The sequence below is a fragment of the Myotis yumanensis genome, unplaced genomic scaffold, assembly GCF_028538775.1.
Source record: "Myotis yumanensis isolate MYYU_CA2020_CCGP unplaced genomic scaffold, mMyoYum1.0.hap1 SCAF_6, whole genome shotgun sequence".
Lineage (NCBI taxonomy): Eukaryota > Metazoa > Chordata > Mammalia > Chiroptera > Vespertilionidae > Myotis > Myotis yumanensis.
The window spans coordinates 1,866,450-1,938,179 of NW_027223757.1; the positions used below are offsets into that span (position 1 = coordinate 1,866,450).

General features: G+C 50.6%; 1 long non-coding RNA gene across 2 annotated transcripts; it reads left to right on the plus strand.

The window, feature by feature from the left end:
* Positions 1-17,726: 17,726 nt before the first annotated feature.
* On the plus strand, positions 17,727-36,675 carry LOC139012984 (uncharacterized). 2 transcript variants are annotated; one of them, XR_011471906.1, is made up of 6 exons: positions 17,727-18,592; positions 22,054-22,161; positions 24,760-24,825; positions 33,694-33,843; positions 33,939-34,006; positions 36,142-36,675. It is a non-coding gene; the product is annotated as an uncharacterized lncRNA (long non-coding RNA). The 2 variants fall into 2 exon arrangements; XR_011471905.1 differs by having other exon boundaries at positions 33,694-34,006.
* The last annotated feature ends 35,055 nt before the right edge of the window (positions 36,676-71,730 follow it).

The following is a 71,730-nucleotide window of genomic DNA, read 5'->3' on the forward strand; positions in this document are numbered from 1 at the left end:
ATAATCTACAAAATCCTAATTGTCTTGAGTCCTTCAGAGATCAGAGGCCACAGGCAATACACTAAACTGAATTCCCCAAGGTGGCAAGCCTTCCAAGGAGACACGGCCATACGAACTACTTCTTCATGGAACAAGGAAGGAGAGGCGGCCCCACAAAAGTAGGTAGAAAGGAAACAGATACTATTTTAACAAATTCTTGCTTCCAGATGAGGACAAATATGAGAGTTTAGAGAAGGCCAGCAGATTAGGAGTCAGTAAACGTCTCCTTAAAGGGTCAGAGAGCAAATATATTTGCGGGTGAGGGGCTATTTTCTGGTGTCAGGAGTGGGTTGCGAACCCATACCTCCATGGAAGAAGTATGTTCAGATTTAAAAGCTATGTGGTCTGTGCTGCAACTACTCAGCTCCTGCTCGTGTAGACAGCGGCCATGGATGATGCACAAGCAAATGAATGTGTCTTTGTTCCCAATAATTTTATGGACAAAACCAAGTGGCAACCCCCCAGGCTGTATTCCTGATCAGGTGCCGCCCAGTGTCCTAGACGGCATCTAATTGGCATAATCCTCTTATCTTTGGCGGCCTGAGATCCAGGAGTGATGGAGGCTGAGTAGAAAGCTGGCCTTAGCAATTTGCATGAAAATCAAAGAGGCCGAGCAAGTCCCCACTCCTTCTGAAGCCAATTACATCTTCCAATTTACATGGACACTGGCTCATAGGCCAAGTTCTGTGGCAGTGATTGGGCTGCCACCACCGAATGCCCCACTGTTGGGTCACTTAAACAAAGGACACTCATTCCCCTGGCCTGGACGCAGGACAGTCTGAGAACACAATGCTGGCAGAGGTTCCTGGTGAGACCTCTACTCCTGGCTGCCCGAGGTCTGCCTTCTCGCTGTGTCCTCACATGGCAGAGAAAGAGTTCCAGGCTCTCCTCCTCTTCTTATGAGGCCACTAATCCCATCGCAGGGGCCCCACTCTCACAGCCTCCTCTACACCTCATTACCTGGAAAAGGCCTCACCTCTCAATACCACCACGCTGGGAACGAGAGCTTTCCCACATGACATTTGTGGGGGACACAGTCAACAACGACAAGGGCAGACCGTGCCACTTAAAGCATCTACCCATCTGCCGCATGGGGAAAGCTGAACCGCCGTGAGGGGACGGAGGTCTCTGAACATTGCAGGAGGTCAGGTGCGTATGTAACGAGAGCTCTGTCCTCATTCAGAGCGTCTCATGGTCCCCACCTGGGTGCACCTGGGGAAAGTGAGCACTCAGGCCCCTGAAGGAGGGGGCCTGGGCTGGGTTGACAATGAGGTGGAGAGGAGCAAACCGGCCACCATGGTATGTGTTTCCCAGTGAGGACACCAGGGCCACGGAAGAAGTGGAGCCCTGGCAAGGCCCCTGTCAGTGTCAGCTAGTGACTCTCCATCACACCTGTAGGGTTTGGAGAAAGGACCGTCAGCACTTGGAAAGCCAGAAACATCCAGTGGACAGAATGGGACCACACGGGGGCTGGAGGAGACATCTCCGAGCTGTCCCTTCTTTTTTTTTTTTTTTTTAACATGTTTTTTTTTTTTTTTTTTAATATTTTTATTGATTTTTTACAGAGAGAAAGGGAGAGAGATAGAGAGTCAGAAACATCGATAAGAGAGAAACATCGACCAGCTGCCTCCTGCACACCTCCCACTGGGGATGTGCCTGCAACCAAGGTACATGCCCTTGACCGGAATCGAACCTGGGACCTTTCAGTCCGAGAAGGTGCTACTGCTGTGGGACCACACCCAGGCACCCTGGTGACCACACCCAGGCACCCTGGTGACCACACCCAAGCATCCTGGTGACCAAACCCAGGCACCCTGATGACCACACCCACACATCCTGGTGACCACACCCAAGCATCCTGGTGACCACACCCAAGCACCCTGGTGACCACACCCAGGCATCCTGGTGACCACACCCAAGCACCCTGATGACCGCACCCACACATCCTGGTGACCACATCCAGGCACCCTGGTGACCACACCCAGGCACCCTGGTGACCACACCCAAGCATCCTGGTGACCAAACCCAGGCACCCTGATGACCACACCCACACATCCTGGTGACCACACCCAAGCATCCTGGTGACCACACCCAAGCACCCTGGTGACCACACCCACACATCCAGGTGACCACACCCAGGCATCCTGGTGACCACACCCACACACCCTGGTGACCACACCCAAGCACCCTGGTGGCCAGGGGCTGCTCTCGGTCAGCAGGGCCATCGGCTGGGAATAAGATCTGGCAGACACTGAGGTCAAATGAAACCTGAGGGTCCTGCTCTGTCTGCCAGCACGTCACTCTGAAAACCTCCAAAATTCATTAGCTGCTGCTTCAAACTTCTGCTTAAATCCCTCTCCTGGCCAGTGCTAACCCTGCAGGTTATTCTGGTTAACATACTAGTAGCTCCAGTTTTACCCAAATGACACAGAATGATCTGCCACAAAGGAATCTGGTTCAACAGAGGGAGGTGCTCCTAGCCAACTGGCTGAGACTTTGAGCTGAGTTTTTGGAACACCCTCCCCAGGTAAAAGGAGGTCCGAATGGCACTATTTGGCTTTAAATTCCCAAGGCCTCCAGGGCATGATGGCTGGGCCTTTAGCATATAAAACACCGTGCCTCTGGCAGGCGGGTGACTTGGTGGGTGTGAGGCTCCGGAACCTGGGGAATGTGCAGCCTGCTTTGGATGGAGGTTGTTGGTGTTCTGGACTTTGGCCATTTTAATGGGTGTGTAGTAGCATCTCATTGTGTGAGCTTGCAATTCCTTAATGTCGTATGGTTTGACCATTTTTATGTGTGCATTTGATATCTGTATATCTTTCGTGAAGTGCCTTTTCAGATATTTTGCATATAATTTAATTGGTTGTTCGTTTTCTTATTGTTAGGTTTTAAGTATTCTTTGTATATTTAGGACACAAATCCTTCATGAGATGTGGGTTTTGTAAATATTCCCTCCCGGTCTGCAATTGTTTCTTCATTCTCTTAACAGTTTCTTTGCAGAGTGGACATCTTCATTTTAATACAGTCCAAATTTTTAATTTTGCTTTTGTGGATTATTCTTTTGGTGTTGTATCTAAAACTTACCACCAAATCTAAGGTCTTAGATTTCCTTCTATGTTTTCTTTCTTTATTGTCTTGTCTAATTCAATGTTGAACTGTTCAGTGTAAACACCCTCTTGTGACATGAAAACCAACAAGAGTTTGCTACAAGTACTCACACTAGTGTGGGGCGCGGTTATGGTGTTTGGGCCAGGTTCAAGCCTCGGACTAATGAAAGGGCAGGGTCCTCTCATTGCCACGTGCAAGTCCCAGTTGGAGGGCAGGGCCCTCCCAGCACAATCATAGCCAACAGCTGTGGCTGTGAGCTTGAACCTACGGTCCGAACACGTGGCCCCACGTGCCTTGTGCTAGAGTTCAGGTGCATGTAGTTGAGTGGGGTTGGAACTCACGAGAATGCTGTAAACAACGTGATCACGCCCCTACTTTGCCTCGTGGCATCTGCTATAAAATAAAGACACGGCTTGTGGGCGCCGGCGCTGTCTCCTCATCAGGGAGCAGCGTCCCACCGAGACCCAGCTGTCATTCTCTTGTCTGTCTTTCCTTAATCCTTTCACCGCCCCCCCCCTCCCCGCCCCCGCCACTCGGGATCACCCTTGGCCGTGCTGGCGTGGCACACACTAGCAGGTTGAAATATTAAAAAAAAAAACTAGGGCACTCAAAGAAAGGGAACATATATTAAAATCAGACATTACGTGCTTGCAGAAATCACCAAAAAAACAAACCCACAGAATAAAGTCAGCAGAAGCAAGAACTCAAAGTCAGAAGTGCCCAGGAACTGTATAAACTCTTTCAAGAATCACCAGAAATCCCGAGCGCTCATTATGTTTTCCCTGGATGAGGAAGGCACATTTGAGCCCATTTAATTTGAATTTTGAAAGACAAGCCAATGCTGACATTTCAGTTATCATTACAAAGAGCAGCTTTACGGAGGCTTCCTAGAATCATTTCCTTGATCTTCCTGAATCAGAAACTGTCACAGAGGAACTGGGCAGGTGCGCCGAGAAGGCAGTGAAATCCAGGGAAGGCCAATAGCATGGCCCAGCCATCCTGCGTGGCACAGGGCAGGCACTACACAACTGTTTGCTAAATGGCTGCTTCCTGCATCCATTGATTTCAAAGCAATGAATCCCACAGAGCACAGCTTTCAGGAACAACAAGAAAGAATCTGCTTTAGATACATCTTACCACCGTTCTCCTGGAAACGTACGATTTTCAATAACAGCGTAATTTTATCTACGGTAGCATTGTTATATCACAATTACCGGCGAACTGCAGCTACTTTAGAAAAATCAAATCATAATGTGTGTTAACGTTCTCTCTAAATTAAGACTCTTTCCGATCCTTCTTCCTCGAGGAAATAGGTTTTTTCCTGGCTCCACAGCAAGAGCTCCGTCCCCCAGCACACACCTAGCAAGCTTTGCTGCCCACACACCCTCTTACCTGTCAAGCGCCTCTCCTGCAGCAAACTCGGGCACCGCTTACGAGCAGGACATAGTCCAACAGGAGACGCTGGGCCTCCACGGGGTCACCCAGGCCAGGCCCGCTTCTGGGATGTGTTTCTGTACAAAGAACAAACACCTTCTATTTCCAGAGTCTTTTCACAGGGCTCTCTCACATAACCTTTCCCACTTATTCTTCTATGTGAAGCAGGGAAGGCAAATGTTTTCCTGTTTTTAACGACGAGGAAACAAACGCAAAGGAGCAAATTGGGTTGACCGAGGTCATAGGGCTGATACGTCACAGAACAAGATCCCGGATCTCTACTTTTTCACTCTATTCCTCAGCTTCCAACAAACATCGCGCCGCTAGGGGCTTTGAAGGAGAAATGTTGTTCGCAAGGATATTTATCCTCAACTCCAGGAAATTCACTTAGCAAGGTTCCCAAATACCCATTCTCTTCAGAGGCTGCTGTGCACATTTTTGAAAGGAATCAATAATGATTTAAGTTATGGAAAAACGATTTGTAGGATGCCACTCTAGCAGGGAGCCCGGAAGGCTCAAATTCCTCAGGAATAGAAAAATATTTAATATTCATAGGCGCAGTGGAATAGTCTACAGACCAATAATTAATAGCATGGTGACAATGGGCCGTGTTTTATTAGGTGAAAACCATTTTGACTTGCTTTTAATGCCCAGATTTATATATATTGATGGGCGGCATGATTCATAATGCCATTTTACTATTAAACTACCCAAGTTTCACTTCAGATTTTAAACTAAACAATTAATTGTGCCCATGCAGTCCCTATCTGAGCACACTGACACGAATTTGTCTTCTATGCTAATCGTGCATGCAGAGTGAGTAGCAGACAGCAGCACAGAGCTGCGCGCTTGCTGTTGAATATTTATGGGGCTCCCAGCCATGATCAGGCAGCTCGTACAACAGAGCCCCGGCTCCTCTGGGCCTGTAAACACCAGGGTCAGCACGGGCTTTGTCCTCAGGCACCTGCTCCCACTCCCCGTCAGGGGAGCGCCGCACCCGCCACCGAGCTGCTGGTGCTGGCCCAAGGGCACGGGTTCGCACCCCCGTCTTCCCCACACACTTTGAGAGGGCAAGAAAGTGGCTGGAAAATTAGAATTAAACATCTTACCGAAAATGGCCTCCCGTAGCCGGCAAAGTTTAGATGCAGAAGTGTGAATGTGGCTCCTTTTCATCCCCCCACCCCCCATCAGAGGAGCTGAGGCAGTCCCTCCCTCGGAGGGCAGGGACAGAAGCATCAAGCGGAGAAGCGCCCTGAGGCGCAGGTGGAAACAATGCTGATTATACTTGATTGGTTCTGTCCGGAGGTCCGGGCGCTCTCTCCTCAAGGTTTACGTTGGTGCACACACGTGTCCCACATTTGCAACCAGAAGGTTCTGATTACCGAGGCCTGTGGCCCGGCATCACCCGAGAGACAAGGCGTGTTGCTCTGCAGCTCGGCGCCTCCCACAGTAGCCGGACTAGGGTTTCTTAGCAAACTCTAGAGCTGTCACATCGGGGAAATCCACACCTCGGGCAACAGTCAGGACGTAGAAATTGTGCTGTGGCTCTTTCTAAAGCTATGAGACTAGTTTTGTGCCTGGCGTGGAGAAGGCACTCCCTGTCTCACACTGAATCTGGCCAGCGGCAAGGGGAACGAGGGATTTCTGTGGAGTTAATGGCGGCAGCGGCAAATCAGAGTCAGCCGCTAACAAAGACGCCTGGGACAGGCCCGTGCCCGACGCCTCCGCTAGCGTAGAGGGCTCCGGGGCACTGGGTGCCGAGCACATGCCGCCACACCGACAGTGGGCTAGGAACTCTTGCACTCCAGCCTCCTCCATCGTCTCCCTAAGGTCAGCTTCACCTCCATAGACACAGTACGGTGGCTACCAGAGGGAAGGGGTGGGGGAGGAGTAAAGGGTAAAGAGGGTAGAACATATGGTGATGGAAGGAGTTGACTTTGGGCGGTGGGCCCACAATGCAATCGGTACACAGATGATGTACCATCGAATTGTACACTTGAAACCGATGTGATTTTATTGGCCAATGTCCACCCCGAATACATTTAATAAGAAACGAGTAGACACTCTCTTGGTCGCACATTTGATCGTAGTCAAAAGAGATGATTTTAAATTATTACTTAAATAATTCTCCACTCATCAGATCCTCTGCGTATTATTAAAATTTCCTCCTCTCCCTTTTTTGACTTCACCCTCCCCATTCAGAATAAGGGTCCCTTTGAATGTTGATTTAGTACCAACTGTAATATTTGATGGCAGCTGACTTTGCTTTTTTATATTCAAAATGCCCAGCTGTAAGGGGCTGGCGGGGGCAGGGAATCAGAGCAGCATTTCACAGGCGCCCCCCATGAGAATAGGCTCCTGTGTCGGCGGGAGGGAGGTGGATGGGGAGAGCCGCCCCTGTGGTTTTGCAAACAAGGCCTCTCCTCTGGCCTGTAAACTATGGGAAGGAAATCTCGGGGAAGATTTTCCGGATCTGGTTGGCTCGGGCTCCCCGCTCAGGGCGCCTCCTTGTTGACAACTGCAAGTACGGACGCATGCTTTCCCTTCCACTCGCAACATTAGCTTCTTGGCTCATGGAATTAACCTCTGTCCGGCAGCTACACTATTTGCTTGCTGCTGCTATTTTAAACCCTAAATCTGTTTTGCACTTTTTTTACCGTGAGGCTCTTAGACTGTTATATAAACTGCTACTCCATGAATTTCTCTTTTTAGCTCACTTGAGATAAATGTTCAATCCTTGCCCACATGCACTGATGGAAAAACTAGACGTCTAGGCGTTCAAGAGCAGCTGAGAATTCTATTGGGAACATTCTGAACATCAGAAACTGTATTAACCATGCTTCTGGCTTCTGACAATGCCAATAGTAGGATCATGTGACAAACATGCCTCTCACCTTGACCTCCTCCTCCCTAATCAACCCCCCGGAACCCTCCTCCTGGGGTGATTTTCAGGTACATGTCAATCACTCAGCGTCACCTCCTCTATCCGGGTGGCTCTCACACTCCGGGCCCCGCCCCAGTCACCCCAGGGTCAGATCCGGACAGCTCAGGACGCTCCTGTGCCCAGAGCTCACCGACAGGCTCGAACTAGTCAGTCCTAAGCCTGCCGGCCTTCCTCACCTGTCCTTCCTGAAGAAACACAGTAAGGCCCCTGCCCAGGGTCTCCCGCCCCCTTCGCCTGTGCCTAACCCAGGCGCTTTCTCACGGGCCCCATGACATGACCTGCCCTCTCCTCTTGGGAGCTGTGAGTAAGAAACTATCTTTTCAATGGAAATTGCTTCCTCATCTGTTGACCTTACGGCACCTCAAATTTCCTGTTACTACACCATCGTCTAAAATAGCAACCTAATTGGAGACTGAGGGCTGTCTCCTTCTCTCTAGTTCCCTTGTGTCTTTCTCTATAACCAATTTTTGGCTTAAATTATTTGAATTATTCACCTATTCATCCATTACTATGTCTGCAAAGGACATGGCACGAGAGAGAATTGTACCCAAAAGCCCCACGATGGACTTAACACATCCCTTCCCACATCACTGCAGTCCTTGGCTCCTGAGCCTCAGTCAGGACGTGAAAATATGCTGACGCACCTACTTGCAAGGCTAAAATAAGTCCGTGCACTTTGCAATTTCTTCTCTGTCTCCATTTGTTTGGTCTTTATGTACATTTTGCTGAAAGAAATCTGATGTAATTGCTGTGGTTAATCTAGAAGGAAGGGAAATGTAAATGCTGTCGACAAGATGAAAATTTGTTGCGGTGGTATTTTTTGGAAGGGGTCTGCATTTTTATTTTTTATTTCCTTGGTGCCTCTAACAGTGTGGATTTGATCACTGCTGAATGACGTTGGTGGGAATCTGACTCTTCGAAGCTGAAGTGAGTTCACAGACTGTGCCGCGCTCAGCACGGCCAGGGGTGAGCCTGAGGGGCGGCGGCGAGGATGGGACGGAGCCTCTTGCACAGGTGAAGCCGTGCAGCTCCTCATACATCTTTGTTATTTAACATTCACCTTGCTCAGTCCTGTAGGTGCACATCTTTTTTTTTTTTGTCTTATCTCTTTATTCAACATTAAACACTGGGCTGTGCAATAATATTAGGTTAAGCCGTGTGGAATTTTAAATGCAAATCTTAAGCAACATTCACGCCAGGACTACACTTGGAGTCCATGGCAACCATAGGAGCTACGGAAGCATTTCTTCAATCAGTGGAAGCATTCTCTGAGATCCAATTTGCCAATGAAATTAACAATAGGGCCTAATGCAGCATATTATTTGTAAGTGCTGCTAGTCTTTAGCTGTAAAATTTATAACAAACTCATGCACGTGCCTACATCTGTCTGCACCCGAATTCTCTCTCTCCCCTGAGCTGGGGGTCCCACGCTGACCCGCCCCACTGAGGGACCTGCAGCATCTGCCCCAGAAGGTGGGACTCTGGTCCGTTCCCACACGGGAGCCTTGTTTGATGCACCGAGTACGTGTAATGACACTGTTTGTTGCTGGTCAGATCCCGGGTAGGCGGGGCATTTTGTGGGACAATCTTTAGACCAGTGGTTCTCAACCTTCTGGCCCTTTAAATACTGTTCCTCATGTGGTGACCCAACCATAACATTATTTTCGTTGCTACTTCATCACTGTAATGTTGCTACTGTGATGAATCGTCATGTAAATATCTGATATGCAGGATGGTCTTAGGCGACCCCCGTGAAAGGGTCGTTCGATCACCAAAGGGGTCGCGACCCACAGGTTGAGAACCGCTGCTTTAGACGTTTGACCAATTCTACTCAGGGGCCCCCCCAAATGGACATGGGGCCTCCGCCGGTGTCTGCAACAGCCCTCCTCCCCCCTGAGCAGCTGCACCCAGAGCGCCTTCCCCTTGTATTTCAGTCCCTCGCACGTGTTTCTTTCATGGAGTTTTCATAGTTAATATACAAGAGTGGCTGAAACCTTACACATATTTTTTTCATCAGACGTCCCACCCAGGACAAATGTTTCCCACGTCCTCTGAGACATACCTGAGCGACAACCCGAGGGCTCTGCGTGCCCACGGGAGTCCATGTGGCTTCCTGGGGAAACTGCTTCTACTGCTCAGATGGAGTATCCAGGTGTCCTGCGCGAAGGCCTTGCAAATGGCAGGTGGGAGTGGGAGGAGGAGGCGGCGGGCGAACCCACCTGCGATGGGGGTCAATCTGTTTACCTACGGAAACAGGCGCCCCCCGGCAGCTCGGTGGGACCCGCTGCAGCAGATGGAGCGCCCCCACGGCTTCTTTCCTCGTCCTGAAGCCACCGCCTCCGGCAGGCACTGCACCTGTCGCTCAGCCACGTGGATCTTCTGTAAGAAACCCCGGCGCGTCCGCGGGTGGAACCGCCTGCGCCCGACGCTGCTACCAGAGCCCCGCTCAGCCCGGAGACACGGTGCCTTCGGGGTGGAAGAGGACGGATGTCACTCGAGGTCTCCTCCACCGACATCTTGCCCAGCTCCCTGGCCTCTGGGACACCGGCCCTGTCACCAGATCTGGCAGCACCACCTCGGGTGGCAGCAGCGGCCAGCACAGTGTCCCCGCTCCCACCTGCCCTGTCTCCGTGGGGTTGGGCGGGGGGAGTAGTGGGGGCTGTGCCCCTTGATGCCCACGCTGCTCAGAGTCCTGCTTCTTCACTTTCCGTGTGGACAGGTCACCAAGCAGCCGTGATGGCTTCTGTTCTGGTCGATTGATGATATTGACGACATTGACCTTTGGTATTGGAAGAGGACGAAGGTGTAGAAGACACTAGAGTCTAGTGACTAGACAGTGAGATGAAGGGAGGCTGCGGGATCCAGCAACGATGGGCCCAGCAGCCTCGGGCCCAGCAGCCTCGGGCCCAGCCCGCACGTGCAAGGGCACGTGGTGTGCTCAGCTGAGCAGAGTCAGGACACGGACTCAGCGTGTTCAGTGCTACTGAGAACACCTCCCCACCCCCTCAACACCCAGACGCACATAAATGCTTTTATCAATAATTTCATAGGGAATTTCACGGTGAACATTTATTATCCAAAGGAAATCGTGCTTTAAAAAATGCCTTTTTCTACCTGCTGGCATTTAGTAGGCAACAATCACTAACATAAAATACTCATTTTAAAACTGTAGAAATAAATGATCTGTTTTCTCCTAAAATCTAAACTCTTTTCTTTGAAAAAAACATCATGTCCCCTTGGAGGCCATGACCAGAGACCTGAGGTTCAAGAACCCCGGTCACGCGCACACGTGCAGGAGAGGACACAGCGGTATCAGAGGTGAGAGGCCCCTTGGCCCTACCTTGACCGAGGGGCTGACTCAGCAGAGCCCTGTACCTGCCGCGCAGGCGCACCTCGGGGAACCTGCTTATGTTAATGAGGCACGAGCGGCACTAATTGGCACGAGGCTGAGCGGGTATATAAGGTGCCCCTGACCCGCCAGGTCCCGGCTGCTCTGTTAGCAGAAAGCCTGCCCCTCCCTTCTGTGGCCACTCATGCGTCCTTCCAGGTTGCTGCGCCCAGAGGGGCCCTGGCTGGGGGCCTGCCCCCCACACCCCATGGCAGAAGCGGACAGGAGAGGCTGGTGGTGACTGAGGAGATTCCTGGAGGAAGTCGGGTCCCTGGGAGGCAGAGTCCTGGGGCTCCTTCCAGCCTGAGCCCCTGGAAGCTGGTGAGTCTCACCTCGTCTCCTCACTCTGCTAAGCGCATCAAGGTTAGGTTTTGGGAAAGGAGTGAATGCTTATGGGACCCGGATTGTACAGAACATGGGGGGTGGGGGCGCGGTCCATGTGTGTCAGTTTCTGAACACTCAGTGTTCACGTGAAGGATCCCAAGCTCAGGGCACAGGGCACGGGGCTGTGGCTGCCGGCGTGGGCAGCTGTGGGGAGTGACCCGCCACAGCCTTCAGCTTGGAGAGAGCAGTTCCCAGAGCCCATGGCTTCCCGCCTTCAGCGCCAGGGCTGTGCTCGCACCAGGAAGGACCATATCAAACGCAGAAAGTACCTGTTCCACTCGGGGTGTGTGTGTGTTGCGGGGGGGGGGGGGGGGGGGGGGGCGCGGGAATTTCCCTTTCTCTCCTGGCTCTCCTGGCTGGTCTCATCATCCGATCCACAGGAGAAAATGGCCACCGTAATGATGTGTGTCCACATGGGATTCCCTAAGGTCAGGGGGCCCCCGGGCCATCAGGCTTCTATGCCATCATCTCCAGCTAAGGAGAAGGGGGGTTGCGGTGTGAGACCTCAGAGGAGAGGGCGGAAAAGCCAGTGTTTGGTAGCGTGGATGACCAGGGGCCATGTGATAACCGTGCAGTGGTTCTCAACCTCTGGCCCTTTAAATACAGTTCCTCATGTTGTGACCCAACCATAAAATTATTTTCGTTGCTACTTCATCATTGTCATGTTGCTACTGTGATGAATCGTCATGTAAATATCTGATATGCAGGATGGTCTTAGGCGACCCCTGTGAGAGGGTCCTTCGACCGCCAAAGGGGTCGTGACCCACAGGTTGAGAACCGCTGTGCTAACATGACAGCTCAGGGAAGGCCTGCCTGGTGGCCTTGCAAACTCAGGACCTGGAGTAACCACAGGGAGGTCTGAAATGAAAACATTTTTAACTAAAAGCAGTGATGTTGGGTGGTCATGACCTAGGCCGGCATTTGCCCGGACGAAGGTCAGCCTTTACCTTAACTGAGCCTGTTGTCCTTCCGCATCTACGATCACAGGTAGTTGGAAAGTCAAAGTAATTTCCTTTCCCTGGACCCTCACAGCACAAACCCCTCTGGGGAGACCACAACCCCCTCACTGCCATTGAGTGAATTGTTGACTGTTAACTACCCTGCACCCAACTATGTACAAAAAGTGTGTCTATCATTTTACTTTTTCTCCAATCCCAGCGGTTCTCCCCTTTGCTTTCTCCCGCCTCCCTAATCTGTCACCAGGGGACTTCAGGTAACCCGTTCACGCCTCCTCTTTGATTGTCACCTACAAAACACGGTGCAAACAGCCACTCTCCGGAGCATTATCTCAGCCTTTGAGATTCTGCTTCCCAGCATTGGTCCAGTTTGGCTCAAATAACTTAAATTCTTCCCGTGTTTGCATGCTCCTTACATTAACAGTAGATGGATGTTTGCTGGGCCATCAGGAGCATTGGGACACATAGAGGACTTTGATCAAAAAGGCCCTGCTGCTCCCTCCCTGTCTCTCTCCCTCTCTCTGCCTCCCTCCCCTCCCCACCCCCCAAACCAATCCGCCAGTGAGGATTTAAAAGAAAGCATAACAGACTGCAAATTTGGGTTTCCATTTCGCAAGTAGGCTGTTACTGATGGAATTGACTTTTGACCAAAATTCACAGGTTTTCAGAATGTATTACAAATCCCCCAAATTCTGAAGCAAATGTTTTTTGGTCTTCAGAGCAGAGAAATCGGAGCCCTTCTTTATGGCCACCGGCCAGATGTTTTCCCGCTGCCGCAGATGTAACAGCCCTCCAGCTAAAGACCATCCATCTGGTGGACAGCTGCTCCGGGCCTCTTCCACCTTCCAGGCTGGGCCTGGGCCTGAGAGCAGCCTCTGGAGGGAGAGGCAGGGGACCCTCTGGGGTAGGAGAGGGCTGCGGATTAAGCTTGCTAATGGGGAGGATAATCGCTGTCTTTAGCACAATAATGGAGAGAAATGGCGTCCCTGAGGGCAGCCCCAGAGTGAGAACAGCCTTGCCCATTGAGTAACCTGGCTGTGCTGTCTGTCATTTGCAGGTGTGTGTGATTCGAGGTGGGGGTGGTGCAGGTGTGTCTGTAGAAACTATGCTGTGATGTAAGCCTTGTCCATTTTAGTGCATCTTAAACCCAAACCAATGTACAGTGTTAGCAACAGGGACCATGTGAGGTGGGACAGTAAGAAGCTGGGAAAATTCCGTGGCAGGTGGAATGGGGACACTGAGGCAGTGTGGGGAGCCGCTACAGTGTTTGGACAGGGTCAAGCCTCGGACTGAGGAGAGGGCACAGTTCTCTCATTGCCACGTGCAAGTCCCAGCTTGGAGGGCAGAGCCCTCTCAGCACAATTATAGCCAACAGCTGTGGTTGTAAGCTTGAACCTATGGTCCGAACACGTGGCCCCACGTGCCTTGTGCTAGAGTTCAGGTGCATGTAGTTGAGTAGGGTTGGAGCTCACGAGAATGCTGTAAACATCTTGATCACGCCCCTACTTTGCCTCGTGGCGTCTGCTATAAAATAAAGACACGGGTTGTGGGCATTGGCGCTGTCTCTCCATCCGGGAGCAGCGTCCCACCGAGACCCAGCTGTCATTCTCTTGTCTGTCTGTTCTAAGCCTTTCACCCCCTCACTCAGGGTCACTGAACCAGGCTGAGCTGGCCTGGCCCATAAGGCACCCCGGGGTTGAGTCTGCCATGGCCCAGCAACTCACAGCAGACACAGAAGGCCACAGGCAGAAGCCCCCATGCCCAGCAAGGGGCCAGACTGCCGCTGGCCCTCCCCCGGGGGACTGTCCTCTCCTGGCACATCGCTGGCCAGTGATTTAGCCCCTCAGCGGTATTTCAGCTCCAGGCCCAGAAAAGCAGGAAAAACAGGTGGGCAGTGTGGGACCAGCTGCACTGACTATGACCCCTGTGCCGTCCAATCAGGGAGACATGGCCCTGAGGACACACCAGGAAGCCGATGACGGGTCCACTGCCATCCTCCCCCAAGCCCTCTCCTGGGCTCAGCCTCACACACCCTCCAACCTAAGGCCCCAGCGTCTCCTCCCTTGCCTCTCTCCCTCTCCCCTCCCCCACAGGCGTGCACCTCCTAAACTCTTAAGGGTCCCAGGGAGACTCGCAACCAGGGGAGCCATGGGCAGCTCGTCCCAGGCTCGCCCCCTGACCCTGTCCCCAAGGCCCCCTTTTCTCCGACTCTCCAGTGAGCCTACAGCAGCCCGCTCCCCTGTCTCTCTCCTGTGGCTTCTTCTATCTGAAGTCCTCCTGGTGTTGTGTCCTCCGGACAGGCATCCCTTGAGACAGGATTTGGGTAGCGCCCCAAATAAAGCAACGCCATGCGCCCTGAATGTCTGAGAAGGAACGGAAATTTAAAATGTGAAAGTGGATAATGCCCGTCAGTGACGGAGACAAATGAGCCCTTTGATGAGAGTTTATTACGGGGTGAAAATGAAGTTTACGCTTCTTACTGCAGAGCTCCAGAGCCTGGGGAAAGCCGAGTTTGCTTCCCGAGACCCTTGCGCTCCAGCTGGGAGACAGACGGCAGTGGGCAGGGAGGACCCACCACGCCAGCCCCCAGCTCAGGCTCCTGGGCCAGGACGTTCCCCATCGGGTTGCAAGAACGATTAAATGATTCCAAGTCCTGGAGCCAGGACACCTGTCCACACCCGCTGAGACCTCAGCGCCTCCAGACTCTATGCGGCCCTCCTGGGCCTGGTCCACCTGCCTGACCGGGCGGCATCTAAAGAGCTTCAGGCTCCCGGTGGGTCTCAGGTGTGATCTGGGAGAGGGGGATCTACACGCGCACCAGGAGCTCATCTGTTCAGGGCTCCTTTGCCCACAGGGCACTGCCACCGCCACCAGGGTGCTCTTTCTTTGTAAAATGCAAGTCTAAGTGTGCTGTCGCTTTAAATCTTCAGTATTTATCCATCAATGTCAAGGGAACTTCTTGGCCCAACATCTTACTTGTCCTTTAAATCTGGTCTTTGGGCCCTGGCCCGGCCCTCCCCCACACCGTTGAAGGCTGGACATGACCCCCAGCTGGAACTTCTACTCATCAGCACTTTCCCACGGACATCGGTAGGCGCCTGGGCCCATTCTGGGTCTGGGGTCTGAGCCTCTCCTTTGGGGCCAGGCGAGCACTGTGAAGGGCACAGGGTCAGATCTGGTCTTAATTTCAGACGTCAGTCTCCAAGGTGGGCACCTCGGTGACCTTTCTAACCCTTAGCTCCTTTGAATTGTGGGTAATCATACTTCATCCAAAGAGTTGTTGTGATGAAATATGAGTGGAAGGCCTCTCACGCCATGCCTGACACCAGAAATAATTCAGTAAACATTAGAGAGTGTTTTTGTTACACCTCACACTTCCCTTCTCCAGAAAGATCCCCTGTGCCCCCTCTCCTCCCGGGGCACCTGACCCACCAGAGCTAAACCTACAGCCATTACCCCTCAACAGCTCGGCCTCCTGTCCTGTCCGGCACCGAGGGGAAACTTAGCCGGAGCACTGAAGCTGTGTTCTGAGAAGCCCCTGCAGCTGTTCCCGGCGGCGTGTGGGAGGCAGAGCTGGGCTGGGAGTGAGTCACGGGCCTTACTCATTATGCGCTGTTCCTGCTGGAGATTAGGGGTGTAAATATCTGCACAACCAAATCCTAGGAAGCTGCAGGCTAATTGGGCTGCACGCATCCCTTTGCTCAGCCGGAAGGAAGGAGAGAGGCAGTCAATTAAGCTCTAATGGGCAAACCCCGCTCCCCTCCGCCCACACCTGCCAGGCTGAAGGTGCCACCTTCAAAGCAAGGCTCCCACGGATGGCATCTCGCTGGATTCCCAGAAGCCATTTCCCGGTGAGTTCTGCTGCTCTGTTATTGAAGCTTCATTTTCAAAAATATTGTTTAATAGTGTTTCTTCGGAGAAATGCTGTTTGTGAGGCACCGTGATGGCCCCGGGGGTGGCTCAGCAGAGCCTTGGCGCAGAAGCTTACTTCCTAGCGGGAGGGAACACACAGGCACATGATTAAAGAGCCTCTGAGGAAGGAGGAAGGAGGGAAGGAGGAAAGGAAGAAGGGGGAAAGGAGGAGGGGGGAGGGGGAGACAAACAGGCATGCTCAGAACCACTGAGCCTTCTTCACCTTTAGCCTGGAACTGGGGGTGAGGGCCAGCGCCTCCTTTCTTCCATCCTGGGGCCTACACCATCTTTCTCTTCCTTCCTCCCAAGGGTCTGGTCACCTCCACAAGGTGTCACAATGCCAGGGGGTCAGTGAGGGGCACAGAACCCTAACGGTCCCCGGTAGATGTTGGAACCAGTACTAATATGGAGTAGAGGCCAGCAGATAGATCTGTCCAACACATGTTACCCGTGGCCGCCGGGTGCCAGGTCCTCCTCTAGGGCATCGGCATTGGACCAAACATCACCCCGACGTGAGGGAGAAGGCTGTGAGCCGGAGGGTGGTGCAGGGTTGTTGATGGGAATTGATAGACCACCCCCACCAGCTCTGTAGTGAGCACTGAGCCGTCCTGGCTCTCATCATCATGGGAGTGAGGGCAGCTGGTGACTGAGCTCTAGTCTCCTGGGCAGGAGAGGAGAGGCACCATGACGCTGGCCATTCGCCGACGGGTGAAGAGGCCTCGCCCAGGTGTCGGGAGCGTCTCCTATACTTTATTTGGAAACTTCAGACGATGGTGTCTTCTGTCATGTCCCAATAAAGGACTAAGAAGAGAGCATGGAGTCACCTCGGTCACAACTCGGACTGAAACACAGTGGATACCTGCCTACTGGCAGCGTCCTCTCTCCTCCCTCTCTCTCTCCATCTCTCTCTCCCTCTCTCTCTCCCTCTCTTCCCCCCCTTCTCTTTCTCTTTCTCTCTTTCTCTTTCTTTCTCTCTCTCTCTCTCGCTCATTATAGCCTCTTAAGTCAGCGGTTCTCAACCTGTGGGTTGAGACCCCTTCGGCGGTCAAACGACCCTTTCACAGGGGTCGCCTAAGACCATCCTGCATATCAGATATTTACATTACGACTCATAACAGTAGCAAAATTATGAAGTAGCAACGAAAATAATTTTATGGTTGGGTCACAACATGAGGAACTGTATTTAAAGGGCCAGAAGGTTGAGAACCACTGTCTTAGTGGAACAACCTCCAGGCTTTCCTCAGGTGACTGAGTTGGAGGAACTAGACACGTGTCCGCTGCCTCAGTGGGAATGCTGCCCTCCCTGCGAGCGGGGGGAGAAGTGGGAGAGGAGGTGACGGTGCAGAGGGACAGACACGGTGCTGTGACCGGGCCAGGCTCCCGCTGTGCTCTAGGGGAGCTTCCCCTTGGTTACAAGAAGGCAAAGCTTCCACCTCAGCATCCTTTTCCTTTCTCAAGGTTGGGGGGCCCCTACTGTCCCCCTGAATGAGCAATTGAAGTCCAGGTACTGCTTTGTGCTACCCTGTGCCCTCCCGTGTTCCATTTCATCACTCGCCCCCATTCGTGCCTCTCAGCCCGGGCAAGGCATTCGCTGACACTGGTAGTTGAGTCCTCATCTTCCGTGTGTGCCTCCTGCGGACTGGAGGGCCTGCTTGTGTGTACCCTGACACCCCGCTGAGAACACAGGCGTATCCACTTCTTGCTCTCGGGTTCTCGCCACTGAAGATTTCGGAAACATCTTTGGTCAGAGGACAATCTTTTTAAAAATCTTTATTGTTGAGAATATTAAGATGCCCCCATTGCCCCCTTCTAGCACCCTACTGTCTGTGTCCATAGGTAAGATCTTTGGTTAATCTCTTCCCGCCCGCTCTCTCCCCTTCCCTGTGAGATTCGTTAGTCTGTCCCATGCTTCCCTGCCTCTGCTTCTATTTTATTCACCGGTTTATTTTGTTCACTAGATTTCTTGTTTGTTTTGATTTTTAGATTCAATTGTTGACATATATGTATTTGTTGCCATTTTATTCATATTTTTATCTTCTCTTACTCAAGAATGCCCTTCAGCATTTCATGTAATACTGGTTGGGTGGCAATGGACTCCTTTAGCTTTTTCTTGTTTGTGAAGCTCTTTGAGCTTCAGTTCTAAATGAGAGCTTTGCTGGGCGGAGTAATCTTGGTTACAGGTTCTTATTATTCATCACTTTGGAGAATAATCTTTAAGTGTCATATCCTTGTCGATAGACAACGTTGCTCCAGGCTCTGCCTCTGTCATCAGGTGGCCTCCGTCTCCCTGTCCCCTTCTCTCTCTCTCTCGAGGACACTTGCCATGGATTTCAGGCCGGCCCTCCTCCAGGTAGACCTCATCCCACGACCTGCATCTTCACATCTGCAACGACCTCCCTCCCAAATCAAGTCACATTCTAGGCGTTGGTGAGTGTTTCTTCTGAAAGCCTATTCCTCATACGGCTCTTCCGGTGTAAGTAGGTGATGGTCTTTAGGTGAGCATGTCTTTTGAAGGACTACTCCTCAATCGGCTCTCCCGGGGTAAGTAGCTGATGGTCGGTCGTGTGAGATGACAACTTGGTGTGTACCTGAGTACATTCCTTGAGCTTCACCTCTCAGCTGTGTTCTCTGTTCTCTTTGGCATGATGTGTTGTGACTGCCAGAAGGAACTTTGCACTCTTTTTTGGGTTAAAGTCTTTACTTTAAGTTCAAGAATATAAACGTATGCACAGGTGTGTAGATTCATATGTATGTTTGAATGTGTGTGAAGATACATGCACATGTGTGCCTGCATGTCCATGAGCTTGTGTGTGTGCATATGTGTGCATATTAATGTGTGCATTTGCTCACACTCGCCCCTGTCACGTAGGTATATACAGATCACGGTTCTTTCTGTGCCGATCAGTTCGGCATTCTCCAGGAAGCAGAGGCTGTGAAAACAGCTCAGGGTGTTGCTGTTTAATCACCTCATTTCAAGGTATATGGACACCACATTCCAACCTGCAGTGCATAGAAAGCAGGGTAATGGCTGTGGCGGAGGAGGAAGTTTCTAAAGTTTAGCAATTCAGAGGGTTTGCTTTTCATGCTACTCGAATTGCCTGGTAGCATCATTAACACCGCCTTTCCAGCTCACACAGCACCTGCCTTATGCTTCTATTCATTTTAAGCTAAAGTTACCAGAATTTCATGTTGTTAAGGGTACCCAGCTACCTCAGTGAAAACTGAGGAAAGAGGTAGTAAGGAGACTTTAGAATTAAAATAATTTGGTCCCTGACAATCTGTATACCTTCTTGATTTTTAAGTGAGTGATAATTAGTACATTTGCATATCCAGAAAGTCGGGTGTCTATAATAGCTCTAATAGGATTGCTTGCATAGTAATTGGCCATGCCTTTGTCTTTCTCTTCCCGCTGAACACTAAGTTTTTAAGGTAGGAGACTGAATATCACTGTATTGTCAATGACTCCTACGATCTCTGGTACAAAGTAGCTACTTAATGAGTGAATGAATTTGAGATTGACTAAAGGAGGTGTGATAATATGGACACGGCATCCGGGTTAGCCTTAGGTAGGTTACTCACCTCTTTCCAATGGTGTCAGTGAAGAAGAAGGCCACTTAGACACAGGGGTAGAGGGATAGGATGATCCGAAGGTAAAAGATCTGTCACATGGCCTCTGTTCTCTCTATGAAGTGACAGTGAGGTGTTTGGTAAAGGTGAGGCAGGAAATAGTGAGGTGTAGCTGGAAGCAACAGGGATTCAGAACAAAAATCGATGGAGAACATTTTCTGACACATTTTCTCTAACAGTATCCGTGACTCAGGTTGCTTATTTTGTTCAGTTATTTTGTACCAGTTTCAGGTGTGCACCACAGGGGTTAAGCTATCATATGCTTTACATAGTGGTCCCCCCAGATATTTTAAGTGCCCACCTGCCACCATCCCTAGTTATTGCAACAGTATTGACTGTAATTCCCTATATTGTACTTCACGTTCCCTATATTGTACTTCACGTTCCTGTGACTGTTTTGTGACTACCAATCTCTACTTCTCAAGCTCTTCACCTTTTTCACCAGCCCCCCCAACCCTCTCCCTTCTGGAAACCATTAGCTGAATGTAAACTATAATTGAAAACTAAAATTTAAAATATGGAAAGGTGTGTATGTTGGCTGAGTGGTTAGAAAAAGTGGATGTTGCATTAAACAAGGATTGAGATTTGCCCAATGGGTCTGGGAGTTGAGGGCAAGTCACTGTGTTCAGTGATTCAGTGAAGCAACAGTGATTCAGGGCATCAGAAGTCTCGACAACCAGGAAAGAAGGGTCACATGGAGAGAGTGGGTCGGGGGGGAGCTGCTCCACAACCTTCATGCCTTGGGCAAAGGGAGCTGGGAGATGGCAGCACCTACACCTTTGAAGCAGATATTACAGGTGGGGGGTGGGGGAAGACCTGCTATGTTTACATAGAAACATTTCCAGGCAGTCGGGGACACGTGACTGTGGTTAGAGGAGACCAGAACGAGACTGTGTATAGAGTTCTGTTTCTAGCCATTTGATGAACAGATTCAGGAAGATCCCTCCTGCTGTGTCACACACCCATGGACATGACGGAGAGTCACACACCCATGAACATGACGGAGAGTCACAGACCCATGGACATGACGGAGAGTCACACACCCATGGACATGACGGAGAGTCACAGACCCATGGACATGATGGAGAGTCACACACCCATGGACATGACGGAGAGTCACAGACCCATGGACATGACAGAGAGTCACACACCCATGGACATGACGGAGATGCAGACCAGCAGGGATTTGCCAGGAGCCGGACACTTACAGAAAAGGGAAATCGTGGAGGCAGGAGCACGGCGGCAGAACCTGCCCCTGGACCTGCCCCCTCGCTGACGGGAGGGAGTAGCGGGCCCTCGAGCAGGGAAGGGAACGAACTTGAGATTTGGCTGGAAGAGGTGAGCATCCCAGGTCCGTCATGTTGCCCGCATGAGTACAGTCCCCGAATGGAAAAGAGAAAAAGGACATATTATAAAATGTCAGGAATTGTTAAGGTAAAAGGTGTCTGCATTTACATTTAGAAATAGAAGCAATGATCTTATTGCTCTCTCGCTATCAGGCACTTCCTATTTTTTTGGTGTCTAACGAGCTTTATTTTATGAAACGGTGACGTAAGGGGTAGTTTTTACTTAGACTTCCTTGACAAAGTACATAAGGGAAGCATTGTATCTTAGTATATTTATAATTTTATAGGTTCCCGAAACTGGAAAATCTGGGGACCAAAAATCTATACTTTTGATCATACACTTCTTATAACTGACCCTATGAATTTAAATATTCGTCTTCCCCAAGAGGTGCGGAACCGCTTGCGGATGCAAATGGTGAGCAGCTCATGCCAGGTCTTTGTGGGTGCTTCTCACCAGGAAGGCAAAGCCAGGCATTTCCGAAGGGACGGAGGCGGCCCCATTTTTTCCTGCTGGTCCACCGGGTAGCAGGCAGGAGAGGGAGGATCAAATGCCCAGCGTGTGATGCCCGCGGGCCTGCTGCTCACAGGGTCCAGCCGACCGGCTCGGGGCAGAGCCGCCCCTTACGGTTCATCACCGCCGCCTTGGCTCCTCTTCACGGCTGTTCATTACCCACCATGAGGATGAGCCATAGCCCCTCTTTAGGGTAAGTTGTTTCTAGCCTTTTGCCACTAGGGGGCGCTCCACTGTGGACAGAGGCGCACATTGATCGTCCAGTTGGGAAACACCTTTCAGAGAAGTAATTCATCTTGAAATTGAAAATCTTATGTTAACATTTTTCATATGTGTCAATAGGGCCTGTGCGTTACTGAACTCGCCGGGAAGTAGGTACATATTACTCGTTCTCCTGTTGGCAGAGATTCCAGCCGCAGCCAGGAAGCTGACAGGCCGTGTTCCCGCCCCACTTCATGTGCTGGGAGCCCCTTAACCAGTGGCCTCACCGTCTGGATTGCAAATGGGCCCAGGTAGGGAGTGAAACAGTGGCTGGTGGTACAGAGAAGCCAGCTGTCTACATGCTTCTTCCATGCCTGCTCGCCCTGAGCAGAAAGTGCCTTTCGGGATCGATTTTTGGAGGTTTATTACGTATGTCTGGTTCTCAATTCCAACAGCAGAATGAAGATCTAAAAATGCTAGGTTCTACCTTAAAAAAATGAAGTAGTCAGGTCTTTCAAGGCCAATGACTCGGAAGTCATAGGTTTTGTGTCAAGCTGGCTCCTCAGTGCTCGCTCAGGACCCTAACTTACTCTCACTTCACACACATTTGGGAAATAATTGTGGCACATTTACAAGTGAAAGGGGGAAGAATGGAAGGACCAGGGCGTTGCTCTGAGCAGCAAGAGGCAGGAAGTGGAGAGAGCCCCTAAAATTATGAAAATCAGACACAAGATTTCAAAGGCATAGAATCAAGGCCACTCGGAGTCGGGGCTGATGTTGTGCTGTTCAGTGATGGCACAGCCAAGTGATGGGTGCTCAACGACCCTGAGTCACGTAGGAATTGTTAAACCTCATGCTGTGGGGTATTTGAAAGCAAAGAAAGGTGTAAAATCTTCACGTTACCTTCCCAAGGAGTGAGCGTCGGTGGCTACTCGGAAAGTATTCCTGTATTGAAGAGTCCCTTTCTACCAACCTGATGTCAGTGAAGTGTGGACAGGACCTTTCGGTCCTGAAAATTCAGGCTCTAAAATAGATGCGTGCAAAGAGCTGCTCAGCCTGTTGGAGCAAAAGCATTTTTAGTGGAAGAAAAGGGTGAAGTTTCTAGTGGAGGATTAAAGGGTTTTCTGGCATCTGTACTCGTCCCTGGGCCTGTGGTTGTGGGGCTGCGTTGCATCCTTACACACGTCCTGCCTCCCATCCGAAACCAGCGATGTCCCCAGGGGGGACGGTCCTGGCTCCTTCATCGGGAGGAGTATGGGAACCTAGTCCAGCAGAGGAGACTGGGTACCGGCAGGTGGGCGTTCAGGCTGGGGCTGGGCCTTAGTCTGCCCGCTGTGTCCTTGGACTTGCCAGTGGTTCCCTTACACCAGTGGTCGGCAAACTGCGGCTCTCGGGCCACATGCGGCTCTTTGGCCCCTTGAGTGTGGCTCTTCCTAAGCCTTAGGAGTACCCTAATTCAGTTAATAACAATGTACCTACCTATATAGTTTAAGTTTAAAAAATTTGGCTCTCAAAAGAAATTTCAATCGTTGTACTGTTGATATTTGGCTCTGTTGACTAATGAGTTTGCCGACCACTGCCCTACACCTCAGACCTGCAGCTCCTGTGCTCAGCACAGAGCAGGCTTGCTCACCTCTGGGAGGGGCGACCTTGAGGAAGGTCACCAGCTGGTGCTACTCGGGGCTGGTGCCCATCCTGCAGGGTCGTGGCCGGCACCCGAGGCTGGAGAGAAGCTGACTGCGTGGAAGACACGGGGCGGCCCCCAGCTGCTGTGCACGCAGGTCAGGCCTCCATGTCCCTCCCATCTCATCCCAGGCAACCGTGGTCTTTGCTGGATTCCCTCCCCACTGTTTCGTGAATGCGATTTTCTTCTCTGCTCTGATCCCCAGTCGCTGTTTAATATTTCACGGGGAACCGCTGCCTCGCCTCCCCTCTCCCCACAATGGCTATGGGACCCTCGGTGCCTGCAGCGGGCTGGGGAGACTTTGGGTGAGGGGTACCCCATAAAGGACACAGTTATTACAATGGCAGTGAGCGCGGGGTTCTGTTCTCCCTGAGACGGTGATAGATCCTCAAGTTGTGCAAAGAAGCAGATGGGCCCAAACTCGCGCCTTGATCTGGAATTAGCAGATCCCACTTTCTGATGATGCTAATCTGAGGAGCATTTAGCACAGAACATATGTGTTTGGGTTCCGCATATTTCTTATTTACAAGCAAAACTAAATTTGGTTTCCCGTTCCCATGTTCCGAGGCCATTTTTGCAGGTTTTAGCAACTCGCTGGGCCCTTGAGGAAGCACCCGCTCCCTCTCAGACGCGAGGACCAGGCCCACGTTGTTCATTAGCACATCGGAGTCAACACGTTTATGAAAACCATTTCTCCAAGAATCAGTCTCCTGCCCGAACCATCACTCTTGTTCTTCCATCCAGACCCAAAACACTATTCCTCAAACACCCCCACAGCCTGGGAACAGCCGCCTCACGTCTGTGGGATGTGCAATGGCTTAGGAAGCAGTTTCTTCTACCTTTAAAGCCTGTGTTTTTCAGAGCGCTTTCAGGTTCACACTAAAATTGAGAGGAAGGTAGCGAGGTTTCACACGCACCTCCTCTCCCACACGTGCACAGCCTCCCCGTACCAACGCCATTTACTAGGCTAGTACTTTGTTTTCCCAAGGAGAAGCCTACACGAACACCTCAGAATCACTCCGAATCCATAGCTTACCTTAGGGCTCACTCTTAGTATTGCACAGTCTACGGGTTTGTACAAAAGTCAGATAGCATATAGCGTTGTAATATTATACAGAGTGTTTTATTGCTTTAAAAAATCCTCTGTGTTCCGCCTACTCATCCTTTCCCCAAACCTGCCAGCCACCGATCTTTCATATTGTGACCATAGTCCCGTCTTTTCCAGAATGTCGTCGAGCTGGAGTCACAGTATGTACCTTGTTCAGATGGCTGTCTTCATTAGAATATGCACGTAAGTTTTCCCCATGTCTTGGCATGGCTTGTTAGCTCATTTCTTTTTAGCACTAAATATTATTCCATTGTCTGGATCAGTGGTTCTCAACCTTCCGGCCCTTTAAATACAGTTCCTCATGTTATGACCCAACCATAAAATTACTTTCGTTGCTACTTCATAACTGTAATGTTGCTACTGTTATGAATCGTCATGTAAATATCTGATATGCAGGATGGTCTTAGGCGACCCCTGTGAAAGGATTGTTAGACCCCCAAAAGGGTCGCGACCCACAGGTTGAGAACCGCTGGTCTGGATGGACCACAGGTTATTCATCCATGACTGCTTCCTACTAAGACACCATGGTTGTTTCCAAGATTTGGGATTATGACTAAACCTGCTACACACATTCATGGGCAGGTGTTTGCATGGCCCCATTTTACTGTGTCCTTTTCCCCCGTCCCACCAGCAGTGAACGAGAGCTACTGAGGCTCCACACCCTGGCCAGCATCTGGTGTCAGTGGTCCAGGTTTTGGCCATTCCAATAGGTGTGCAGTGGCATCTCATTGCTGTTTTCATTTGCATTTCCCTGATGATGTAAGATCTGGAGCATCTATTCATTTGCTTATGTACCACCCGTACATCTTCTTTAGTGAGGAGTCTCTTAAGGTCATTGGTCCTCTGTGCAAGGAGCTCTTTGTTTTCTTACTGAGTTTCAAGACTTCTTTGCATATTTTGGATAATGGTCCTTATCAGATGTATCTTTTGCAAGTGTTGACCCCTGTTTGTGGCTTGGCTTCTCATTACCTAGATGTTGTCTTCTACAGCAGAAGTGTTAATTTTAATGAAGTCCATTTTGTCAATTATTTCTTTCATGAATTGTGGTTTTGGTGTCCTGTCTGAAAAGGCATCGCTGTGCCCAAGGTCATGTAGGTCCATGATCCATTTTGAGTTAATTTTTGTGAAGGTTATAAGGTTTGTGTTTAGAGTCGTTTTTTTTTTTTTTTGGCATATGGTGTGTCAGGATTAGTTGTTGAAAAGACTCTTTGCTTCATTGTATTGCCTTCGCTCCTTTGTCAAAATCAGTTGAGTCTGTGTGTGTGGATCTGTTTGGGAGCTCTCTATTCTGTTTCACTGATCTGCTTGTCTATTCTTTCCCAATGCGACCCTGACTTGATCCCTTGCTGTGGCTTTGCAGTTCGTCTTGAAGTTGGGTAGTGTCAGCCCTGTAACATCATTAGTTCTTACTGTGTTGGCTCTTCTGGGTCGTAAGCCTCCCCATGAACATGAGAATCAGTTTGTCAATATCCACAAAATAACTTTCTGGGATTTTGATTGGAATTGCATTGAATCTGTAGGTCAAGTTGGAAATTATTGATATTTTGACATTATTGAGTCTTTCTATCCATGAACATGGAATATCTCTCCATTTATTTAGTTCTTTGACTTTATCAGAGTTTTGTAGTTTTTCTCATATAGGTCTTGTGCATATATTATTAGATTTGTGCCTAAATATTTTCATTTTTGGAGGGTGCAAATGTAAAATGTTATAGTGTTTTTAAATTACAATTCCACTTGTTCATTGCTGGTATATAGAAAAACAATGGACTTTTTTTACATCAACTTTGTATCAAGAACCTTACTATAAATGTTTAATTCCATAAGGCCCTCCAGGTCTATCCATGTTGTTGCAAATGACAAGGGCTCATTCTTTTTTATGACTGAGTAATATTCCATCTTTATATTATATCTTGTTTACTCATTTATCTACAGACACCTAGGTTGTTTCCATATCTTGGCTATTATAAATAATATTGCAATGAACATGGGAATGCATATATATTTTTAAATTAGTGATTTTTCTTTTTTTAAAAATAAATACCCAGAATTGGAATTGCCAGATTTGAGGGTCAAAAGGTATAAGCTTTCAGTTACAAAATAAGTAAGTCATGGGGTCATAATATACAGCATGGTGACTGCATACTATATAGCACATTCGAAAGTTGCTAATATGGTAAATCTCAAAAGTCCTCATCACCAGAATAAATTGTAATTATGTATGGTGTCCGATGTTAACTACATTTATTGTGATCATTTTGCAATGCAAATGTTGAATCATGTTGTACATCTAAAACTAATTGCTAGATCATATGGCAGTTCTATTTTTAATTTTTTAGGAAATTCCATATTTAACATAGAGTGATAAAGTTCTTTAGTGGGCTTTTTGTTTTTCTACAGACAAAAAAAGGCAAACTTAGAAAAATAAAGACTTGGATATTACTTTAATTTTGGGAATTTGTCATGTAATAGGGGTTTTATGAATGTCTACCAAACATTACGTTAAAGACTTTTGCTATATCTCTTACTTTGTGTTAAAGAAACTTCCTGAAATCAAAGTTAAAAAGCATTCTCTCATCAGCTATTAATAAAGATAAATGAACTAATCCGGCTCCACCCAACTGAGCATGTTCATGGGAAGATCAATCAGATAGTCTTTGACAATGTGGCAGAAGTTAATGTTCACAAACAGAAACGGTAATTTTATCATTCTTTCCTGTGGCAAACCAATATGGTTATAATTTCCACGAACTATCGTCGCTTATGTGTATCCTTGAGAAATATGCATTATGTATACGTTATTGTTTTATATATTTATAACTTGTAACGCACCATGTGCATTCTTCTGGAACTATTTTATGTTGTATTTGAGTCATCTGTGTTGATGGCTTATTTGTTTTCATTGCTCTAACACATTCCATGGCAAGAATACATCTTTTTAATGCATCCTCATGTGGTTGAATCTTTGTTTCTAAATTGCTGTGGCTTTCTCCCTAGGTTCTCACTCATACACCTCTGAGCAGAGTAACTCAATTACAGGGTGTGTTTTTCCTAAACTTGACCAGGTAAACCGTATTGTTTTTCAAAATACTTACACAAGTATATATTCTCACAAGCAACGAGTCATGGTTCCATCAGTCCTCCACAACTATTGTTGAGTTTTTAATTTTTTCAAATAGAAGTGCAAAATATTTATGACTCCGGTTTGACTTTTATTTCCCTGATTACCACAAGTTTGCACATCTTTTCATGTATTTGTGAATTCAGTCTTTTAAGCCCTTGTCCTATGAATTTCATGACCGCTTCTGCACATGTCCAACAACCATTGTGTTCTTGATATTGCAATTGTACAAGTTGATATTTACATACTTGATGGCCGTTCTGCTTATCAAGGCCCAGTAACCCTTAAAATAAGACAGATTTATTTGAAGTTAATTATATACTAATTAGCCAGGAAATCAGTAATTTTGTAATTCTCCATATACTAGTAGATACTTACTGTAGATCTTTATTTTTTTCCTGTGTTTAGAGGGAATTAATTATGTTACCATTTCTTGTTAAAGAAAAAATATTGAGAAACATCCATGGATGCCATATTCTTCGATGATCTTCAGGGATACAGAGGGCACTACCATCTTGGGACACACAAACAATTCAACCAAAATAGGAAATCTAAATGACTTAAACACACATGGAAATTTTTGAAAAATACACTTCTGACTGCAGATCATGTTCCACAAAATCTAGAGTTCTCATCCTGGCCAGCAGGTCTTCCTTCCCACCCTCACTTCCGCCCAAGTTCCCCTTCCTTCCAGAGGCCAGTCTCTGAGAGACAGTCACCTCCGAGCTGCCCATTGTCTGGTGCCCCCACGGCACTCCCCCGGGGGCTGCCAAAACCCCCTCCGGGATCTTCTCAAGGACTGATAACCCCAAAGTGTCCATATTATTTTCATTTTTCTTCATAATACATTTCTATCTACACTAGAGGCCCAGTGCACAGATTCATGCACATTGAAAGGAAATTAATTAGAAGAAATATTTTAGAGGCCAGGGAGGGACTGCAGGAGGGCTCCAGGGTGTGTCCGGCCCATCTCATCCAGTCCCGATCGGCTGACCCCAGCAGCAAGCTAACCTACCAGTGAGAGCGTCTGCCCCCTGGTGGTCAGTGGTGTCATAGCGACTGGTTGAACGGTCAAACGAATGGTTGGACATTTAGCATATTAGACTTTTATTATATAGGATTTCTATCATCGGATACAGTCCCTTTTAAACTCTTTATGGTGTGTTTCACTGTATGAGAACATAGGTCCCATGCATGCCTGGTGCCTGGAAGGCCTGGGGGGCCCGTGTGCAGTAAGTGTGCTTCAGAGGGTTAGTAGTTCAAGGACCTACAAGAGGGCACGCACTTATTGCATTAATATGTTAAATCCTGGCCCTCCTGGTGTTGCTCAGTGGTTGAATGTCGACCTATGAACCAGGAGGTCATGGTTTGATTCCTGGTCAGGGCCCAGGCCTGGGTTGTGGGCTTGATCCTCAGTGAGGGGCGTGCAGGAGGCAGCCAATCAATGACTCTCATCATTGATGTTTCTATCTCTCCCTCTTCCTTCCTCTCTGAATTCAGTAAAATACACACACACACACACACACACACATAGATAGATGGATATAGATATAGATATAGATAGATATAGATATAGATATATAATCCAGTCCTAAGCTAGGAAAGTGTACTAGTGATAATCGTCTTGTGATGTGGCTTTTATGACCAATGCAATGCAATTCAATTCACTTTGTATATTTGGGCGCCACACATTGGCTTTGCATTGAAGAATGACTCCACGGGACTGATCAAAAGGCATTTGAATGGCAGGCACAGGACTGTGACCTTTGCACACAGAGGAGAAACGTGCTGGAAGGGAAGCTGCCGGCACCCCGTACAGCGGACTAGAAGCTTCCATGGCCCCCTTATCTGACAGGCATCAGCAGTAGCTGGGCAGGGCGGCCTGCAGGAATGGCAGCCCAAAGTCACCTTTTTTTTTTTTTTTTTTTTTTTTTTACAAATAACACCCAATTAATCTAGTTCAGTCGAATGTGGATGCCACAGACATTCTGGAAGGAAAACAGCCTTCAAAGCAGCTTTCTCTTTCTTTGCCAAAGAAACCATTCGACACGGAGACCCAGACCATGGTCAGTGGCGTGGGTCTTTGAAGATATATTTCAATGCTAAAAACAAATGAAGCGGGAAGGCTCATTAGCTGTTCATTCTTTACTTGGCTGTTTTTAGACTATGAAAGTGGCCTTTCGTGTGCAATGGTTCACATTAACGCATGAATAACGTGGATGTAATACGCTGTAGAATCAAACTGCATTTTTCAATCCGATGCTATAGTTTTTTAAAAAACACACTCATAAATCAGACGATGCGCTGCCTCTTATCTTTGCAAAAACTTGATCCCAGATGTGACTAATTAGCAGCATGAGCAAGTTTGCTCGGGGAATGTTTGTGTTGCCCGGGGAAGATGCATCATGAGCGAAGGAGCTCCGAAGGACACGTGTCTGGGAAACGCCACGGATCGGGTGGTTAGCATCGCTTCCTGAAGGTCAGATAAAGGCCTTCTGTGGAGATTATCATCCTTTTGACGAGTATTATGACTTTGTTATTCTTAGCATTAACATTCGAGCATTTGCGTGTTGTTTATACTTTAATATATGAAGTGACACAGAATGTGTACTTAGTGTCACCAATAACACCATCATTTATTGATGAGGAAACTGAACCTCTAAGGAGTTAAGTAACTCAGGAAGGTCATAACTTCTGACTCTAACACCTGAGACATTCTGCTCCAGGTGTCTGAAGGCCCTGGCCTGCATATATATTGTTGTCACTCTAAACTCTTGAGAAATTGGAATCTTTCAATATTTCTTAAAGTGCTATAAAAAGATGGCATAAAATAATTAATTAGGGCTTAAGCACAACTTCGCCAAGGTGACCTGAGTTGAGGACAGTCCCTTCCATCTCTAATTAAAGGATCGTTCAGACCACATGGACGTCCCCGAGGTCAGAGCATCCTTTCATGTTTCTGAAGCCCTCGTTCCTTGCATCCCATTTTGTAGGTGAGTCTTCGGTGATAATACTGACCTAGTGCAGAGCCCATCTGAAGGGGGAACAGGTAGACCTGTAGTCTTCTATCGTGGGCTTGTTAGGGCTTTCCTGCCTCTATCCCGGGATCCTACTCAGCCCACAAATTGTAGCTGACAGAATATTTGAACGGATGAATAGGCAAAATATTCAGTGCACACATTACACCAAAGTATTGTTGACCAACCCTAGACCAAGAACAAGCTGAGGTGTGTAGCTGAGGCGAGCCTTGCTTCTAATGAACAGCTGGTGGGTATTTTGGGTTATACACAGAAATGACTAAGAAGGAAATTCCACCGTGTCTCACAGCCCGCCCCCCCCCCCCCCCAGGACATGTATGTACCACGTAGTATTCATCTTATATCTTTAGATAAAGTTCAAAGCCACTTTCATTTTCCACACTAAGAATTTAGTTAAATTCCGAACAAGTTTGCTGGGTAACCTCATCTAAACTTTCAAACTACCAAACTAAAGTCGTTCAGTGTGTTGTTTTCGTCAACTGTGCTTTGGAAAAGAAAAATAAAGCCACCACATGGAGACAATTACAGTAAAATTGAGGGAGACAGATATTATATTATTTAAATGTGCAGTTTAAAACTACACATTGAAAGTTATGGCCCATTAATGTAAATTATCTTGCGGTGGAAATATCTAATTATCTCTCCCCGATAACAAATACGAGTGTAAATGTTTCAACCTAATCAGAACCTGCCGGGAGAGAAGCTGCTCAATTAGGAACCCAGACTCTGCCCCAGCGTCGAATTATCTGTGAAACCCACCCACAGAGTCTCAGGTGTGCCATTTCTGGTCCTCTTTTCTAGAACAAGAAAAGAAAAAGGTATCCCATGTCTTGTGTTGAAATATTTTTATAAGAGCAATTATTTGATGTGATGAGTGATGGGGTGTGTTTTGCATCCCCCAAAGTGAATAATGTACGTAAATTAATTTCAAGGATTGTTGTTCACCCACTGATTTCACGTCCACACGGTCAACCTCGTATAGTTAAAGGCAAACAGAATGTTGCGAGCCTCCATGGAAAACACTATATAGACTGAAACAGATACTATTGTGATGCCAGCGCGAGTCTGCACACCCTTAGAGGGGGCGACGTGCCCGTGTGTCATGGACAGGCGTTTCAGACGGTGCTGACATGTTTCTGCGTTAACATGTTTCAGGCCTGCTGTACCCAACCTGAGTACCAAGAAGGCCGAAGTCCTAGGTATTCAGCCATGATCGCAAAAGCACCACTTGGTTAAGAAAATCATTGACTGTTACCCAGTAAGGATCCTGAAAATAAAGACTTCTGATGTAATGGCGGTAGGAAAACTTCCCGTGCACGTGAAAAAAATGAAATATTTGGTTAACGCCCTCAATTTAGGGTGCATGCTCATGTTTAACTAATTGAAAAACAGAATGTTAGCATGTGTTTCATAACCCTGTGCTTCAGAATCTGTCCAATGTTAACGCGAAGACTCTGGCAGGTGCGGGACCTTAAATTACTTGAGCTCCTTTAGAAGCAAGACACATGGTTCTTCTAGGACCGCCATAAGGATAGGAGTTCCTTGTGAGGATTCTCAAGAGAAAACAGTGCTGTCATCTGCACAGCTGGACCAAACAGGACAGTCACACAGCCTGGTGTCCTGAAAACTAAATGTCACTGAAGAACTAGGCGGTGGTCAAGACCCAGCAGTGTAGTACCTACATCATCGTCACTCCTGTCTCTGATTCCTGCCTCTGAGGTTACTTAATTGCGACCCCTCTTCCCCTCCCACACCATCTACCACTCACCAGATGGTTCTCCCTGCACAATGCTGATCCGGCATGTCCAACAGGTGACTCACCTCGGGGGTGTCCCTGGGGGCGGAGTGCACCCAGGTTGTCTTGAGGTCAGAAACCCATCTCGTGTCCACTTGGCTATCACAACCAGGTTCCAAGCATGTGGAGCTCTGGGTCATAATTCCTCAGAAGAGGGCTGTGCAAAATCTTTTCCAAATATTTCTGAAATTTGAAGGCATGCGTGTTTCTGGCATACTTGGTCTTTCCCAAAAGATTGCTGCAACTTTAAAGGACTTCACAGCTCACTCTGAGTAGAATCAGTGTTTCTGGTCTTTTATCATGCCATCGACCCACATGGGTCCCATCATGCTAAGACAACGTTAAAATGTACCTGAAAGTACCATGTTTTTGGATAGCTCTGTCTTTACATATCTGCTACCTTTGCCTGGAATGGCTCTCATCAACGCTCATCTTCAAGTTTCAGCTCCAGGACCGGGGCAGGTTCATATTGTTTTCTACCTGTTGAACATCTCTTCCTCCTTTTCATGATAATTTTCTTTGGAGAACCACTGTTCTTACTCCAGCTGCATTGATCAGACGCTGCATTGACGAGATGAAGCTTACCCTGTACTTGGCGCCAAGATTGATCGTGTTTATCAGGCAGGACTCTTCATTCTCTTGGCCATGTGTTTGGATCAAGAGTAGACATATGACCCAAGCAAGAACTCTCAATCATCTGGGGCCATTTTATAGAATTATTAGGGGAAACGTTTTGTTTGTTTTTATAAAGTTGATTAACTGGTAAAGTATAGGCCTGGAATTTTCAATGGCCCATGTATGAAAAAGCCAGCAGAGACATAACTGGAGGTGAGAGAGAGAAGAAGAGAGATCTGGGACCATGATTGGAGTTCCTGGATCAAACTATAACTGAATGCAAAATGCTCCCGAAATTATCCTTTATGTTTAACAATAAATTTTTTCCTTTTTTTTTTTTTTTTTGGCTCATTTGAGAATGATCTGAACTTTCTACTACCTGCAATAGAAAGAGACCAAATTAATACAGGTTGTTGAGGCCAGATGCCTTCTTATACCCTGATCATGCTGTATCACACATGCTTTCTCATCTCTTCCTGCAGGAAACTGTGAGCTCCTGGAAGGCTGGCCCTGTCTCATGTTCGTGCGGCCAGTGCCTGACGCATTGGATGGTATATCGCTGGCATTCATCATTATTTGGTGGGCAGAGGGAAGAAAGATGAATAAACTTTCTAGCTGTTGGATTAATAACGGTATTTTCTGAATTGCTGAATGTGTCCACGTTAGTCCCCAAAACACCAAATTTTCATTATGATCAGCACAATTTTGTTTCTTCATCAAACCTCAGATGTTCCTCTCTTTGTTTCACCACAAAGAATACCCAACAAATTCAGCACCGAGTTTTCTCAGGAGAATGTAAGTATCATTTTCAAATCTTCAGTCCATAGATCCCATTTCATTGGTTCAACAACAGTGAACACTTTAATAGGGAGAGAAATGAGGCTGATGAGGGAAGCAGGGCCTGGACCGTGGAGGTCTCCATTTCTATGCTAAGCAGCTTGGGTTTTATTGTGCAGGCAATTTGGAGCCATCGAGGAGTAACCAGGCAAGATTCACATTTTAGAAAACGCATTGTGGGGGGTTCAGGATGTGGGGAAGGAGCCCAGATCCCTGACCTGGAGGAGATAGGCCAGCTGGGCGTGCTTGTTCTACCCTCAGCAGTGAGAGTGAGACGGGACGCGAGAGGTAGATGCAGGTAGGAGATGAGAAGAGAGACCCAAGATGATCTCAGATTTCTGGCTTGGATGATAGCCATTCATTAAGACCAAAAAAAGAGTAAGATAACAAATCTGAGAAAGAAATTAATTTGATTCTGGACATGTCCATTAAAAAAAAAAAAAGGAATTTGCAAAAAAAGAAAAATCTTGTGAGCACCCAACAAGCGTGGCTCAGTGATTGAGCATCGAACTGTGAACCAGGAGGTCACGGTTTGATTCCCCATCGAGGCACATGCCCCAGTGCAGGCTCAATCCCCAGTGGGGGGCGTGTAGGAGGCAGCCGATCCATGATTCTCTCTCACCATTGATGTTTCTACCTCTCTCTCCCTCTCTTCATCTCTGAAATCAATAAAAATATATTTTTTAAAAAGTCTTGTGGGCTTCACTTATCTGCCCTTCTCTGGCAGTAGGTCTTGAGCAGCTGAGCTGGGCACCTGGCTATTCTGCTTGGCCCCACCCTCCAAGCCAGCCTGCAGGGGTCACCTCCGCCGACCCAAGCTCACAACACTCCTCTGAGCAGGATGTCCAGGGAGGGCTTCTGGAAGTTTCTCTTCTGCCCCAGCTTCAGGGACCCTCTTATTTGGCATGTGACTTGCTACAATCAAGCCTGGCAAACTGCTTCCCACTTGAAGGTGTTCTTGCATGGGCTTGAAAAAAGTGGAAAGACTGTTGAAACGTGTTTTATTTATGACAACACTCAAAATGCCCTTCATTTACGGCGTGTCCCCATCACTGTGACATTTTCCCTCTGCGTTTAGTCCGAGCTGGCAGCCCCGGGGTAGGAATGCCGGGGACAGACAGACCGAGGCCCCACTCCACAGGGCGGGCGCAGGGCCACAGGAATCCGAATCCCACTTGATCACTTCTATCTGATTTCTTCGCTTTTCGCCAATAGATGTCCCTGCAGCAAATGGAAGAATGTTGAAAGGAGTCCAGGGGTGTAATTAAGTGAGACAATACAGATGCCAGGATTTAAGCACCGCCAGTTTTATGTAATTTAATTAATACTGTGGCGAGGAAAACTGCTTGCCTGGCAGTATTTCGGGAGGAAAGAGCTGCTGTCTGCAGGGCATCCTGACAGGACGCAGAGGCGTAGAGGCAGCCCACGGAGGGCTCCATCTGAGCACAAAGAGCAGCCACGCCCGGAGCCCTGCCTGTTATTTCACGGCCGACACGTAGGACCCCTGTCATGTAATTACCTATAGAAATTCCACAGCGTGCTGAAGGCCCTGCAGGTGCACCCGTCTCCTCTGCCACCTTCCCAGGCGCCTGGGGCCCCAGCCCCTGTCTCCGTGGGGCTCGTTGGCTGTCCCCGGGGCTCCCTCACAGCTGAGGATGGCGGGAGAGGATTCTGAAGTGAAGGAACGGGTCTCCTGCCTAAATAAGATACAGATGTGTTGGTCTCATTACCAGCTTTTACTTCCCTTTATTCGGCCAGGACACTTTGATAAATATATACTCCATTTTCCTCAGAGAAGCAGGGGATAATGCCTTCGATGCAGACGCAAAATCAATTTTGGTAATAACTCCGGGTAGAGCTCCCAGCTCCCGAAATGAAAACCGGGCGACATGAGAAGAGAAAGCCTGTGATCAGCAAAACACGCGCACGAGGCCCGAGGTTCCAGGTGGCTTCTCATTTAGAGCTTATGGATTTCGAATGAGGGAAAACGATTTGAAATTTCAAAGGCTTTGGCATTTTAAATTTGTCTTTATTTAAAATGTTCCCTTTTTCTCTCTGTACTTCATGGTTCTTTCTGAAACTTTCATCCACAGCACAGTTAACGCTGCTGTGGAAATGAAACGCAGGAGGAGAGCAAAACCGGGAGAAGCCAAAGCCGTGAGGCCAGCGGTGGCGGCGACAGGCCATCAGCCTCGGCGACGGGGGCTCCCTTCGGCCCAGCCCCGGGGCTGCTTCCCTGTGATCGCAGTGTCCGCGCCAGTCTTCGTTGGAACACACACTCAGCAGAAGCAGGAGAACATGTTGGGGAAGGTGGTGTTTGGTAGCTCAGTATGTGTATGTGATGTAATCCAGGTTGAATGACATGGAAGTGTATTCCCTTGATTTTAATTAAGCATATTTAAAATCTACACTTCAGCTCGGTGGGCGTGGCTCAGGGCTTGAGCATCAACCTGTGAACCAGGAGGTCACGGTTCAATTCCCAGTCAAGCACATGCACGGGTTGTGGGCTCGATCCCCAGTGGGGGGTGTGCAGGAGGCAGCTGATTAGTGATTCTCATCATCGATGTGTCTCTCTCTCTCTCCCTCTCCCTTCCTCTCTGAAATCAATAAAAATATTAAAAATAAATAAAATGTACACTTCAGTCACGCTTACTGCTCCTGACATTTCGGAAAATGTAATCGCTGGAGAGGGGCAGTGACAAAGACGTGGACGGGACACTGTTCCTGCGGGTGGCTCTTTGGTTTATCCGTGGCCAAGGGACACACTCCCCAAACCTGGTGGCTTCAAACAACAGCCATTCATTTGTTCAGGACTCTGCACAGCAGGCACCAGGGGGGCTCAGGTGGCTCCCTCCCAGGCGTCACTGTGGAGGCATAGCTGCAGCAGGGCCCTCTCTCCTCACGGACCAGAGTGGGCCAATGGCCGCGGGGGCCAGACCCCAGGAGAGGGGGCCAGCGGGAGCTGAGGCAGAAGCTGCAGGTGAAGATCCCGCCGGGACAGGCCCGCAGCGGCCTTCCTCTGGGTTCTCTTGGCCAAATCCAAGGGGATGAAAACAGAGCCTGTTTCTCAACCAGAAGAGGAGCAAGAACACACAGCCGTCTACCACCTACCAGAAACCATCCTCTGCCACAGACCCTTGTATTGTCTGACACACAACATGCACGTGCCCCTGCCAAGATCCCGTCACTTCCATCCCCGTCGTGGCATCTGACTCTAAGGCAAAGACCAGGATCTCCTCACCCGAGTCAGACGCAGGAGCCAGTGGGATGTCTCTATGGCTCCTCAGGTAAGGAGGCCCAGGAGTTACAGAGACCAGTCCCAGGCCCGGCACAGCACGCATGGGGAGCCAGGGACAGAGAAGCCGTGATGGAGCCTCCAGGCCATGTCCACCGCCATTCCATCCTGAAACCCAGCTTCCCTTGCTCACTGAGGAGGACTGAGGTGTTTCATTTTTAAGTAGGAATCTTAAAAAGGAAATATTCCAACTTTGGTCTTGCAAGATTAGAAAATAAAAATATTCATGTGATATTGACGTGTGTGTGTGTGTGTGTGTGTGTGTGTGTGTGTGTGTGGTTTCCTCCAAGACCACAAAATAAAGCCACCCTAGTGGCCTCCGTTGCCATTACTGGTTTCTGGGTCAAAGCTGTATTGGAAGAGACCGGTGCTTAAGGCCGCAGCTCCCCGTCTCGAGAGCAGACATCTCCAGAAAGCCCGAATTGGCCAAGAAGGTGCCGTTCAGCCCGAATTCTCATGCACACGTGACCGGTGGTCACTGTCAATTTTGCAAAGAACAGCATTTCTCGACATGACTTCCGGCTTCCCCGGTAGTAGATGCTTTGCTAGTTCACAAAGGAAAGGCCGTCCCCTCCCACCGGCGGCGCAGCACGCGGGCCCGGTGCAGCCTTGGGAATATGGATGAGGGGATGACGAAGATTGATTTGTCTTTAGAGGATTGAAATGTGAGCAGCTGCCGGAGCAGCACTAAAAAGAATTAGACTCATCAAGCATAGTGATTCATAATGATAGCTTCGCTTGCTCTTAGAATATTAAGGGAATCAACCATCCTCCTAATTGCCGAAAAGGACGTCCCCCCGCCCCCTCCCCACACAACATCTCTCTTTCAGTTTCTCAATATATCGATTTTTATATAGACAGATAGATCCCGACATGGCCCTCTCACTGGTGCAAGCATAAATGTAGCCAAGAAAAATTAAGATGAGCTAATATCTTGGATTAATGCTGGTTTCTATGCCTGAACCTGGAGCATAAATATCCCTTTAAAAGTAATACTGTCTGAAAATAAGATCAACTCCAATTTCAAGGCACTTTGTTAATGAAAAGTATTGATTTTTAGAGCCTCGGGGCCAAACCACGGCCCATGTGTAATGACTGACGTCCGTTCTGCAGAGAATCCGCACTGCCCTTCCCTTCTCCTTCGCCTCCTCCTCCCAGCCTCAGGCCTCCACTCTGTCTCTCTACCTTCTCTTCCTTGTTGATCTCATTCATTCCTACAAAGTCGGCTGTCACTTCCAGGCAGATCTGTCACTTCCAATTCATTATCTTGATCTGTCGATACCTCCCTTCCTGGTGTCCTTGCCCAGCTCACCTGGCCCTTCGACCCCTACCCCTTCCCGAGTGTTTCTTTCGGGGTTCCCGCTCCACCTCTCCATTCACACAGTTATCCGTCCCCCTCCATCCTTCCTCTCCTGGGGAAAGTGAGGTGGAGGCCAGGCCACCCGCCCGGCTCCTTCCTGCTCCCCTGACTCATGTGTTCTTTCTTCTTGCACAGCAGAGCGCGCCAGCTGTGAGCATGAGGACCGGCCCTGCTCCGTCTCAGGTGCCGGATCCAACAACGGGCCCTGGTACTGTGAGAGGGTGTGCGAGGCGGGCAAGACGGGGGAGGTGGAGGGAAGAGAAGAGGACACTGCTCAGCCAGTGTGACCCATCACATCCACTGTTGGGGTGAAATCTAGCCCCACAGGATCACACGTGCTGCGGTAGACTCGGGGTTGTTATTCAGTGAAATAGGAATCATGTAATACCAGGTGACTCCTCATGTCTTACTGAAAATCTTTTTAAATCCAGTGTTCTTGCTTAACTTCCACGTGTTTATATTTAGCTCCCCAGCCCCATTCTAGCTCCGTAAAGAACAGCTGACGGCCAAGCTTTCTGATGCCCCGAGAGGGTCTAGACTCGTTGGGCCAAGAAAATAGTCAGGACTGACTCAGAAGGCACTCTGTTTGATCAGCTGCTACTCTGGTTGACGTAATCAACCAGTGGGCCCTCTTAATTGATTTGCAATCATAACCGGAATGAAACTATTACCAATATTACTACTTGGGTCATAGAGACAACCCAACAAAGGAATGAAATAAACAAACGCTGTAACAACCCATGAGGTGAATGCGTGGGCTGAAGCCAGGCACTTCTTCATCGTCATCATAGAAAACCGCTCGTGTTGACAAATGGCCCGCATCTCCCTGGAGGTCCCCCCCACAGGGAGCTGCCTCTGGCCGCGTGTGATTCAACCTCACGCCTGGAGTAGGACGTGCTCTCTAAGGAAGGACCCGGGACCACAGTCACTTTCATTTGCAGGTGAAGCGGAGGCACCAGGCTGGACAATAGCACTGTCCAGTGTGCGGGGCAGTTGATGCCCAGAAAACACAGGCCAACTGCCATGGATCACTCACAGGAAGACATCGGGGCCCGGGGAAAACCGGGAGCCCATCGTCCGAGGCCGCAGCTCCCGCCACACCCCCAGGACAGGAAGCCTCTTCGAGGTGGCGTGGGCGGAAACCCACTTTCCACGTGGGCTTCCTCCTCCCACGTGGGATGTGGCGCGGACAGTTTCACAACATGAGTTAGGGGGCGTGGTCCGTAGGACAGAAGCCTGACTATGTGACTTACAGTCGATAAACCTTTGCTGAATGAGAAAGGGAACCAGAAGGTGCAAGTGACTAAAAGCAGGGCCTTTTCCGAGGGGAGGGAAGACCGGAGTGGCCAGGAGGTGGTAACCGAATCCCGTCACTGCGGTTTCTGAACCTGAAAGCCACCCTGACCCCATGTCTGCACGGATGGAGCCTGAACTGTGGGTGCACCCGGCCGTCCGGGCCTCGCGCGGTGCCTGGAACACCTCACTCATGTGCTCACTGTGCTGAGGAGCCTGGAGTGGTTGTCCACGTCTCTTCCTTGGGAAGACGTGACTGTTGAGTAGTGATGCGATGGACACGCGTGACTTGGCCCCCTTCCCCTGGGTCTCCTTTTCTTTAACTGTCTGTGGGGCGGGACTTCCCCTGCATGGCGGGTGATGGCGGTCCCCTCCACGCTGCCCTGCAGACACCTCCTGGGCTCAGGGACTGGCGGAACGTCAGGTAAATCTCACAGACGTACGGCCGGTGGGCCTCCCGAGGCCCGGGGACGATCACTTCCACTTGACCCCTCCTACAGCACGTTTGGGGAGCGGGACATGTTCGATGCATGAGCCCAGGGCGCTGAAAGTTCAATCTTGTTGTCTTGACTCTGGAGTTATTTCAGGCCATAAGCCGCTGCCAATGTTTCCAGCACGACGAATGACGGGAGGGGGTAGGCCTACAGGAAGTGCACACGTGGGAAAAAATGATGTTTTCCACCGTAAGTGTTTCTTATGCTTTCACTTTGGGGATTAATCAGCCTTACAACCGAAGAGCATGCAGAGACCTCAGCAAGGTCAGGGGTCATGAAGGCGTCGCTGGAACCGTCCATGCTGGAGCCTTTCCAGGCAGCACGGGCGGTGGTTGCGTTCTGGCTGTTTATTGTTGTGTTGTTGTCCTTGCCTCACCCTCTCCTGAAAACCACCCAGAACTGGAGAGCTCACTGCTCCCCGAGCAGCTCCTTCCCCTTCCAACAGCTCTGCCTCTGCTTCAGAAAACGCTTTTACTGAAACCAAGTCTTTCCCTCTCGCACCCACTCCCAGCCAGACCGGAAGCAGCTCTGAATGAGAACGAGAGACATTCCTGAAGACCCCAATCCACTCTGCTGTAAGAGAGTCAGGGGCAACGGCTGAGGCCAACGGAACTGGCAGACTTGCCGTTTGAACTGAGAGCATCATCCCCGAGGAACATTCACACACACCTCCCGACAAGGTGCTGTAGTTATTGAAACGGACGGTTGTCAGACAGGAAGGTCTAGGCGTCCACACTCATTTAGCAAACTCACAGAATCGGGAATACCATCGGCCGTCTCGGCGCGCTCACACACAGGGCTCGTTAGCTGGTCCCCGAAGAAAGGACTCTCCTTGATGGACAGATGAGAATAATGTAGTTCCGAACCTTAAGGTTCACCTGAGAAAATGGTCTTCATCCCAACTCCCTTTTTAAATATCTGTCTTTTCTCTCTCCCTGGCTCTCGTCACTTTATTTTCCTGCTCCCAAGTCAAAGGGGCAAAATAAGTCTCTACAAAGACATCCTCAAGGGTCCCCCACAAATACCAATTCCCACCAACACTGCCTGGAAGGGCCCCGAGAGGGGCAGGGTCTGGCAGGTCTTCTCATTCCAGCTGGGAGTCGCATCACCTGCGAGATCTGGGTAAGTGTTGTCCTCTTACTGGGCCTCTGCTGGGTCCCGAACTCGGGGAAAGTGGGTGGAGATGACCACCCGTGACCCTCCCGGGGACCTCTGATGCTCGAGATGCAGCCCTTTCACCTGTGCTCCAGAGCGCCGCTAGAGGTTTGCGGTGAGACAGGTGGGGGGCAGAGGTTGGTATGTAAGGTTGCATTAAACCAGCGTGGGCCCTGGACTGGCAGCAACGGCAGCACGTGGGAGCTCACGAGAGAAATTCACAGTCGCGGAACCATCTAGACCTCCTGAATCAGAAGGCGTGGGTGCAGCCCAGCGCACAGGAGCATCTGCTGCAGTGAGAACCCTTGCCTGGCCGGCGTGGCTCAGGGGTTGAGCATCGACCTAGGAATCAGGAGGTCACAGTTCGATTCCCTGTCCAGGGCACACGCCTGGGTTGCAGGCTCTACCCCCAGTAGGGGGCGTACAGAAGGCAGCCGATCCATGATTCTCTCTCATCATTGATATTTCTATCACTCCCTTCTTTCCGCTCTGAAATTAATAACAAAAAAAAGTGAGAACCCCTACTCTGGCCATGGGACAATCGCAAAAAGCTTTGCAAGTTCAGAGTCTGGACTACCGCGTCCCCAAAAGGCAGCCACCATGCAACCCACAAAGGCGCAGGATTCTCCCACAGACAGGGCTGCCATGAGGAGTGGGAGCCTCTGCCGTTTGCAGCATTGTGAATTTAAACTCTCTCTTAATTGTGTGATAACAAAGCTGCTGCCTGGGGAATAATGGGATGCAGTCGCTTCCCTCAGGGGCGATATTTCATCCAGGCTTGATGGAGCAATTTGAAAAGATCATTAAAGAGACAAGCTGCACGGCAGAGGGTGGCAAAAGTGTGATTCTCCTCGGAGATGGAATCTCCAACCATCACGTGTTTCCGAATGTGTGTCTCTGGTCCATGGAAACTCTTGGCTGATAGTGGAGTTTCAGCTACTGTTTCAGATACACATGGCGGGTACCTCCACACACACACCTCTTTAAGGATTTTGAAAGTCTCTACATTTTTTAATATTAAAAAACAACATCATCTGATTTGACTATCTTCCCAAAGGAAGAGTTTTTTCTTTACTCAATTGAACACATGCGAGTAGCAGTAGCAGAAGAAAAAAGAGGCAGAGACGAGGAGGGGGAAGGGGAGGAGGAGGAGGAAAGGGGAGGAGGAGGAAGGGAGAGGAGGAGGAAGAGAGAGGAGGAGGAGGAGGAGGAAGGGGAGGAGGAGGAAGGGGGAGGAGGAGGAAGGGGGAGGAGGAGGAAGTGGGAGGAGGAGAACCAGCAAAGAAGGAAGCAGTCTCAGAAGATGAGTGCAAAGGAGGTAAAATCCCCTGAAAGCCCAGAACTCAGAGAAAAGCGCCGTTTCCGGTGCTCCCGTCGTGGAGACGGAGGGCGGGATGGGTACGTTCGTGGCACCTGAGTGACAGCAGGTGCACAACATCGGAGTCGTCTGCACAGGCTATTCTCAGATCTGCTTCTGCTTCTCAGACCGTGTCAGAGACGGCCTGAGTGAATGACTACATCCGCTCCACTTTCTACCGCTACGAGTGTTTCATTGTCTACATGGGCTGCGTTAGGTCATTTACCAAGTTTTGTGGTTCTGTTCTTGGCTGTTGAAAACAAGACTGCTCCCACCATGTCCGGGTTTCTCGGCAGACCCCCTGCACTGCCTGGGGACTGTCACTAGAAATCTGGCCGCTGGGGCCAATGATAGTCACTTTCACATTTCCCGCCTGAGGCCGACCCCCGTTACAGAGGGATGCTGACGAGCACCCCGCAGGGACAGGAGAAGTGCCGCCCTCCACGCCCTCAGCTACACTCGCTGTGTCAATGTTCTAACCTGGGCCCTGACCAGCCTTCCAGGCCTTCCCCCCGCGTCCCCTCCGGCCCACCAGGTCTGACAAACTCAGTAAAACGAGGAAATGAACGCTCGTTCTGTCTCCCCACATGGAGACTGAGCTGGGCAGACTGGGAGCAGCGTTAATGAGGGCGGTTCTGGGAGGCTGGGGCGCTGGGCGAGGAGGCCGAGGAGTGCGGTGAGTAGAACCGCCTGCTGAGAACGCCGCGCAGAGGAGCGGCTGTGACGCGCCCTCGGTCACGGGAGCCGGCCCACGTTCCTGTCCTGCGCTGGGACAGACAGTGGACAAACTCCCCACGTCTCGGCTTCTCAAATGTGGAGGAGGTGACCCCTCAGAGGAATGACAGGCCGTCCGTTGTAGGAGCGGCGAGAAGGTATTTGAGCGCAAAGCCTGGCACGCGATGAAGTGACCTTTAACGCTGGCCTCCGGGACCCCCGTCAAAGCCGAGCAGTGAGGCTGGGAAGCGGCTGCCCTGAAGGCCTGGGTGCTGGGGGCTGTGCTGAACGGTGCCAGGTGTACAGTGACCTGAAAGGCATGCAGCTGTGGGAACCTGCCTCCTCTCGCCCAAGGCCCCGCTGGGCTCTGAGGTCGGTGGGCTCCTCGTGCGCTGATGGGCCCAGCGAAGGCAGAGACAAGGCTCCCTCCTGTCCCAGGTCCAGAGTTGGTGCATCAGGATGAAAACTGAGCCCAGCCACGTGGCTAAGGGGGTGAGTGTTGACCTATGAACCAGGAGGTCACGGTTCTATTTCCAGTCAGGGCACATGCCCGGGCTGTGGGCTCGATCCCCAGTGTAGGGGGCGTGCAGGAGGCAGCCGATCCATGATTCTCTCTCATCACTGATGTTTCTCTCTCTCTCCCTGTCCCTTCCTCTCTGAAATCAACAAAAAATATTTTTAAGAAAAGATGAAAATCAAGACTTCAAAAATGAAAACCAAATGGTCAGCATGTCTCTCTTAAGGCATGTTCTTGGCAGGACCTCGTGTCCCCTTACATGAGAGGACATGTTGTAGTTTACACACATTGTCATGTAGATATGTTGTTGTCATATCTGTGTCTGCGAGTGGAGATGTATAGAACATATCTCCCAGCACACCCTGAGGCGGGACAGGGCTGGCCTCATCCTCTCCAGTGCACAGAGCAGGGGCGGGAAGCTGGGGGAGGAAGAAGTTCCCTGCCTCCGTCCACCGAACCCCAGGACCCTCCTTGGTTTCAACGCCCACATCTGTGAGAGCTTTCCACAGAGCTTCTCAAGGCCAGACAGGGAACGTGTAATCTACACTCTCTCTTCCGAGCTCATCTAATACTTTCTTTGCAGACCCAGGTATTAGCAGACGACCATGTGGAAGCCGGTAAGTAGATGAATTGCTCTTGTCCCGCATTACCTGATGGATCAGGAGGGATTAACAGGTCATCATCCGTCTTCCCCGGCCCCCAAACCCCGGTGTTATTTTTGCCATTTTGTTTAAGCCAAGCTGATGTGCTTACATGACTTAGGCTCTTTGGCAATGCAATCCATTTGCTTTATCCATTATCCATTCAGAATGATTGATGCGGTACAAATACACAATAAAAACTAGTAATTACCAAGGAAACAGATCCCCTGCCCAGTCCAGGCTGACTGAGAGCGGAGTGCAGGGCACACTGAGGAAGAATCTGACGCACACATTGTTTGATTAACTTGTTAGAGTCCCCAGGTCTTTCCCAGGATGGAAGTGCGATCTGATTGGCTGAGTTGGCGCAGGGCCTGCCCGTGGCCATCTGTGCTCCTGCTGTGCCCGTATTGACTTCCCCTCCCCCCTGGCGCTTATTGAATAAGTAATGCTTGCGGGAGGGGGGCATCTTCAGGAGGCCTTAGGCAGAAGGACTGTGCGGTGTATCAGTGGGAAAGTGTGGCCAGTTCCCTTTGCTTCTTCTGGAATGAAGATGGTGCGAAGAAATCGATGGCTATTACACCGCTGAGGACATGGGCATTTTTTAAAGATTTCTCAGAAGTCATTTCCAGACCTGAAAGTGGAGGGAGACGGGGAGCTGCCTCGACCTTCCAGAGCTTTCCCTTAAAATTCCCCAAAGACGAATGAGTCACGCAAATGGAAAACATGTTTTTCTCAGACGGAGTGGAAGTGGAGAAGAGCGAACGTGTACACGTGGGTGCTGTGATGTATTACTGATGAGGAAACAATTGGAGGCAAACTCGCCATTTTCAGACATATTGCATACGGAGAGGAAGCCGGGTACGGAGAGCGATTTTAAGGGTCTGGGACACTTAGACACGGGGCTCCAGCTCCATGTCCCTAAGCCACGTCGCAGCAGGAAGCGTGTGAAGCCAAGTGACATGTACCAGCCTTATTACCATGCAACGCCCTTGCTGTCTGTCCTCTTGATTTAGACCTGAAGGTTCTCCGGATCCTAAAGCTGCCAGCTAACAGCTCCCCAACCGGAAGAAATGCCCCCAGCTAATCCTTTATGAAAGGGGGGGTGCGGTCTGTACCCCGTTTGTGTTTCTTATGTCCATTCTGCACACACAGGTGCTGTGGGGGGACCCTTGTCATTCCACGTCTTTAGAGACTGTCCTGAATTTCTAAGAAAAAAAAATTGGAAAAAGCCCACGTTTTTCTGAGCCCAAGTTCACCCCTGGTAAACTGCTCTGCCCCAGAGAGATAAAAGAGGGGGGCCCGGGGCCCGCAGCACCCACAGGGGAACGGAACAGGCCTGCCTGGCTGCTGTCCCCTCGTGACTTCCCTCTTTGCTAATTTTCATTTAGACACTCCTTTACTTCAGAAAATTGCTTCCAATTTCTAAAATTCTCGAGAAACCGCTCCTAAGGTGGAAAGAAATATCTTCCTTCCTTCCGAAGGGCAATTTACTTTCAAGTATTTTACAGTGTGGTAGGCCTGCCACTCAATCTGCAATTTGTCTTCTCCGTGAATGTTAATTTGGAGTCTTGGCAGAGACTGGGTATTTTGGGAGGCGCGCGCACACTTTTCAAGCAGAAGGAAGTCACCTGCATCTATAAATACAGCTTCTGTTGCTGCCACCAACCCCGTCACAGGGAGGAGAACAATCCCTTCCTTCTCCTGACAGATTTCCAGGACCTGAGCCTCGCTTTGTGATGCTGTAATGAGTCACAATTGCCATCCTGTGCCCAGGCCTGGGGTCTCCATGGCACCTGGAAATGAAGGCACCATAGCAACAACCCTCCAAAAGCAAGGAGAGGTGACTTGGCGTTCTCAGTGAAAAAGGGCTCAGGTTGGTGTCTCTCTCTCTCTCTCTCTCTCTCTCTCTCTCTCTCTCTCTCTCTTTCCTTCCTCCGTCTCTCTTTCTCTCTCTGAGTGAAAGCTGCGCAGGTGGACTGGGTTGAAGACAGAAAGTGGTGAGTGGTGGAGACCAGACCAGGATCCCATGCCACCTCCCAGGCCAGAGCTAAAATGTAAGGAATGAAGTTGTGTGTTCACCAAGGCATTAGCCCCCGGCCTTGGATTTGCAAAGGCACTAAAAGGAGAAGTGACTGTTTTATTGCCATTGATCCCGTGAGCTGCTGAGTCGCAGAGTTACTGTCAGATTTATGATTCGGGGTGAACTCCCTGGTGGCTACCCTGAGAGCTCTCTCTACTAATTTAGCATTTATGACCTGTCACGAATAAACTTTGCCCATCTTTTAATGCTTCGCCCAGAAATATAACTTCTCATTTAAACATGTATTCATCTCACTATGAGGTAAGATCGCGGACACGGTCAGGATAAATACAAAACATGCTGGGGGTCTGTCTCCTGGGAAACAGCCAACATCAATGCTGTTTTCCAGGTCAGGTGTGTCTGCAATTAGGGAGGCCACTGGGTCTGCTTTTAAGGTTCCTACCGCTTCTGCTTGGTAATCTGATCTTTTAGTCCACCAGCATTTAGTGGTTCTCAACCTTCCTAATGCCTCCACCCTTTAATACAGTTCCTCATGTTGTGGTGCCCCCCAACCATAAAATTATTTTTGTTGCTACTTCATAACTGTAATTTTGCTACTGTTATGAATCATCATGTAAATATCTGATATGCTATATGTGTTTTCCGATGGTCGTGACCCACAGGTTGAGAACCGCTAATTTTAGACTCTCATAAAACACTTATTCCCACATGGTAGGAGTGGGCGCGCCGGATGAAACCCACAGGAAGTGCTGTCACAGCTTCCCCTGTCAGGGCCTATGTAACTGCAGAAAGACAGCACGTGCTCACTCTGAGTGAATAGAAATACTGCGCCGCTACTAAGACACTGTAACTGTGATGGGCCCAGGGCTGCTTCCAACTCCCGGCTACTGGAAATCCCGCTGCCGTGAGCATAAGGGTGCATGATTTTTTGGAATCAGTGTTTCAGTTCCCTCAGACACACTCCCAGAGGTGAGACCGCTGGGTCCCAAGGCTAAGCACCGAAGGTGAAGCAGAGACCTGAGGTGGCGGCTCATACATGGGAGGGGATAGAGCATTTCCACCCACGGGAGCTGGACCCGGGCTGCCCAGCACAGGGAGCTCGCGCCCTGGGGACCGGAGGGCTGGAGCCGGGGCCATGGGGAAGACACGGTGCTCAGTGCTCAGTGCTCAGTGCTCAGCCGGGAAGAGGGGAGTTGGTTTTGAGGCGAATGGTCCAGGGGCCTTCACACTGCACCTTCCCAAACTCCCCCGTTTCAGGTCTCAGACGGAAAAGTTTGTGAGTCACACCTTCAAAGGAGAAGCATGAATTTCTTGAGGGAATTTCTCAGAGACTCATGAAGAAGGAAGGACGTTGTAATGCTTCCTATCACCCACACAGAATGACCACGGGTCTCGGGCGAGCTGAAGGGCTGGTAGGCTTCCTGTTAGCCTGCAATCACTGAAACAGGATGGCTCCGCCCACCTGGTGCCAATTACCCTGAACTTCAGATGCAGTTGGATGCAATAAGTCAAGGAATCTTTAAAAAAAAAAAGACGTATAGTGTGGTGGAACCGTACCTTTTGAAAATGATTAACACAATTAGCAGCGGCTCCGTGCTCTGCACTAGCCTCTGGGCAGTGGGGTAGCTGTGACTTACCTGTCACAGAGGCGTTTCTCTCACACTTCAGCATAAGAAAATCCCGGAACCTGCGGAGTATCGACTGAAAAACAAGAAATGTAACTTCTTCTGTGTATCTCCTGTAAAACTAGGAGCTACTAGAAGTGCGAACCAATCTGCCCGACGCTTTCTGTAGACTTTAACACTGAAGGGTGGCTTTTTGAGAACAGATGATGGAATTAAGTGCTAATAACAAAGCTGAAGTACAGAGACTCGCTGAGCTGCACTGGGCAAATACTCACAAGCATAAACGAGGTGAGCGGGCCCGTGGGAAGCTGGGAAACGGCCTAATTCGCAGACAGTGACGTCAACAGTCAGCCTCCGACTTCAGCAATGGAAGCACAGCTGCACCTGTGCCACGAGGAGGACATCGGCTCAGCTGGCGTTCAACATGACCCACCTGCTTCACTTAGCAGTCCACTCAGGGATGTTTTCACGGAGGCTGTGTCTATTGTTTAAGGCAAATGGAGCCTGAGAGGGGCCTCAAAACCAGAAGTCCATCCCAACGCTGGAGGAACTCGTTGAAAATGGGAATTCTGGGAGTTCAATTCAAAATGGCACTCATTTTTTCCCCCATATTTCTTTCTGTAGAATACATACAGGGTTTGGGTGGGTGTTTATTTGTTTTTTTGTTTGTTTTTTAAAAGCAAACACCAAGGCCCTGGTTGAGTAGCTCAGTTGGTTAGAGTAGCATCCGGTTATGCCAAGGTTTCGGGTTTGGTCCCCAGTCAAGGCACATACAAGAATCAACCAAAGAATGCATAAATAATGGGACAACAAGTCTCCCTCTCTTTTTCCTCTCTCCCTCTCTCTCTCTCTAAAAAAATCAATCAATTAATAACATTTTTAAAAAAGCAAACATTAAACATTTCAAGTAGGCAAGTATGCCAATAATGGACCAGAAACGTGGTGTAATATCTAGTTATTATAAAAGAGACAGGTTCCAATTGGGAAATAAACAATAAATAGAACATAAATCCCATTCCCTCCTGCCCCCTCTCTTCCTGGGGGCAGTAGCTTCGGGCACCAGTCCCAAGAATTACTCCGTAAAGAAAGTGTTCTCTGTCTGAGCAGGGTGTCCAGGGTCTGAGAGACGAAGGGCAGAGTTTGAGGCAGCGAGGTGCTCCGGGTCTGAAGTGAATCCTTCTCAGATCGGTGAGGATGAGATTCCTTGGAAAATTGCATCCAGAGGAACAGAGCTTGCAAGCCAAAGTTGGAGTTCTTGCAACAACTATAAAACAACAACAACAACAACAACAACAAAAAACCCACACACACACAAAATAACACACCAAAACACCACCTGAAGGAGAACTCAGAGAACAGATTCATCAATAATTTAAAATAAGGTAATAAATACCCTCAAAGGCGTAAGGGAACACAGTTATATTATAAAGCAGAAATAAGAGGCCATGTCAGAAAATAACTGGTACGAAAAACACAGTAAGCCAGGCAGGGAACATGGAGGGAACGAGCAGATAGAAGGAGCTGAGAGGGAGCCGGAGGCCTGGAGACTCGATGCAGAAACTGCCCTGGATGCTTAGGGCAGAAGAGGGACATGGAGAGAAGCTACGACACAGGGGGGTAGAAAAAGATTTGCCACGTCAAGGTAGGAGGAGCTTGAGAAGAAGAGAAAAGCAGAGGAAGAAAACATATATGAAGAAATAAGGACTGAAGCTTTTCCCAGAGTTAAAAATTAAATTTCAGATTGCAAGACTTCTCAAACGGGGTAGAAAATGAAGACTCACATTTAGACCTCACATTAATATTTAAGAGTAACAGGATTTTTAAAAATCTAAAGCCATTTTGAGGAAAATTAGATGATAGATCGATGATAATAAATAGATAGGCAATAGATAAAGATGATAGATGATTAATAGATGTATAAAGAGATAGTTATGTACACACATATACATACATGCATGCATACTGCATACACACACATATACACACACACTTACAAAAGACCGGAAACCTATTTGACTTCAAATCGCCAGAGGCCACACTAAATCCAAGAAGACAATAGAGCAGTCTTTTCAAAAAGCTTCAGGAGAAACACAAAGAAGGTGACTCCTGGACAGTGAGGGCGAGCCCGGAAATCAGTGAAGGTCACGCTCAAATCTCTGCTTCTGCCTCCGGAAGCCTAGCAGACGTCACAGTCTGTCCCAGCTCCAGCGCTGGGCCCTGTTCTCATCCACATCACAAGTCCCCGCCAGGCACCTGCCAAGGCCCTTGGCTGACGCTTGCATCCAGCCCGCCCCTTCCAATCCGTCCTCTAGATGGTCCTCAGGTTGTCCTTCTCTCAGTTTCAATTGTCTCCCTTCTTAGCCTTTGGTACCCCAATGAGGCCCCCCACCCCCTAACTCTACGGGGCCTCCCGGACGCTGTCAGCAGCCATGTAGCTCTTCGTCTCCTATTCTTCTGGTGGCCTTCTACTTCTGGGCTCACGCCGGCACCATTTCACCTTGTATTATCATACTTGACTCCCAACCGGACCGGATCCCCAGAGGCAGTTACGGCTCATTCATCCTGGGCTTCCGCAGGTGAGCGGGTCCCCTCCGGCCCCGAGCCCAGCTGCTGCTCAGCACCTGTGGGGAAGCGCTTCTGAGCAGCACCCCGTCCAAGACAGACACCAGGACTTCCCATGGAGGCATCCATCTCCATTAGGCCCCGTGCAAAGATAAGAGCGTTTCCGTCATAAACAAGGCCCGGTGCCGCCGGAACAGCGAGATCTGCCGGGTGGTCACTCATCTGCATGCAGGGGACAGGGACACGCGAAGGAGGCGCCGTAAATCACCGGGAGCCGACGGCGGGGCCCGCGGGACACCCCGCTCAGCATTATTAATCAGCGCTTCCCCAGGCCGGTGTTTGCCCGCGGCTGGAGCCGAGGCGCACTGGTGTCCCTGTAAATAATAAGACAGCCCGATTAGGCCGAGTCATTAATTAAGTGTCTTTGCTGTGAATAAACAGTGAAAGCTTTCAGTCTGAGGGCCCGCGGCGCCGTGATAAACAGGCAGCTGTTGACATCTTCATCAGTTAGCCGCGCTCCTCCCGGGGACACCAGCCTCATGTCACAGGGAAGGTGGCCGAAAGTTATACCAGGTGCAAGTTGACAAGCCAAGGAGGGCGTGGCTCACACCCCGAACCGGGACCTTAGCTGCACTCTGCCCAGTCGGAGGCCGCGGCTGGTTTGCGGCACACGCATGTGGACGGAAATAACCTGGCGCTTTTAGTTTTATGAGGATGTACACGTCTGTTTGGAAAACAACTCACTGGGGGTCTGATTGCAGACTCTCCCCAAACGGCTCGATGTTTTCTGACTCTTCCTTATAGTCCGGCAAATGTCCTCGAAGTGATCGAGGAAACTAGTGTGTGTCACGTTCATGCCGTTTGACGATGAGTCATCTGTACACCAAGCACCATGTTTCTTTGTGCTCTTCCTCACAGGGAAGTGCTTCGTAAGCCGTAAAGTACAGGCAAAGCAAGGGGATTGGTTCTTTTCCGTTGGAATCACCCCCACGAAGCTGTCCTTTCTAAAAAGGGAGAGATCGCCGTGTTGGCGGCCCTAGCTCGCCTTCGAGAGCCCAGCCCTTCTCAAATGCTCCCAGCGATCACCTGCACCCCACGAGGGCCAGGAAGTTACAAACAGGAGCCAGCCCAGCGGATCCCTTAACAACATCTCGAGGGGACGGGCTCACTGGAGGGGACTCGCATGCCTGTGCCTTGGGCCCAGCACCGAAATCCCGTGGTGTCTGCACCCCTGTGTGGACAAAGTGGGCAGAGGAACGGGGGAGCGCAAAGACCACCCGCTGTCACGGGCGGCGTAGACGGGAGAGGCCAGGAGAGGATAACCAGCCGCCTTGGCCTCCACGAGGTTGCCCACCACGTGGCGGAGCAGGAAGTCCGGGGCAGGAGGACGCACCTCCCTGCCTCTCCCGCACCTGCCTCTGCGGTGGTCCTGCCCGGGCCAAGCTCTTCCTGCTGGCGAGGAGCCCATCGCGGGGACAGGCTGGGCGCGACCGGCCAGCCTTGCTGGGAACTGTGCGCTTCCATCTGTCCTTGCCCCCACTGAGCCCCACGTTCCTTGAGGACAAACACCACATCCCATTCACCCCGTGTCCCCTACAGAGTCTTCCTGGGGCCTCGGCCATCAGGATGCTCAGGACACGCTGGGTGAATGCACGAAGGCGGGATGAGTGCAGTGTTCTGTGTGTGTGTGTGGCGGGGGGGGGGGGTCTGAGCAGAGAGTGGCCCTGGGGACAGTGGGAGGGAGTTTTCTCGGGATCACCCCACGCTGCCTGCCAGGCTCGCCCACGTGCTGTGACTGGAAGCCTGGGCTGCATGAAGTGGAAGGAAAGTGCGGGCCTGTGGTCCGCAGCCTTTGTGCGCTGCTGTCCACCTGGGGAGCCGGGGAGGGCCTGGCGGTGTGAAGAGCTCGGGGCACGAATGAGGCCCCAGCAGGAGCAGGAGCAGGAGCAGGAGCTCAGCGGGTCCTGCGGACATAAAACCCCCAGCACCCGCTTCTGCTCTCGCGGGGTCCACTGTGCAGCCAGGGAGAGACCATGCCGCACAGCAGCCCCCGGGTTCGTCCAGAGCTGGCCCGGGCAGGCGGAGCCGCGGGGACACTGTGGACTGGGGGGCCTGAGAAGGGCATGGTGTGTTGGCCGGATATTTAAAGATTCTGTGGAAAAGGTGACGCCGGGAGCGGATCCTTTTTCTGAGTGAAGAAACTCGGGCGCAGAGGGGTCACCGACATCCCTTAATTTCAGGAGCGGGATGAGACTCGCCTGTTGGAATAAAGGACACACACCGGGAGGGTCACAGAGCAGCCCCACATGCTCGCGTTTGTTTGTGCTCAGGTTTCCCCCTCCCCCTTCCCTCCAGCGGTGGGCCCAGGCGAGGTAGGTCCTGCTCTTCCCCCGCTGCGATTCCCCACGCCCTGCTTCACTCGGCCTCGCACACGAACCGCCTGCTGTACTGTCTGGTCCGCGGTGTGTCATCTGCGGGGTCTCCCACCACAGCGGGGAGGTTGGGAGGGGGCAGGGGTCATGGCCAAGGCCGGCAGCTGATGAACCTTCTTTCCAAGAGGCTCCCTTTCTCCCGTAGAATCTATGGACACAGAAGGGGAGCCGGGTGGCCCGGACCCTGTAGCTCGGTTCCCATTCCACGTCTCCAAACGCAGGGGCCCCGCCGCTACTTGACCCAACCCTCACTCCCACCCCCCGCATCTGTCGCTCTCGTGTACAAAAAGCTGTGTTTGAAGTCAGAGCTCCGGGCTTCGGGGGGAAGAAGACATTCGTCAAGAGAATTGGACTCGGGAAGAGTGAAGGCAGTTTTCCTAGAGCCGTGGAGGCGCGTGCAAGGAGCTACGAGGGAGACTTTGGACTCTAAGAACCGGGCGAGGACTATGAGGCATGACTTTAAAATACAGATCATTTTGATTGAAATTTGTAGGGGAAAAATCAATGTAATCAACCACTCTGGTAAATGGGTGAATTGAGAGAATGGACTTGGCCCTACAGTGTTCATTTTTTAAATGGAAAAAAGAAAGAGAAAGCAAGCTTTCCCTGAGCACGCTGGTGAGACGCTTTCTAACAGGCAATATATCTAAGTGAACAGCCCAGACTCTCTCTCCAATTTGATCTGGAGCTATTCCCACACAAACAACTTTATTAACTCTAAGTGAAAGTTGATGAATCACCCCCACACGCCAGGAGGTTGCAATAGGAAGGGAGAGTCTAAGGGGTTCGAAGGAATAAGAATTCGGAAATGAGTTAATCTCTTCCCCCAAACAGAGCAATTATATTAAACATTCCCCCTTCTCTAGAAAAGCAAGATGACATTCCGACTCATTTCAACACTTCCTCCCCTGGTTAGTGCGTCTGGATTGTGTCCTTCCTTTTCTCTAGATCACACCCGTGTCCTGCAACGGACCTCTGTCATCCGCTTTCCTTTTTCATGAAGAATAAGCTTCCGTCCACCTTTGAGCGCCCCGTTTCCGACGGCTCCACTGCGCCATGAACACGGGGGATAAGCAGCTGCCTCTCAGGTGACCTGACCTGGGTGGGAGGAATATGTCGCCATTCTGGGGACACAGTCACTGCCGTTGAAAACGCCAAATCCCCCGACGGCAATGCACTAGCCCGTGGACCCCAGCGACGAAGCCAGCAGTTGAACGTTATCTTCACGTTGAGCTCCTGTTTTCCTTCGTGTGCTGGCACTGACTGGAGATTTCTGTAAAGGCCCCATGCGCTTCACTCATCGCCCTTCCCCTGTCACAGTCCTGAGCGGCCAGGCAATTCCACTTCCTCTAAAGTCGTCAGAGGGGCCTGGCCAGCGGGGCTCAGTGGGTGAGCATCGACCTCTGAACCAGGAGGTCACGGTTTGATTCCCGGTCAGGGCACAGGCCCAGGTTGCAGGCTCCATCCTCAGTGTGGGGTGTGAAGGAGGCAGCCGATCCATGATTCTCTCTCATCACTGATGTTTCTATGTCTCTCTCCCTCTCCCTTCCTTTATGAAATCAATAATAAATATTTGGGGGGAAAAATAAAGTCGTCAGAAGAAATGAAATGTCTTTTTGCAGCTAACGCTCCCGACAGCTGTGTGCTGGGCACGGTCCTGCGCGTTATCAGCCAGGGGCCGAGGGCAGAGGACAGGAAGGGCATTTATTTCTCCAGCTCCTCGGAGCGGAGCGGAGCGGAGGGCAGCCGCGGTCTGGCTCTGTCCCTCCTCTGAAGGGCTCCAGCGGCCACTGCCCCCCTTGGGCCTTCGTCCCCAGGTGACCAGGGTTCTGCCACGGTGACTGGTCCTGGGGACCACACTGTCCCTGTGACTTCCCAACTCTCTCTCTGACCTTCCTAATAGTCTCTTTGTGAGACATTCTTCAGATACCAAATCTGACTGTGCTATCTGCTCCCCGTGGACCCAGGTCCATTCAACCACTTACCATGTGACTATGTCACTCACCTTCCATAGACCTCAGGTGCCTCATTAGTGGACTAGGAATGGTATTATCTATCTTTCAAAATTGTTGTAAAACAGAGAGATAATCCTTTCTAAAACCAGGACGCTTAAACTCCATATAATCAAAATATAACAAAGATAGCATCATAAAAGTACTTTTTTGCATAGATAAAATGAAAAAAACAAAAGATAAATGGGAGGACATGTTTGCCATACAGACACCCTTTTGAAAACACACACTGAGCCTTTGTGAGTCCATGTGAAAAGCTGGAAAATGGATGCGATAGAAAAACGGCACCATGAGGGGGGAGAAAATACAAATGGGCTTAACATTTCCAAAAGATGCTTAACCACAGGAAAATGCAAATTAAAACCACAATGATATATGTTTTTTGTAACCTATTGAAATGAAAAAGATCAAAAAGAAGAATTATACATTCCGTTGGTGAGGATGTCGGGAAGTCTGAACTCTCATACATCATTGACAGGAATATAAATTGGTACAACCTCTATGGAGTGAGACTTAACAGTATCTAATAAAATAGGAAACGCACACACGCGCTGGGCCCGCTGCATCACACGGTGAGCAAAGGGGCGGGTGTGCAGCTCTTCACTACAGCACCCCTGCAGCCGGAAGAGGGAACCCCTCCGTTTCCACCAGCGGGGATGGTGAGGCGCTGGCCTCAGAGCCCAGTGGGGGCCCAGGCCCCTCCTGCAAGTCTCTGGATCGGCTCACAGGAGGAGTGGGAGGAAGCAGAGCACAGGGGGGCAGGGCTTACTGAGCTGGAAAGCGGGGGTGGGGGGAGGGGGGGTGACGGGGATGGGGGGGTACGTGTCCGGCAGGTGCTCCTTCACCTCCCCTGCACCTGCGCATTACCTGGTGGGTGTTGCAGCAGCCAGGTGTGCAGGCCCCCCGGGGTGGGGGGGGAGGTGCAGGTCAGCTCCATGGGGAAGGGCTCCCGCTCTCCCTGCAGGGCCCCTGCATGCTCCACAACAGACGTGGAGAGAGAAAGACGTGGCTCCCATTCATGCTCACGGGTTCCAGTTGGTCTGTGGTCCCCTTCATGTCCAACCGCTGACCCCGCCGACGTCAGACAGCGCACCAGGTGGGGTCTGCGGACTCACACAGCTGCCCAGCGGGCCCCAGACCGCGTAAGGTCTAATTCTCTGAGCTCATTCTGAGGGGCCCTGCTCCCCTGCCAAATCTTAACTGATACCAAGTGTTAGATAAATCATGAGGGTTGCACAGCCATTAAAGGTAATAAAGTGGTTCTACATGTGAGCATGAAGCAGCATCCAAATAACACGAAGTAAAGAAGATCGAGGTTCAGAAAGCTGTACGTCATATGCCACGTTTTACATAAAAATAAAAGTGAGAAAGGCATGCGTGCCCTCCACACTGCCCCCTACTGTGTACACTCAACTCACGTCCGGAGTCAAGAAAACCACGACTCATTCCACACAAGCCACCAAAGCGCACGGACGTGACGGTAACACGGTTGCGATCCCTCGCGGACGGTGTGGTGTTTCTGCGATGATCAGCTTCAGCGAATGAGAGGTGAAGCTTCCTACAGGGAGGCTGCCTTCATTAAACAGCAATTGGTCAGAGCGTCTGAGGACAGGGGAGCCCCCGGCAGGCAGCGGCTGCCTGCTTCTCTCCCATCATCATGAGCCTCACAGTCACGGTTATTCCAGGCCTGTCTGGGCCCCTTTCCTCCCGACCAGCGAATAAATGGTTCTGCAAATGCATTAGAGACGGCACAGACATGGATCACTGCACGCAGCCCCACGGCACAGCCACCTCGAGGGGGAGGGGGGTTCGATATAAATCAGGGCGAAATGAAGCCCAGTTAAGGGCAGCCGTGAAGAATGGCTAATTTGCTTGAAGCCACAGGGAATACTAGGTGAGCAAAGGACATGTCCTTCTCCTGGTCGCAAGGTCAGGGTTCCAGATGTAGTGAGGCCATAACGCAGAATATTTCCATCATCTGCACAGAGACTGCTCATGTCACAGCCAGGCCTTTGTCCCCGGGTCTTGCCAGCGACGCAGCATTGACCTGGGAGCTCAGGTGACACGACCACATGACCTGCTGCTCACAAGCCCATCGGGACCCAGGTAGCTGCTCTCTGGTGTCCTCTCTGCAAAGCCAACATTGCAGGATCCAAACATGAGCCCTTTTGTCTTCGTGCAGAACCTGCCGCACCCACAGTCCTGGAGCTGCCCTCGAGGGTCCTCACTAGCGGAACCTGGGACGTGCGTGATGTTCTCACCAAAACAGCCTCTTCAGGTGCTGGGAGGAGGGGCTACTGAGCCTCCGCACGTCCTGCGAGTCCCATCGGTACCCCTATAGCAGCTCCCAGAACAGCTAGCATCTCCTGTCATTGGGGGGCAGCAGGGGGCCCGCAGAGCCAGCCCCAGGCAACAAGAGGCCCAAGGCCGCCAAGATAGGGCTTCCTCTGTTTAGGGAACTTAGTCTCCGGAGGCTTCCTGCTTGCCGCGGCCACGCCCATTCTGGCCAATGACCTGTTCCCACGTGTGACTGACAGACAAGCACCTCCCAGTCCTCACCCCACTTTCCTGGGCGTGTGTCTGTTCTCCTCCCTGCCCAGTCTTTCCCCATCACTCTGTGGGGAATGGACGGTGGCTCCCTGGGGAGTGTAAAGCCACCGCTTCCTGGTGACGCGTGCCTGTCACAGGTGGCCTTCCCTGCGCTCCTTTCCTGTTATCAATAACCAGTTCATTACAGCAACGTCCGTGGGGGGCGATGAGCAGTTCTCCTTCCATAATTCACTTTGCTTAAATCCGAAGTTGTTTTGCAGCTCAAGGAACACACGGAGGAGTGCTGGAGTCCGCAGCAGCGCCATTTGCATTTGCTGCTGGAATCAGGCTGCGTTCCCAGCAGGAGAACTAGCTTCAAAGAGCCCAGCAGTGAGCAGGAGTAATGACTGCCGCCCGGATCTGCTCAGAGATGCTCCCCTGCAATTACCTGCGAAAGCTCACAGCCCCCCGCCCCCTGCAGAAGCCTCAGAGGCGGTAATTAGAGAGCCGGCATTTGCCCGTGAGGGGGGTGCATACTGGTGATGGGAGTTCCAGACTCTGGGATTTCAGCGTGCACAGTACCGCGCTGTCGGGAACATGTCCTGGCATAAGGCAAGGCCACTGGGATTTAAGGGGGAAACAAACCAGTTTTCTAGGAGCAGCAACAGCTCTGGAACACGGGTCTCGGGGAACAGCTCAGGTGTCGGTGGGACGGCACCGTCCAGCAGAAAGAGGACTTCCTGTCGCCATCCGGGGCCGGAGGGGACTTTCCCGCGGTCTAGCGCTGTCCGTCACCTGGCCGGGCGCAGGCTCTGCGACTTCACCTGTGGAACAGCGACAATAACGCCTGTGATGTCTGTCTCCCTCCGATGATTAAATGAGATACGAAGTAAACGTTTCTTACGTCCTAAGCCTCCCAGGAGGTTCCCCTTGCTCTCCATTCCCCGACTTCTCCATGGCGTGCAGGTGCTGCCAAATGCTTGCCTGCAGGTAAAACAGAAGGAAAAGGGAAGAATCTCCTTTCAAATTCGTGGCGAAGGCAGGCCTCCTACTACCATACAGATCTGGTTTTTCTTTAAAAACCCAGACGCACCGAGCAGGGAAGCAGGCGTGGGAATTCCTGACGCCCCAACATGAGAGTCTGTGCAGGTCGGGGTCTGCGAGGGCATCTGCCACGTGTGCCCTGCGACAGGCGTGCACTTCTCACTGGACATGTATGGTCAGCGATCAGCGGGGAAATAGTAAATGACGGCTCCGGGCTGAGCAGGGGCCGCGGGTCAGTTTTATTACCTTGGGAGTTGTATACACACACGTTAATATTTTTCAGGTCCTTTCCTAAAACTGTCCAGCGGCTTGAAATATATCAGATCAACAAGAACTGGGGCACAGGAGCTTTTGGGACGACAGAACCGACCGCACCTCTCCGAGCCACCACGCCGGGCCATCCGTCTGCATGAGAAGCGTGAACGTGGGCGAGGAGCTGGTCCCACAGCGAGACGCGGGCTGGCAAACCTCATCCCAGACGGAAGGTAACTGAACGCCTTCTGCGTGAAATAAGCAAAGCAGCGAGCATCAGAGAATGTTGAGTGGTCTGTGGTGATTCAAGGAAGTGCAAAACGTACCCCAAACACGCACCCCCCCGGCTCCTCTGGGCACTGCGAGTGTCGAGGCGTCGGGAGAGCCAGCCCCACACTGCCTGCGTCGACGCCGCACGGACCTGCCCCCGATTTGCTGGGCCCTCTGCTCGCTCTCCTCCTGGTTTCTAAGTCATTTCCCACGTGTCCACGCTCCACAGCCGGCACTCCCTGTTGTTCAGGGATGTATCCACGGGGGGCACAACGCCTTGAATTTCCAAAGTTGGCATTTCATGGCCCAGGACAGAGGTTTCTGAAGAGCAGCCCGCGTGCCTCCGTTTGGACAGGGAGGTCCTCACTGCCCAGTGTCCCGTGATGGAGGTCCTGCGAGTCCCCCGATCACGGGGAGGGAATGAGTTCCTGGGCCAAGCAGCAGGTGCCTGACCACCGCCTCAGAGGCGGGCTGTGCGAACCCGAGAGCCAGTGGGGGCGGGGTTGTCGCGGTGAGGACAGCAGGTGAGTGCGGGTCAGGCTTGGACTCTCAGGATTCGAATCTCAAGACCACCGCCTGCCGTGTGCACGTGGGGAGGACAGGGTGCCTCGTCCACAGGGCTTCAGAGTCTTACTCTAACGGGAGGGTTGCACTATCTACCTAGTAGGAGGGCTCTAAGGGTGAAAGGAGGTGATGTAGTTAAAGCAGCGAACGCTGTGCCTAGAATAAAATTCTCAATAAATGGTTAACAATCATTATTCAAACACACGAGGACAACTTTACCTATTTTCAATAATAGCTCAGAATCCAACTGTGTCTATCTACCTCTATCTATATCTATACGTATACATATATATACCTACATATATCTATATCCATATCTATAGCTATCTATGTCTCTGTATCTCTATCTCTAGCTCTATCTCTATCTCTATCTATATCTATCTCTATCTGTATTATATCTATAATATGCTAGTATATCTATATCTATCTATACCTATATCTATAATCTTATATCTCTATCTCTATCACTATCCCTATCTATACCTGTATCTCTATCTACCTTCATCTCTATCTATCTCTATCTGTGCCTATGTCTATCTCTATCTATATTATATCTATAATCTCTATCTGTATCTCTCTATACCTATAATCTATCTATATATCTGTCTCTATCCCTATCTATACCTGTATCTATATCTACAGGACATCCCTATCTTTGCGAGTAGGAAGTGTTTGCCAGTTTCATTCTCCAGGTGGGAACCTGAGGCACCAAGAACGACCTTGTGTGTCACAGAAGGAAGTTTCTTTAAAGGTTTGCTGCTCAGGTCCGGCCGGAGGGTGAAGGGGAGGCCCGTTGGCTCCGCTCCAGCACAGCAGACACGCTGGGCTGCGGCCTGGCTGAAGGCTGTGGGCCCGTGTGGTGACGCACACCCTCGTCCTCGGGTCCAGAGACCCAGACCCAGGCCACCCGCTCCCGAGGGACCGGCGGTGCTCAGGTGCTGCCGGGTCGTGAGGACGGAGCCTTCACCTGCGGCGCCGCTAAGTGCCGCACGGCCAGCGCAGCGCCCGGACGCTCCTCCCGGTGAGTCACTTGGAGATGCTCCTCGAGGGTGAGTCACGGGCTGTGGTGCCACCTCCGACTTCACAAATACAAGTAGCGCAGGGAGTCGCAGGAGGGACTCTGCGCCCACGTGCTCCCGGCCTCCTCCCTGCTGCGCCCCCCTCCGCCCCCTCCGCCCCCCCTGCAGCCGGTGGTGTCTGCAGAAACCTCCCTTGAAGGTGAGCACCAGCCTGTGTCCCTGGGCTTGGACAGATGACCATCTCTGAGCTGCAGCAAAGCCGCCCTGCGCAGGGGCCAGCAGCCTCGCCAAGAAAGGGTCGTGTGTGTGAGTGAGTGTGTGTGTGTGAGTGTGAGTGAGTGTGTGTGTGTGTGAGTGTGTGTGTGTGAGTGTGAGTGTGTATGTGAGTGTGTGTGTGAATGAGTGTGAGTGTGTGTGTGAGTGTGTGTGTGTATGTGAGTGTGTGTGTGTGAATGAGTGTGAGTGTGTGTGTGTGAGTGTGTGAGTGTGTGTGTGTGAGTGTGTGTGTGAGTGTGAGTGTGTGAGTGTGTGTGTGGGTGAGTGTGTGTGTGTGTGTGTGTGTGTGAGTGTGTGTGTGAGTGTGTGTGTGTGTGAGTGTGTGTGTGTGAGTGTGAGTGTGTATGTGAGTGTGTGTGTGTGAATGAGTGTGAGTGTGTGTGTGAGTGTGAGTGTGTGAGTGTGTGTGTGTGTGAGTGTGTGTGTGTGAGTGTGAGTGTGTATGTGAGTGTGTGTGTGTGAATGAGTGTGAGTGTGTGTGTGAGTGTGTGAGTGTGTATGTGAGTGTGTGTGTGTGAATGAGTGTGAGTGTGTGTGTGAGTGTGTGAGTGTGTGAGTGTGAGTGTGTGAGTGAGTCCCCCCCTTCAGGACTGCCAGTTCCCAGGCCCTGGAGGCCGGCAGAGCTCCGTGTCCCCGGAGACAAACACTCCTATTCTGGAGCTAAGGCTTTGGAGCATCTCCCAATGCACAGGCCTTCTGGCACCAGGCCCTGCTCTCGGGTCCAGCAAGCAGGCCTCTGTCCCTGTCCCAGGCCCGCGGGGCACCGTGGGCAGGAAGCTCCCCCAGCCCCAGCCCCCATCAAAGCCGCCTTTCTCCTGTCAGCGCCCCGACTGTGTCCTCTGGCGGCTGCAGGAGCACCGCCCGCCCGCTCCCCCCCCCCCCCCCCCTCGTCCTGCGGGCCCTGCCTCTGCCCCCAGGGCTGCTCTTTGGCTCACTAGAGGAGGGACAGACCCCTGGCTGGGACCCCCTGGCTGGGGGGTGAGGGTGGGGGTGGGGAAGGCGGCCATGGCCAAAAGCATCTACACCAAACCCGAGGGGGACACGTGGGGTTTCGGGGAGAACGAGACCTCACCTCACACACTCCCAAAAGCCATGGTTATAAACTCCCTGTGGTTTGTGCAAATTCCCTGCATAAATGAACTGGGAAAACCGGGGCTGACATGGCGGCCTCTCGCCTTCAGAGCATCGCTGGCCTGGTACCTCTGTCCCCACCCAGGACGGTGCGACCCGCCTCCCTTCTGAGCCCCGGAGCCGGACGCTCCCCGCGGGGAGGGGCGTTAGGAGACACCTTGGAGCCCGGAACTAGGCAGGCCCCGGTGTGTCCCCCACAAACGGCTTGGGCAGCCGCAGGCCTGGCTTCTTCATTTCCTCTCCCCTGGTGGAGGGAACGAGGGAGAAGGGGCTGTGAAATCCCTACGAACGGGGCAGGCGGGCGGCTTTCCGAGTGGGAAGGGGCTGTGCAGAGCGCTCACCGCTAGGCACACGCGAGGGCAGGTGCTCCCATGCCCTTTGCTGGCTCTTCCTTGTCCAGGAGGCCCCTCCTGCTCTCCAAGAGGCTCAAGGCCCCGAGGGAGACCCTCCTGCCAGCAGCTCTCTGGGCCTGATGGTCGCTGGTCCCTCCCCTGCGCACACCCAGCTGGCCCCGGTTCCTTAAGGAAAACAAGGCCCCATTCTGAGCTGAGCTCCTTCACTAAGGGAGTGAGAGGCCGCCTCTTCTGCTCAGCCCGCTCCTCACAGCGTCCCTGACCAGTCCAAACCCGGGCACAGGTCCCCTCGGCCCTCAGAACCTTCCAGGGGTGACACCCTGCAGGGGTGACACCCTCCAGGGGGTGTCAGCAGCCCCACAGTGAGGGACCCTCCCACACGCAGGCAGCCCCGCTGTGTCTGGCTCTCAGCGCATGGCGAGTCGCCCCTGGATGGTGACAGAGGTTTCCCTGGGTGTGTCACAGGCGGCCAGACAACTGGCTGCCAGACACCGTTTTACACCATTCAAAGCAGAACCGTCAAACAGAAAAACAGAAACAAAGTAGAATCAGGAGAGGAGGGAAAGGCATAGAAATGCAGATTACCCACCAATTGGGGAAATGGCTTTCAAGTGACAATTAATGCAAGAAAAGTCAAAATATTCCTACTTGACATGGACTCCATTACGATATTATCTTGGTGACATTTCCTAAAACTTCAAAGGAGCAAAACTGAGAATTTCATTTTTCAGGAGCAAATGCCAAACAACGTGCCATCTGAAATTAAAATGCATTTCACACAAAAAGGTCTGTGACAAAGAAAATGGGCATCAGAAAAGAATGTGACAATTTAAATAGAATCAACCAAATCAATCTCAAACGAGCGAATTTTAGACATTCCAGTATTTTCCGGAAGTTTATTTTTATGCTAGAATTCACACCAATTAAGCATGTTATAAATTTGAACCACTTTTGCTGTGAAATGTATAATAAGTGATATCAAATACACATAATATGTTGTTCAATTACATCATAATATGAATGGCCTGTCAGAAATCTGGTATTTTAATGTTAAATTTTGGCCGAAACCGGTTTGGCTCAGTGGATAGAGCATCGGCCTGCGGACTGAGGGGTCCCGGGTTCGATTCCGGTCAAGGGCGTGTGCCTGGGTTGCGGGCACATCCCCAGTGGGATGTGCAGGAGGCAGCTGATCGATGTTTCTCTCTCATCGATGTTTCTAACTATCTCTCTCCCTTCCTCTCTTTAAAAAATCAATAAAATATATTAAAAAATAAAATAAAATAATGTTAAATTTTGTATGATACTAGAGGCCTGGTGCACGAAATTCGTGCATTCAGGGATGAGAGGGGCGGGTTCCCTCAGCCTGGCCTGTGCCCTCTCACAGTCCAGGAGCCCTTGGGGGATGTCGGACATCCTTAGTGCTGCTGCGGAGGGAGAGACTCCGGCCGCCGCTGTGCTCACCAGCCATGAGCCTGGCTCAGGGTTTCTGGCTGAGCAGCACTCCCCCTATGGGGGCACACTGACCACCAGGGGACAGATCCTGCATTGAGCATCTGCCCCCTGGTGGTCAATGCATGTCATAGCGACCAGTCGTTCCGCCATTCGGTTGATTTGCATATTAGCCTTTTATTATATAGGTTAACTTCATGTCTCCTCAGTATGTTAATTTCTGAGTCAATATTATATGCCCTTGAAACAAATTATTTCCATTTTTAATGTTTTGTGAGCCTTTAGAAGACTCAACTCATAATTAAATAAAAACATTCATAATTTTAAAGTTTTATTGAAAAAATTACAATTAAGCTAGATCTGAGTGTTTAAATATATTGTTTTAAAATTATTCTTAGAAAGTGAATGCAAAATAGGTTTCATTTTCATTTCCTTACAGGCCCTCTGAAGAACTTACCAATTAAGAATGACCCGGGCAAGATGGCTAAATGTAAGGGCACCATGGATAATTCTCTGCTAATGAAGGTCACAGAGGTCAGAGACTCCCAAATGAAAGCTACTGGTGACACTCCCCTCAGCCAGGGCTGTGGTGGGCGGGTGGATCGCTCTCCTCGCTATGTAGACATTTTATATTTGGAGATAAAAGATATACCTTAATCTTGTTTTAGTTTCCAGTTTTATTTATGCTCGATGATATTATATGTTCCTGTAAATCTTTGAAAATACGTGTTAGGAAGAGCTGGAAACTGGGGCTGAATTGGAGAGGTTGAGATCTAGAATTGGCTGCAGTTTGGGGAGCACTAAGATGGGGTCTAACGTTAAACTTCAGGCGCTTCTCTGAGAAAGCGTAATTAACTGATTTCCCCAAAAGGCCAACGTCCAGCCTGGGTTGAAGGCCCGCACGGGAAATGCGAGGGCTGATGGGAGCAGAGGGCCTTCCCCAGGCCGCAGCCCTCTGCTCTCGGCCCCTCTCCCCTGCCCGCTACCCCCATGAGGCAGCCCTGGGGGGGAAAGGCTGACGGGCCCGCTCTGTCTTCAGGACGCTCCTGTTTTCCCGTCCAGGGTGTTTTTTGTGTTATTTTTAATATAAATATTTTTATTGATTTCAGAGAGGAATGGGGAGGGAGAGAGAGAAACATCAATGATAAGAGAGAATCATTGATTGGCTGCCTCCTGCCCACCCTTCCCCCTACCCCGTCCCCCCCACACACACTGGGAATTGAGCCCGCAACCAGGTCATGTGCCCTGACTGAGAATCAAACCGTGACCTCCTGGTTCATAGGTCGACGCTCACCCCTGAGCCACGCCAGCTGGGCTTGTTATTTTTTTAAAGCCACTGTAGACTATCGCAAACACCCTCTTAGAGCTTTAAAGAAAACAGTGGGCCAGAAAATGTTCAAAATCTGACCGTCTCTCCCACACCATCGCGACAGGCGCTGTCAGGATTGAGGGCAGGAATCCCCCGCTCCTCCCAGCACAGCCCGAGGTGCTGGCTCTGGGCGGCTCTGCAGCTTCCAGGCGGCGCCTCGGAAAGACGCGGGCAGGTACCTCCGTGCCGTGTGCGCACCACCTGTCACCGCCGGACGACAGAGTGTGATCCGACGGCAGAATCCGGGCCAACCTTCCCAACTGGATCTTTACATTGAAAAAAATTAATTCCTTATTGTTTGAATTTGACTCTTATGCCTAATTCTCAGTCATTACCGAGACTGAAAATGTAATTCAGAGTTACTTTCCAGTATATCCTGGAATGCCTATCTCAAATAGGAGCGATTGGCTTTATAACAATTTAATACGCTTTCTGAGCACCCGTCAGAGAAGAGCTTTGACTTGAAATAAAATTGCTTTTCTTATCAGAAGCTTCCTGTGACGCCTGCACATAATACGGCTGCGTCTGCTTCCCCTGCAATGAACTTCCCATCTCGCCTTCGCATAGTCTGTGTATCAAGAGCACAGCCCTGTCTGGCCGGTGTGGCTCAGTGGTTGAGCATCGACCTATGACCCAGGAGGTCAGGGTTCGATTCCTGCTCAGGTCACATGCCCGGTTGTGGGCTCGATCCCCAGTGTGGGGCGTGCAGGAGGCAGCCGATCAGTGATTCTCATCACTGATGCTTCTCTCTCCCTCTCCCTTCCTCTCTGAAATCAATAAGAACATATTTTTTAAAGAAGTACAGCCTGCCCTGACTGGTTTGGCTCAGTGGATAGAGCGTCGGCCTTCGGACTGAAGGGTCCCAGGTTCGATTCCGGTCAAGGGCATCTACCTTGGTTGCGGGCACATCCCCAATGGGGGGTGTGCAGGAGGCAGCTGATCGATGTTTCTCTCTCACGATGTTTCTAATTCTCTATCCTTCTCCCTTCCTCTCTGTAAAAAATCAATAAAATATATTTTTAAAAAAATAAAAAATAATAAAGAAGCACAGCCTTCCTCGCCACGGAATCCCTCAAATCTCTGGGATCTAAATGGAGCCGCTCCCGTCTCTACAAGCATGGACCTGGGCTAGACGCCCTCCTTCTGACCTTTGAGTGAACACCTCTCTATAGCCACGCACTTACCTCTTCACACTCCACAATGCCCTCTGTCTCACCCGCTTTGGGAAGCATTAACGAGTGAGACGTGAGAACGTCCTGACCCGCATGCAGAAAGCTCTCCATCACCTCCCAGTTGTCAATGACTCAGTGTCAGCACGAGTCCACATGTGCACAGTCCCGTGGGAAGAGACGGACGCTCCTCTCGTGGTTCATCTCAGAACGACCGCAGTGGCACCGGATCTTGGCAAAGGGAACACTGGCAGGTTGCTCCAGCGTGACAACAGTGAAGGACTCATTTCTCTGCTGTTTTTACACGTCCACAAAGCCTTTTCTCTCCCTTCTCCTTCCTTCGGGATAAGAACATGAAAGTGTGAAAGCTGGAAAAGTCTAACGAACCCCCGCTTCAGCGTTGGACAGACACTCGATGGCTGGAAAACTATTGTTCCGGTTTTTTAAAGGCTGGCGTGTTCCTCTGGCTGAGATGGCTGCCCTTCTGTCTTCCTTCTGTCGTGTCCCCTGTCACACAGGAACACGGAACACACGCACGCACACACACTCACACACACACACACATACCCTACATCACTCAAGAGACACACAGGGCGATGGACTGCAGCTCATCACGTCATAGCTGAGTGGCCTTGGTCACGTGGTTCAACCTCTCTCACTTGCATCTCCATTCATTTCACCTCATGTCCTGCATACATGAGAGTATAAACGGATTCTGAGGACAGAATCACAGAATGTCTGAAGTGAAAATGCCTTTTAGTCTGCAGCCAGAGTTGGGCCTGGCATATAAATCCACTTACATAATCCCATGTACATTCATTCATTCACACATTCATTCATTTATTCAGATTCTGCTCAATCTCCAGTAGACTATTTATTCATTTAAATGTAATTAAATGATTACTCTGGCCCGATGTGTGAGGCTATAAAGGATAAGACAAAGCTACTATCCTCAGGAAAGTTCCCGTCTAGTGATAGGAACATGCGAGTGGACAGGCCTTTCAGTACAGGAGGCTACAATGTGTGGCAAAGTCTGTGTCATTTTAATCTTGATATCGACTTTCACGAACAGAAGAAAGCATTTCACCATGACTCCACTGTTAGAACTCCATGGCAAATGCTCAACACCATTATGCATCATTAAGAAAACCAACTTTTTCTGCCTTTAAGAAAAAAATAGAACTGCGAGGTTAATATAGGAAAGTTATCTTCCAATAATAATATAGTGGGCAACAGAGTTCAAGATTATTTCCAATTTTGTAAAAGAGGATTAAAAATTAAACTGAGCACTTGAGCACTTGCTGGTAATTAAATGTCCTCAGGCAGCCGGTCTCATTCCTGCGGCCGAGCAGCATCTGGGCATTGAAGAGCTCTCATTGTGGGAGGTCCTTATTCTCTGAGGACCTGAAATCAATTCTCTGTCATCCCCCACCACTGCCAGCCCTGCCCTCTGGAGCCTCGGGGTGGCTCTACTCCATCTTCCAGAGGGTGGCCCTCGGAGGAGGTCCCACAGCTGGCAGCCCCTACGCAGTCCTCTCTCCTTCAGACCCAAGTCCAGGGGCCACAGCCATTCCTGTTGTATGAGAACTCGCGCCTCTAAGGTCTGCAGCAGACTCACTGGCATGGATCCCCCTCCCCCACTGTCTTCAGGCTCTGCAGGACCCTCTGCAGCTCACCCTGCGCCTCAGCTTCTTCACCTTGACAGTTCCCCCTGCACCGACCCTCCCCACCCTCACCTGGGAGTGGGCTCTGTTGGGCCGGGGGCTCTAACGCGTGCACAGTGGGTGCAGGAAGCCAGGGTGCTGGGTTCCAGTTCCAGCTCAGCAGCGCATATTTGGGTGTAGACCCCTGAGTTCTCTGAGGCCGTCTCCGCATCTGTAAAGTGGGTGCAGCGCTGCCTCTGCGGACGACTGTGAGGCAGGCAGATGCCCGTGTGAGGGGCCCGAGGCGGAGGCGGCTATTACACTGGAAGGCGGCGTGGACGGTGGTAGAGCCCTGGTAGTGACTGTTATTTTCCCAAATAGTCAGATTCCAAAGGAACACACGTGTTGGTTCTTTGGTTTTAAGCTTTAGACACACACTTTTCACCCACTTCACACTTCCCAGCTCTTTCTCGGATCTAGTACCAGGTCTGGACGATGAGGCGGAACAACTATGTCACCTTAAATTGTCCCAAACATGGCACTTGCTTCATGAGTTTACATTGTGGGCAGGGCTGGATATTCAGGTCTCCCCACATCCCCCTGTTGGGTCCTCTTCCCCAATGTGACGGCATTAGGAGGGGGTCTTTGGGAGAGAACTAGTCATGGGGGTGGGGCTCTCGGGAATGGGATGTGTGCTCCCAGAGGAGGGTCCTCACAGATCCTTGTGCTGGTTTCCTGAGCTTGGGCCTCTAGCCTCCCAAACGGGGAGACGGTCCTGGCCTGTGTGGCCCATCTGGATGGTCCCTGTGCGAAGGTCACCAGTTCCATTCCCGGTCAGGGCACAGGCCCAACTGCAGATTCGGTCCCCAGTCTGAGTGCATATTGGGGGCAACCCATTGATGCTTCTCACACTGATGTTTCTCTCTCTCCCGCTCCTTTGCTGTCTCTCTAAAATCAATAAAAACATTTAAGAACAAAAGAACTGAGATAAATTTCTGTTTACAAGCCACCGAGTCTCCGGCAGCCTGAACGCACTCCTAGCCTACATTCAAATCTGTATCCATGACACCAAAGCATAAACAGAAGAGGCTAGCCAGGACTCAAGTCCATTCATGTTCCAGTTTGATTTTTTTTAAATGTGTTTCCCCATGACTTAGTCTGACTGTTTCACCGGATGTTGTCTTTGCTTCTGTTATAGCCTATTCGGGCCAGTTTGAATGAGTCAGAGATTGGGAGCAGTTCTGGACAGAAAAGGGAGGGTTTGACAAAAGGTTAAGGAGTCCATCAAAAATGCACATCCCAGCGTGGACGAGAACTTGGGATTCTTACTCCCCGTTCTCATGTCCAATGAGCATGTCTGTGCTGAGTGAATGATGTTCTGTTTCCAGGGTGGAGAGTAGAGTTTCTGAGAGGCACTGCTCTCAGGGGTCGATGAAGGACCAGGCTGGCGAGTGGACACTGACCATTTTCTCTCACAGAAGAAATGAGACAGAGCTGTCTGCTGTGAGAGCAACCTGGAGATGAGAGCCAGTTCTCAACAGAGAAGTGGAAAACCAAGAGGAGAAGAGGCAGGATTTAAAGCAGAGGAGAGTGAATGGAGAACAAAAGAGAACAGCCATCTGGTCTCCACGCTGAGCAGGCCACCAGGCCCTGAGCCGACTGCGAGTGCACAGGCAGGAGGACAGGGGCCTTGGGAGCATTTTCCCCAAGTTTATGTTTCTGTGATACAATCAATTGTGAGTAAGTTGAGAAGGGGAACTCAACCAAGACTCTTCTGAAGCAGAAAACCAAGAACATCTGACCGTGCGGTTCACATTCCGTCCTAAGGAAAAAAGGTAACGTCCTCACAGGTTTAAACGTAGGCAAGTAGCTCTCAGACACCAATGAAACAAGAAAATAACACAAAAGGCTCCAAGCTTCAGAACCAGACTTCATACGAACACTAAAGGGTGTGTAAATCAGACGTGACACGCTTTCGCCCATGTCTCACCGATGTGTTTGCACGTGAAAAACTGGCTCCCAATGAGAACAGGGGAAGAAGGAGAAGGGCAGAGGCAGAGATGAGGAAAAGGGAGTTGGGGGCCTGACTTTGTTCTCTGCCTCTGGAGCTTAGAGTTTATGTCCTGGCGTTGGAGGGACAAACCAAATTCAGGGGATCCGGGGTCTCCCCACAGTCCTGCGAGAGCGGCGGGCTCCGCGCTCGCACGCCCATTGTTCTAGTAGCAGATTCTGAATTCAATTCCTCTCGTCGCAAGAAGACATTTAGTTCCTAGCAACAGTTCCATAAAAGGGAGGAATCCTAGAAAATAGAAGGGTTCCTGGTCGGGCACAATACCAATAAATAAAAATAACAGCTTAGACTCAGAAGCTCAGACCAAAAGGCACAGACAATAATTCGCCTTGTGTCCTGCAAACTCCTTGAGCTGCAAATAAAAAAAATGTATTTCATGGTGACTGTTCCCAGATGTAGACAAATAATCGTGGTGAATCTGGAGGCTAAAGCAGGTGACATATGTGGGTTAGTTCACCGTCCACGGATTTGACAAAGGTCGTGGAGTGACATTCCTGACTGTGGTGAGGAGAAGACAGCGATGATGAGCTACTCACGTGGACGACTTCAGAGTTCCTGCTTTTCCACAGCGAGTCCTTCACAAGGTGGGCTGGGCGAGGAGTCCTGGCTCCCCCAGAGGACAGCTGGGGCCTGGCAGCCACCTCTGCCATCTCCTCCTCCACCTCCCGCCATCCAGGGCCCATCACCGCCTCGCCAGGGACCCTCCCCGCCGCCTGCCGCCTGGTCCCCTGCTCCTGCCTGCGCCCCTGCCTGCAGCTGCCCCCTTGGAGGGCAGATCCTAGCACTCCCTCCACAGCGCAGGGCAGGAAGCAACGTCGTTTTAAGAAAATGCCGTTTAACTTTGAGACACGTAAATGAATCAGGAAGAGGAGGTAGGATTCTGAAGGCAAAGAGATGGTGAAAGAGGTGTTTTCTATGTCCAGGTTTGAGGGGGTGAGCGTGGCTGGATCGGGGCTTTAATTCGATGATGACGATGATGAAGACAATGTCAATGAAGACGATGAAGATGATAAAACCACCTCCCCCCCTCTTCCTCCCCTACTCA